At 48.2% G+C, this 54,824-nt stretch overlaps 1 protein-coding gene across 5 annotated transcripts; it reads left to right on the top strand.

Moving 5' to 3' along the window:
* Positions 1–1,562: 1,562 nt before the first annotated feature.
* On the top strand, positions 1,563–51,090 carry Tfdp1 (transcription factor Dp-1). 5 transcript variants are annotated; one of them, XM_048341048.1, is made up of 12 exons: positions 1,563–1,637; positions 2,704–2,777; positions 25,819–25,885; positions 35,703–35,809; positions 40,445–40,566; positions 41,676–41,841; positions 42,117–42,260; positions 42,736–42,804; positions 45,892–46,043; positions 46,881–47,047; positions 47,921–47,999; positions 50,024–51,090. In XM_048341048.1, exons 2-12 carry the CDS (start codon positions 2,766–2,768, stop codon positions 50,169–50,171), a joined length of 1,233 nt encoding a protein of 410 aa, XP_048197005.1. In that variant the 5' UTR covers positions 1,563–1,637; positions 2,704–2,765; the 3' UTR covers positions 50,172–51,090. The 5 variants fall into 5 exon arrangements, with proteins under 5 accessions (XP_048197005.1, XP_048197002.1, XP_048197004.1 ...); XM_048341045.1 differs by lacking the exon at positions 1,563–1,637 and adding an exon at positions 1,644–1,767; XM_048341050.1 differs by lacking the exon at positions 1,563–1,637 and adding an exon at positions 2,036–2,087.
* The last annotated feature ends 3,734 nt before the right edge of the window (positions 51,091–54,824 follow it).

The following is a 54,824-nucleotide window of genomic DNA, read 5'->3' as shown; positions in this document are numbered from 1 at the left end:
TGAGCACTGTCCCTGGCTTCTTTTGTCTCGAGGCTAGCACTCTACCACTTGAGCCACAGCACCACTTCCAGCTTTTTCCTATATATGTGGTGCTGAGGAATCGAACCCAGGGCTTCATGTATACGAGGCGAGCACTTTACCACTAGGCCATAGTCACAGCCCCTGGTGCCTGGCTTTTGGTGCTGAGGAATCGAACCCAGGGCTTCATGTATATGAGGCGAGCACTTTACCACTAGGCCATAGTCACAGCCCCTGGTGCCTGGCTGTTAGGAGCCTTTTATTGGGCTTAATGTTACAACTTGAAATGGCACCTGAGGATGTTTCCTAGCTGGCTCCAAAGAGCCAAGAAAGGGACACCCAGAAACAGAGTGTTTGTATCAACCACAACACAGTCCTTCATGCAAGTAAGGGCTTTGCCCAATCACAGACCTCCTGTGTTCCCAGACCCCTCTGGTCTGAGTGAAAATGGCAGGTAGGGTTTCCTACAGCTAGCTGCGTGAAAGTCATAGCCAGGACTGTGCCTTCTGGAGCTGGACTTAGGTTTCCACAACAAGTCTCTGTAGTTGCAGTGTAGCCTCCTCAAGGTGTCCATGAAGTGTTCATGTCAGCCAGTGCTGATTGAGGGCACTCCAGCTGGCTGCCAGAGTGGATGCTTGAACAGGTACTCCTTCCCAGACATCCTAGGCACCACGAAAGGGTCTACAACCATCGATTAGGGATTCAAATTGTCCTGGGCCCCAACATCTTAGCTTATTAGGAAAAAGCACAAAAAAAACGGTGTTAAAAAGAACACCGGGCATCTAGGTACAGAGAGCACTGGTGGAGAAGGGTGGGAGTCTCCACCTCTCCTTGGTGTCCAGTACATGCCTTGCACACACACACACACACCTGCCTTCCCGTCCTCTACGTGTAAGGCTCCCAACTTCAGTGTGCATGCAGGTACTCAAAGGCACATCCTTACCTGGGCGCCTTTCTCTTGTATGTGCACACACTCTGGATCTCCTCTGTGCACCAACACAGGACCTATGTGAGCATGTATGTGTGTGTACATAGGCTCTTCACACAGCAACATGCACACACATGACTTCCTCTCACATGTGCACACACAGGCAGGTACACATGAGGCCTGTACTCTGAATACACCCACGCACCCAGGTATGCAGAGAACAAGCCCTCAGTGCACACACAGGTACGCACATGCAGAAGTGAGCACACACGACAGGTATACACAGATGTGTACACACGTGGAGCTGCGCACAGAGGCACGCGCATCTGCAGGGCGCGCGCACGCGGAGGCGAACGCACAGAGGTGCGCGCACACGCACAGGTGGGTGCCCACGGGCGGGCGGGCGCGCGCGCGCACGTGCGGCGCCCCTCCGCGGGCATCCGCGGGCACGCACGGAGCGCGGAGCCCGGCGCAGGCGCTTTCCCGCGGGAGCGCGCAGGCCCCTCCCCGGCCCCGGGGCGGGCAGCACCCGCGGGAGGCGCGCGCGCTGCGGCGAGGGGGGGAGGGGAGGAGGAGGAGGAGGGCGGCAAAGGCGCGAAAAGGCGCGCAGGCGCGCTGCGCGGAGCGGGCCCGCCGCCGCCCACGTCACCGCGCCGCGCACACGTCACGCCGGCCCGACGCTCGGCCCAGGGTGAGCCCGCGTCCCGGCGCCGCTGGCCCAGGGCAGGGACCGCCAGGGCCGGACCTCCGGGCTGGGCCCCGCGCCCGACGCCTGGTCGCCTGCGCCCCGCGCGCCGTAGCGCGGCCGCCCGGGCAGCCAGGTGCGGCGCGGCCGGGCGGGAGGGCGCGGGCTGGGCACGCGGGGCGCCCCGGCCCCGTTCCCGCCTCGGCCCCGTTCCCGCGCCCGGCCCCATCCCCCCCCCCCCGCCGCCGCGCGCCGAGCCCGGGCCCCGGCCTCCACCGGGTGCGGGGGCCCCGCGCCCGCCTCCCGGCCTTCGCTGCCCCCGCGCGGGGCCGGGCGGCCGGGCCTGGGGTGACAGGTGGGGGTGGCGGGGCCGGCCGAGGCCCTGGGGTCTCCGCGGACGGGGAGCCTGCGCGGCTGCGCGGGGCTCGGGCGGAGCTCGCGGGGCCCCGTGCTCCGGTGAGGCCCGCGCGCCCCGGTGAGGGCTCCGCGCGCGGGAGGGCCTCGTGCCGTGTGGTGGGTGCCCCGCGTCCCGGCGAGGGCCCCGCGCCCGGGGGAGGGCCTCGTGCCGTGTGGTGGGTGCCCCGCGCCCGGGGGAGGGCCTCGTGCCGTGTGGTGGGTGCCCCGCGTCCCGGCGAGGGCCCCGCGCCCGGGGGAGGGCCTCGTGCCGTGTGGTGGGTGCCCCGCGCCCGGGGGAGGGCCTCGTGCCGTGTGGTGGGTGCCCCGCGTCCCGGCGGGGGCCCCGCGCCCGGGGGAGGGCCTCGTGCCGCGGTGAGGGCTTCGTGCCCCCTGGGGAGGGCCTCGTGCCCCTGTGGGGGCCCCGTGCCGCGGTGAGGGGGTGCGCCCTGATGGGGACCCTGTGCCCAGGCGGGGGTGAACCTTGACCTCCGTGTCCCCCCTCTGCCAGGGGTTGCGCTTCCATTCAGAGAGGGGACCGGCCTGCCCAGCTAAGCCACCAGGGTTGGGGCAGGGAGTGGCCCGCTGCCCCGAGGCCCTTCCCGCTCCATTTGAGATGCCATGAGGGTTCAACTTCACTTTTCATACCTACTCATTACGTGTCTTTCCCTTTTACCAGAAAAATCCATTTTCTTCGGTGGAGGGTGCACGGTATTGCATTGGGTTCCTGGATCTGATAACATGGCAAAAGATGTAAGTATGTTTGCTTCATGCTGCACACCAGCTTGAACATAGCACCGACTCTTCATAGTTTTCTGCCTTTCTTTCACAATGACAACGCATGAACCACGGTAGTGATTATTTTCAGAATTTTTAAACGTAGGAGGCAGAATATACTGTGCCTCACTTCTGCACTCTTGCTCTTTGTTGCTGAGACCTTGACAGCATGTTGTGTGTGCTTGGATGGTGCTGTTTTGACTTCTAAAAGCATCCGGGATGGACTATACTATCACAGTGTGGAAACATCCTTTGGTTAAGGGAATGGGGCAGGGGTTGCAGAGCTCTGCATTTACTAGGGGCTTCCACACAGGAAGCTGCTGGCATGGTGGGCCCAGAGCAAAGGCTGCACCTGTCTTGGGTAGTGTGTGGAATAATCATTCGGCTTCTGCACATCAAATACCAATTCCATCTTTGGCACTTATTTTCAGAAAGGTGACATTTGGTGATTCATGAGAGGTAAATACATTAGTTAGCATAGCTTTGTATTTGTCATAAGACCTTTAATATTCTGAATGATTTTTAAGTGGTATGAAGAGATTGGCTTTTATATAGTCTGTGTTTTGGGTTGTTCAGTTCTTCATAGTATTAGTTTAATTCCTGTAAACATCACCTCTGTTCTTTAGCATTTCTTAGGATGTGGTCTGCCACAGGCATCAGTAGAAAGAGGCTTTTTTTGCTTATTTATGTACTATACAGCACTGGCCTCAGCCAAAGGTGCAGTCAGGCTTGGTACGGATGCGTTCATGGTGTGGAATCAGGTAACAAGTGCTGAAGCTTTTCTACCATCTCAAAGGCTTTAGGCACTCAGAAGGGCCAAGCCTAATGGCTCACTTATGCCCAGTGCCTTCAGCTCTAGACCTGGTTATGGGAGGCATGTAGCATACAGGGGAACTCTTTAAGGTGTAGTCTCAGTCCGTTGACTTGTCATCTTTAGTTGCGTTGATTGGTAACCATGCTTCCGTGTACGTGTGTGCTCTAAAAACGCAAAATGTGTGGCAACATTCCCAATAGGCAGCTAGATTTGTGACAGTCTTTAACTGGGGTTGCTCGTGCCAGGCTTTTGTGGCGGTGGGCAGCTCCAGGATATAGTGCACTTTTAGTGACTAAACACACTTAGGTCTCTTACTGATGTGGTTCTTCTGTTTTTTCTCCATGTTCTATGGAGAGAGGCCCATAGTCATACTGGCATGAGGTCAGGCTCTGCTGTCTAACCAGAGGAGGACTGAACACGTCTCCAATACAGTTACCAAGAGGCCAGCTGATGCCCCTGGTGCTGACTTCAGCTCATTCATTGTGGGGGAAACAGGGTTTACAGGCTGAGAAGCAGCTAGGCTTGTTTTGAGGCTAGAAGAAGTCAGGGTGTTTGCATGGACTGAAGCTGAGGTTGTAGACAGTCAAGTATTGGCTATTTTGTAGCCAACCCAGGTGGTAAGGTGTAAGGTGTGACATTTATTTGAGGGATTTTTGTTGTGGTGTTGGTCCTAGGGCTTGAATTCAGGGCCTAGTCACTGTTCCTGAGTTTTTGTACTCAGAGCTTCAAAGCCTGGTGCTTTACCGCTTGAGCTACAACTCCACCTCTGGCTTTTTGAGTCTAGTTGGAGACAAGAGTCTCTCAGACTTTTTTGTTGTTGTTGTGAGGCTTGAACTCAGGGCCTGGGCACTGTCTTGAGTTCTTCAGCTCAAGGGTAGTGCCCTACCACTTGAGCCACAGTGCCACTTCCAGTATTCTGGTAGTTATTTGGAGATAAAAGTCTCATGGACTTTTCTGCCTTGGCTTAGTTTGAACCTTGATCCTCAGATTTCAGCCTCTTCAGTAGCTAGGATTACAGGCATGAGCCATCAGCACTCAGCTCTCAGACTTTTATTGCCCTGGCTGGCTTCAAACCATGATCCTTGGATCTAGCCTCCTGAGTAGTTAGGACCACAGGTGTGACATTTGAGTTTTAGAAAGAGGATTTGCAACTCGTGCTACAGGAAGACAGGGAGGAGCTACTGAGTGTTTCTTAGCAGTAGATAAAACCTAGCTGGTTGAGTGGGGTGTCATCATCTGGGGTTCCATAGAGGGTTATGGGAGGCCACTGAGCACGGTGGGAAGGAGTTCCGCACGGACGAGAACAAGCTTGCAGATGAAGCTTGAAGATTGTGGAGACACGGAGGGAAATGGCTGTGATGCTTCCTCAGTGGTATTCCAGGCAGACCTGCAGAGGTGGATGGGAAGTCCTGTACAGAGTGTGAGCAGATGAAGCCCTGGTGACCTCATGCTGTAGGGAGTGGAGATACCTTGGAAAACAGGACATGAAAATCCTCTCTCAAGGTCGGCACTAGCACATACTGCCCATAAGGTTGTGACCCTGGTGTGCTCCAGCTAGGAAGCCCATGTTCTAAGGTTTGGCCAGCATTGAGCAGGTTTGTAAGTGGAAAGAGGTGGATGCCCCTGCCATAAGATGTTATAGGAAGGCTTTTGCTGGATGCCTAGGGTCCTGCATCCCTCCTCCAGGTTCCATGTGAACCAGAATATTGCCAGCCCTCCTTATCTGCAGGCTTTGCACCCTTAGTCTCAGCCAACTTCTGATAGAAAGAACTGAGAAGTAGAACTCTGTTGGCACTGAGCACGCACAGGCTGTTGCCTGCCATGATTACCCAGACAGTGCAGGGTAGCAGCTACTTACAGAGCATTTATGTTGAATTAGACATTGTAAGTCATCTAGACATGCCTCAGATCTGGAGGATCTGAGAAGCGGGGTTTGGTGGCATACACCTGTAATCCCAGCACTTGGGAGGTTGGACAGGAGGATTGCGAGTTCCAGGCCAGCCTGGGCGACAGCATGGCTTTTTTCCCCACAGAACAAAAGTATGCTTAGTATTATTAGACATCTGGATTTTGATATCTAGTGAGTCTCGAACCCAAACCCTCATACTGAGAGCAAATGCATGCTGTTTGATTGCACAAGAGTCTTATGCTTTGGTTAGCTGTCTGACTAGTCAACCTACTGTGGCTGATAAGTTAGTGCCCAGCATCCTTATATCCATCTCCTTATATTAAGCTTTTGAGAACGGAAGACTGAGTTCCACTCAGCTGTTGAGTGGCACTGCCTAAGGCCCATTTTAGACCAGCATCAGATTAGTGATCTGGTCTTAGGGTATGTGAACCAAACTGCCTCCCAGACCTAGATGGTGACACTCGGCTTTAGACAAGAACCTGTCCTGACAGTCCCTCTATGACTCACTGCAGACGTTTGTGTTGGGAATGGTTGCTTCTGCAGCCTCAGGATGATTGAAGGGCAGGGCGGTGGGCTCAGCCCTTGAGTGGAGCACTGACTGTCTCCACCTGCTTCGTGGGTCAGCCTGTCTGTCAGGGAATGATGGTAGAGCAACTTGAAGACACCATTAAAAGCCAGAAAATTTCAGCTTAATTAAAAATACAGCCCCTAACACATGGTGCTATAAGGCATGCCTGCGGGGGCCAGGGTGGGGCATAGCAGTCCTGGGTTCAAGGTTCAGCCACATGACCCTTCACTCCAGGCACCTTCTTTTTCACATAACGATGGCTATTTGATGCTGGCTATAGTGACTCCTGATCTGGCCTCCATACCTGCATGGGGCCTGGGACATGCTGTCTTCAGCATTTTCTGGCTAGCCAGCCAGACTCCTGTGAGTCCTGAGGGCTTCAGGACTGCTTGTTTGTAAGTTGTGTGGGGTCTGGTCTAGGACTCTTCTCAGTCAGGCCAAGGTGAAGTGGGACCTGAGTGAAGAGCCCTGCTGTTGCTTGAACTGTGGTTGCCACTTGTGTGAACTCTATGTCTGCATACTCCAGTTCCATGTGGAGTGTTTCTGGGTTGATGCCCGTGTCCCCCCTGGGGTCTGATGACCTTGATGACAATGATACTTATGCTCCGGATACTTTGGTCTCCTGCCACATCCTAGCACTTGTGGTCTAAGGAAGTTAGACTGAGTACTTGGACGTGATTGCTGGGAGATGGGCAGACATGTTTTTTTTCCTCTTTTCTGGGACATCTACTGGGAGTTCCACTCAGGCCCCCTACTGTGCCATCCTGCAGAGAAGTCCACTCACTCCAGCTGTCCTTTGTAGTGGCTGGCGACACCTCCAGGCATCTCTGTCATAAGCCCTCTTTGTGACCCATTTAGTAGAAGTTCCACAGGAGGAATTTGGTTTTTGTTTTTTTTGTTTTTTGCCAGTCCTGGGCCTTGGACTCAGGGCCTGAGCACTGTCCCTGGCTTCTTCCTGCTCAAGGCTAGCACTCTGCCGCTTGAGCCACAGCGCCACTTCCGGCCATTTTCTGTATATGTGGTGCTGGGGAATCGAACCCAGGGCCTCATGTATATGAGGCAAGCACTATTGCCACTAGGCCATATCCCCAGCCCAACACAGGAGGAATTTGGATCCAAGTAATATTTCTTCTCATTGTTATTCTCAGTTGTTGGAATTTTTTCTTTAAGGAAGAATATAAACTTGTTCCTAGTTGAGTCCTCTGAGAGAGCAGTTGGGATTTGATCCTGTTCCTGTTTAGTTAGTCCTTTGCAAAGATGAGCTATGTCTAATTTGTGCCACCATGCACTGCCAGGATTTTCCTGTCAGTGATTTTTTCCTAATATGGTTTGAACGGCTGTATGTTTAGTCAACATGCTTGGGAATTGTAAACTTAAAGGTACTGCAGAGGTAGCAAATAAATATGGCATAGAGCTAGACCCTTTATTTTAGATTCAGACCAGCAGTACACCCTTGGATGTGGACTGAAAGCTGATTTTTGGAAAATGGGTCCACCCATTCCAGTTTTTTGCATGAACCTCCCGGAATATCCAGTTCTGACTTTGGTAGAATGGATAGAGAATGAAAGATGTTTAGAAACAGCGAATGCAACCACCTAGTTTCTTACTAACAACTAGAGCTGGTACAAGTAGGTGTAGATGGTGAATGGGGCTGTTCACAGTACAGGATGTATGTCAGAAGAGCCCATCAGCTCTGTCATGAGAAAGGGTGGTCTCCCGGGCAGATTGAATGGAGATGGGAGACTATGCCCTCATGAATGCAACCATGGCAGGGTAGCAGGTTACCTGGTTCCGGTGGTGGGGATTCCGGTGGTTTCCGGATCCATCTTAATTTTGCACCAATCTATGGCAGCTCTTAGCATGAATCCTTGGAGGTGTGATTGCTTATATGTTTACAGTGTGTACATGTGTGCATGTATCATATCCACATGCTATCTTTGAGATGCATTGCCAGATTCTTTCTTGTCCTTACATCTATCTGATTCCAGAAGAGCATCCACTGTAACTCTACATTCCCAACATGCTTATGGTAGCTATTTTTAAGACCTATAAAACGTGCTCAGTTTGAAAGGCAAAACTTTAAATTGAATCTTGTTTTAGTTTGTGTTTTTAGGATTTGGGAAATATTCTCCTTTGAAGGTATAACATTTCTTTGTGACTTGAACTTAACTCATTTTCTTTATTTCCTACTAATTTCTATCCACTTGTTTTTCTATAAGCCTAAGGAGAATGAATATACCTTGAATTTGAACACTAGAGATTCTTTTTTCAGTAAAGTGATTGCCCCTCCCCCTTCAGTTGGTTAATTAGTATGTGTTCCTTTTTTTTTTTTAAATTTAGAGTCCCAAGTTGTTCTGTTCTTGGACTTTGGTAAGAATTACAGCATAGTTGAAGGTATAGGCCCCCAGATCTTCTTGGCTGTTGTGCAAGAGTTACTTCCTGTGCTTAAAACTTCAAGACTTGGAGTATTTTGTATGGGTCTGTTTCTTTTGCCTCTTAGAAGATGTATCTTCCTTTTTTACCCTGGTGTTGATCCCAAGGCCTTGTGCACTTCTTGCCTGTGCTCTGCCTCTGAGCAACACCCCTGGCTTTGAATTAACATGGCCATGCCGCTATTGCTTCAACCTAGATCACACTTTGCAGGGAAGAAGCTGAGGCAAGAGATCCTCAGTTGCCGTTGAGCCTCTTTGTGTGTCTTCAGGACTGTTTGGGGCAATCTACAAACATGCACCTGTCATTCACTCATCTGTTCGCTTTTTGACTGATCCAGTTATTCATGAAGATGATTATTACTGAAGTTGGAAATCTGGCACTTACTCTTCAGCCCACTATTCATCACCTTGTTTATGGCAGCACACAACATAAAAAACATTTGCCTTAACGGTATCCCTACAAGTGGCCTGAGAGTTGGTGCCTGTGGGTTGGTGCTGGGCAATGTGATTCTTGGTAGACCTCTTACCCCACCAGCAGCCTGAGCAGGAGTGATGCGTCCTAACCAGACAGTACCGTTGTGTGTGTGTGGGGGGGGGAAGCTAGCTCAGCACACTTGGGCAACTTTTGTTGAGGTTAAACTCAGCAGTTGCTTTAGGAACGTGATGAAGCATGGCAGTCAACCTGTCTTGTTCTGGGTCAGTCTCATCACTGTCAAGAATGCTAAGTTGTTTTCCTCCAAATGACTTGGAAGCCAGTATTACAGCATCCACCTATACATTCTGTTTGGCCAAAACACTTGACATAAAACAGAATCATAGAAATATGTTTACAAATGCCCGTTACTATTGGCAGCCTTTGGTTTCTTAGGAAATATTATCTAATTCCGAAGGAATAAATTGTGATAATATTGGCAAAAAAGAAAAAGAAAAAAAGAATGCTAAGTTGCAGGCTGGTGGAGACTCATTTCTGACTTGGCAAAACCTCACCTGTCCTGGGGAGTCCCCTTCCTCCAGAATAACACCAGTACCTCAGTGTCACACAGCACCCTTTCACCCATCCCCACGCTGCCCTGGAGATGCCAGGAAGTAGGATATATGCTTATCTGAGCACTTGTCTTGTAGCTGTCTTGTGGCTTTGCAGCTGCCTTGTCTAATTTTGCACTTGGACCTGTTGTGAAATAAAGCATCATTTGATGTTTTTTTTTTTTTTTTTTTTTTTCAGAAAAGCAGTGATAAAGAGTGCTGGTTAGGGGTAAGGCAGGCAGTAGATTAGACACCGTGGTCTGTTAGCTTTCTTAGAAACGTGTCTGTTAGGAGAACACTGAATCCAGCTTAGACAGCAGCTCTCCCATGGACCAGGGCAGATGGACCTGCAGGTAGTTTGGTAGATTGAGCTCCATGGGCCTGCCAGGGGGAAGAGAATAAGAATCCTGCTCTTGGGGCTGGGGATATGGCCTAGTGGCAAGAGCTCTTGCCTCGTATACATGAGGCCCTGGGTTCAATTCCCCAGCACCACATATACAGAAAACGGCCAGAAGTGGCGCTGTGGCTCAAGCGGCAGAGTGCTAGCCTTGAGCAAAAAGAAGCCAAGGACAGTGCTCAGACCCTGAGTCCAAGCCCCAGGACTGGCAAAAAAAAAAAAAAAAGAATCCTGCTCTTCTACAGTTGAGCATGTGGGAGGGGGAGAGGTCAAGAGGGTCACGTCCTTCTGAAGAGAAACTTACTAAAGAATTTCACTAAGATTTTTCGTCCAACTTGTGGTTCTGTCTGCCTAGGAGGAGCTGAAGGTGTCAGCTGTGTACACGTGCGTGTGTGTGTGTGTGTGTGTGTGTGTCTTTGTCTTTGTTGACAGACCCTGTCTTGTCTCTGATCCTGGATATCAGCAGCTGCACCTCACTTGAAACCCATTTGGGTCTCCTGACACCACCTTTGCACCTGCTCCTCCTGGTCAGCCTTTGGGAAATTACATTGATGAGATTTTTTTGGTGAGTTTATCTTCCAACTCATCAACTTTTCCTCACCGAAAGGTTTTTTGTTGTTTTTGTTTTTTATGGTTATGAGAGTCTCACGGCATTCCTGCCCCAGCTGGCTTCCAACCGTGGTCCTCTGATCTCAGCCTTCTAAGTAGCTAGGATTATAGGCGTGAGTACTGGCACCCAGCTTCACTGAAAGGTTTTACATTCTACACTAAGGACCTGGGTTTCTTGTTGCCCCTGGGAGAAGGGCTGCCCTTCCTCCTTCCTTCACCATTTGTCTTGTTGGGGAGCGCCCACCCTGCAGCTCTCTAACCTCTGTCTAGCCCTCTCCACTTGCTGGTTCTGTCTGCCTGCTGTCCAGGTCCCCACCCTCTGTGGATGCATCTTCCACTCCAGAGGCAAACCTCTGCCTATGGGGACTCTGGACTCTGGTTATCATCCATTCCTTTTGGTAGCATTAAGGCATGGCTCAGGCTTTTTCCCACTGGTCCCAGTTTCTCTCAGATCCCAACGTGCTGGGACTCCCTGCCTGGCCCCCTTCCTCCCCATCCTGACATGCTGGGGCTCCCTCCCTGTCCCATTCCCACCCCCCCTCCCCAGATCCGAATGTTGTGCCTCCCTCTCCCATTCCACCCCAGGTTCTGACATGCGGGGGTGCCCTCCCTAGCCTTCATTGGGAAAGGAAGTAGCTTGATTGCTTTATCCAGCTATGAAATTAGAGGGCTCATTTGATATTCAAATGGCACACAAAGTTATCAAAAAGGCAATAAGCAGATCTGAAGTTGTTATAGTCCGAGATGACTCTAAACATGTTTGGTGTAATTCATACACACACACATATGCATATATATATATGTAGATATATATGTAGCATAAGAGGGATTCATTGTGACATCTCCATTCATCATTCAGTACCTTGAGGGTGAGAAATACAGGGTTAGTTTCATACTTCTGCATGTAGTTTGTGTGTTTTCCCAGAACCACTTATTTGTTGACTGGGTTGTTTTTCCAGTGTGTGTTTTTACCCTCTTTGTCAAAAATTAGATGACTGTAGCTGTGTGGGTTTATTTTTAGTCTTTCAGTGCTGTTCCATTGGTCTTTGTTTCTTTCTGTGCCAGTAGTACTGTGCCTTTTTTTCTTGCTCAGTCCTGTGGCTTAACCTGAGGGCCTAGGCACTGTCCCTGAGCTTTTTTGCTGAAGGTTAGCAGTCTACCAGTTGAGCCATAGCTCTATGGAGATGGGAGTCTCAGAGACTTTCCTGCCTGGGCTGGTTTTGAGCCACGATTGTCAGATCTCAGCCTCCTGAGTGACTCAGTGCACTAGCACCTGGCTTACTGTGCTGTTTTGTTACTTTGGTTCTGTAGTATAACTTGAAGTCTGGTATTGTCATACCTCCTGCATTGGTCTTTTTGCTTAGGATTATTTTCGCTATAACGACATTGGATTTTTTTTTTTTTTTTCTCCACCAGTACTGGGCCTTGCACTCTGGTCCTGCTTGGCTTTCTTACTTGGGGCTGGTGTCTTATCAGTGGAGCTACTTTTCTAGTTTTGCTTTTTTACTGACTAATTGGAGTCTTCTAGACTTTTCTGCTGGCTGCCTTCAAACCATGGTTCTCCAGGTCTCTTCTTAAGTGGCTAGAATTATAGGCATGAGTCACCATTGCCTGGCAAACAAACATTGGGATGTTCTTGGGTGTTATTGTGTTAAATCGGTAGATGCTTTTGGTAGTATGGCTATTTTTCACAGTATTAATTATTCTAACCCTTGAGAAATATTTCCATCTTCTAGTGCCTTTTTTGTATCTTTCTTTAGTGCTTTATAGTTTTCATTTTAGAGATTTTTTTTTAAACCCTGGTTAAGTTTATACTCAGATATTTTATTGCTTTCCAGGCTACTGTGAATGGAATTGTTTTCCTGATTGCTTTTTCAGTCTGTTCATTGTTGACATTGATTTTTGGGTATTTGCTATTATGTCCTGCTACATTGCTGGAAGTATTTATAGATCTGTAAGTTGTTTGCAGGAGTCCTTTGAGTATAGGATTATATCTCTGCAAATAGGTATAATTTGACTTCTTTCCATATTTGAATCCCTTTTATTTTTCTTCCTTATTGTGCTGGCTAGGAGTTCCAGTACTGTATTGAATAGGAATGGGGAAAAAGAACACCTTGTTCTCATTTGTGACTTCACAGGAAATGATTTCAGTTTTTTCCTACTTAGCATGATGTTGCCTATAGATTTTTCATATGGAGCCAAATGCTCTACTTCTGGCTTTTGGTAGTTAATTGGAAATAAGACTATCATGGACTTTCCTGCCAGGGTGAGCTTTGAACCACAATCCTCAGATCTCAGCCTCTTGAATAGCTAGGATTACAGACATGAGTTTGCTTGTTTGTTTCTTGTGGGTACTGGGGCTTGAATGCAGGGCCTAGGCCCGTTTCAAGGCTTTGCCTTTTGAGTCATACTTCTGATTTTTGGCTTTTTGGTAGTTAATTGGAGATGCCCAGTGTGGCTTCATACTGTGATCCTCAGATCTCTCTCCTGAGTAGCTAGGATTACAGGCATGAACCAGCAGTGCCTGGCTTTGTATGATCTTTTTAATGTGTTGTTAAATTCTGTTTCCAGGTATTTCATTGAGAATTTTTTGTTGTCTACGTTTATCAAGGAAATTGGTCTTCAGTTCTGTTTTTTGTGTTTTTGTGTGTCTGTCTGTGTCCTTGCCCATTTTTGAGAGAGTGTAACAGTGTCTTCATAGAATGAATCTGGTAGTGTTCCTTCCTTTTGATTTTGTAAAAAAGTTTGAAGAGGGCTGGGAATATGGCCTAATGGTAAAGTGCTCGCCTCATATACATGAAGCCCTGGGTCCGATTCCTCAGCACCACATATATAGAAAAAGCTGGAAGTGGCCCTGTGGCTCAAATGGTAGAGTGCCTTGAGCAAAAAGAAGCTAGGGACAGTGCTCAGGCCCTGAGTTCAAGCCCTAGGACTGGCAAAAACAAAACAACAACAACAACAAAAAGTTTGAGGAATATTGGTGTTTGTTCTTTAAAAGATGTAATATATTTGGGCAGTGAATCCTTCAAGTCTTGGGTGTGTGTGTGGGTTTGTTTTTGTTGTTGTTGTTGTTTTTTGTGCTGGTTCTGGGGCTTGAATTTAGGTACTGTCCCTGAGTTTTTATGCTCAAGACACTCTCTACCACTTTTGAGCCACAGCACCACTTCCGGTTTTCTGGTAGATCATTGGAGATAAAGAGTTTTAGGGACTTTCCTGCCCAGGCTGGCTTTGAGTTGCATTTCTCAGATCTCAGCCTCCTGAGTAGCTAGAATTACAGGGAGTGAGCCCACTGGCGTGTGGCCTGGCTTAGTTTTTTGTTGTTGGTTTCGTTTTGATAGGTTAAATGCATCTAGAAATTTAGTTATTTCTCTGGGTTTCCTAGTTTATTTGCGTATAGTGTTCAAAATATTCCCTTAATACTTTCTGGATTTCACTGGTATTTTTTGTGATGATCTCTTGTAATTTCTTAATTTTATTAATTTGGTTCTTTTACCCCCTCCTTGTCAAAAAAGTAGCTTTTTAATTCTTTTTATACTTTTTTTGGTCTTATTTTTGTTAATATCTTTCCTAGTGTTTATTACTTGTCTGCCAATTTGGAACTTGTCTTTTTTTTTTTTTTTTAAGGTGCCTCAGATGTATTGAGATTGTTTTTGTTTTAATTTGACACAACTATAAATTTGCCTCAGAGCACTGCTTTGGCTGTGCCCTATATGTTCCGATAGGTTGTGCTTTCATTTTCATCTAGGAATATTATTTTGTTTGTTTGTTTGCTTGCCCTGGGTTCTGACCTCAGGGCCCTGTGCTTGATAACAGGTGTCTACTTGTCTTTGTCTGATCTGATTTTTCTATATTTATTTATTTATTTATTTATTGGCCAGTCCTGGGCCTTGGACTCAGGGCCTGAGCACTGTCCCTGGCTTCTTCCCGCTCAAGGCTAGCACTCTGCCACTTGAGCCACAGCGCCGCTTCTGGCCGTTTTCTGTATATGTGGTGCTGGGGAATCGAACCTAGGGCCTCATGTATCCGAGGCAGGCACTCTTGCCACTAGGCTATATCCCCAGCCCCTGATTTTTCTATCTTTAGTCCTTGATGTTTTGATTTTTCAACTTACTTTTAGCCAGGCTTTAAAAAAATTTTTTTTAAATTGTTGTTATAAGGGTAATGTACAGAGGTGTTACAGTTACAAAAGTTAAGTAAAGAGTATATTTCTTTTTGGAGAGTATCATTCCTTCCCCTGTTCTCCCAGTTTTTCCTTCCCATCTTCACCCACATTTTCTTTTTTTTTAAAATTTTTTTTATTATTAATTAAGCAAAAAATTTTTTTACAAGGTGTTGTGCAATGAGGGTACAGTTACATAGTAGGGCAGTATGTACATTTCTTGTGATATCTTACAACCTGTTTTTCCATCCCTTGTCTAGGTCAGGTAGACCCATATGCAATTTACAATGTATCAAGCATATATACAGTGTTCACAGACTTGGTCTCTACTGTCTCTCCATCTCCCTTTGTTAACAGTCATATATCAGGGAGATCATGCCCCTTTGTTTTCTGTGTTCTAGGCTTGTCTCGCTCAACATTATTTGTTCGAGTTCTGACCATTTCCCTGCGAATAACAATATTTCACCATTCCTAATCGCTATGTAGTATTCCATTGTGTATAAGTACCATATTTTTTGGATCCATTCATCTGTGGAGGGGCATCTGGGTTGTTTCCAAATTTTGGCTATTGTGAATTGTGCCGCAATAAACATGGAAGTACAAATGTCATTTTGATATCTTGGGTTTTGCTGTTTAGGATAGATGCCTAGGAGTGGTATGGCTGGGTCATAGGGTAGGTCTATATTGAGCTTTTTGAGAAACCTCCATACTGTTCTCCAAAGTGGCTGTACTAATTTGCACTCCCACCAACAATGGAGAAGGGTTCCTCTTTCCCCACAGCCCCTCCAGCATTTGTTGTTTCCTGAGTTCAGAGTATAGGCCATTCTAACTGGGGTGAGGTGGTATCTCAGGGTTGTTTTTATTTGCATTTCCTTTACTAGCAGGGATGTTGAGCATTTCCTCATGTGTTTCTTTGCCATTTTTATATCTTCTCTTGTGAAGTCTCTCTTTAGCTCTTTTGCCCATTTCCTAATAGGTTTATTGGGCTTGGAGGGGCTTAGTTTTTTGAGTTCTCTGTAGATGACAGATATCAGGCCTTTGTCTGTTGCTGTGCTGGTAAATATCCTTTCCCATATCGTTGGCTGTCTTTCTATTTTGGTGGCTATGACCTTAGCTGTGCAGAAACTTTTTAATTTGTAGTAGTCCCATTTGTTGAGTCTTTCCCCTATTTGTTGTGCCCCTGGGACTCTATTCAGGAAGTTCCTTCCTGTGCCTATAAGTTCTAGTCTCTTTCCTACTCTGTCCTTCAGTAGTTTCAAGGATTCAGGTCTGATGTTGAGGTCCTTGATCCATTTTGAGTTGATCTTGGTGCATGGTGATAGGCTTGGGTCTACTTTGAGTTTTCTGCATATGGCTGCCCAGTTCTCCCAGCACCAGTAGTTGAAGAGGCTATGTTTATTCCATTGTACCACATTTTCAACATAGTGTCTGGTGAGTACCACTACTACATTTGTTCATTCTTTGTCCCTCCATTTCTGTGCCTCCCCTTACCCTCCCAAAGACAGAAAAATGAAGAAAGACAAAAAGAAAAAAACAAAAAACCAGTAACTAGGAAAAAGGCTTCTTGTTTCCATTTCCTGGAGTTCCTTTTGTAAGTGTTAATTTATATGATCAGAGACACTTAGGATTTGTGTTCCTCTTCAAGGAGTATACTCCTTTAGTCTCACTGTGTGTGAATGCCTAGAGTCCTGTATAATTTATCATGTATCTAGCTTCTGTATATGGGAGAAAACATGCACTGTTGGTCTCTCTGAGCTTAGCTTACCTCACTTAACATGATTTGTTCTAGGTCCATCCATTTTCCTGCAAATGACATAATATTATTCTCTGTTATTGGCTGTGTAAAATTCCATTGTGGGTAGGTACCACATTTTTTGAATCCACTCATCTATTGTAGGGCTTTTGAGCTGTTCTCATAGCTTTGTTATCCAGGCTTTTGAATGATTTATTTGGGCTATGAAGTTGTTCATTTCCAGGATTTCAATTTTTTTTTTAAAACCAGATTTCTGTGTCTTTATTGAATTTCGTGTGTGTGTGTGTGTGTGTGTGTGTGCACACGTGTGCGCACGTGCACATTGTTCTTGGGACTTGGATTCGGGGCCTGGATGCTGTGCTTTTTTTTGCTCAAGGTGAGCACTCTACTACTTGAGTCACAGCTCCACTTCTAGCTTTTTTGATAGTTTTTGGAGATAAGAATCTCATGATCCTTACTGTCTTGCTTTGATTCACAATCTTCAGATCTCAACCTCTTTGTAGCTAGGATCACAGGCATGAGCCACCGGTGCCTGGCTTGAATTTCTCTTTCATATCCTCCATTATCTTATTTCATTCAACTATTTGAGCTCTGAGCTCAGTTACAGGTTGGTCTCATTTTTGAATTTTCAGCATCGTGTGTGTGTGTGTGTGTGTGTGTATGTGTGTGTGCATCCTCAATTTTATTATTCACTGTTACTGTGTTTTTAAATTTCTTGTTTGAAATTTCCTCTTCACTATCTGTTAATTCCTTTATCGTGTAGTTGTTGGCTTTTTGAAGGAGAGATGTTGATGTGTTTAATCATGTATTTTGTGATATGTTTTTCCATTGGGCTTTTGTATCTGAGACCAAATTTTTATTTTATTTATTTAAAAAAAATTTTAAATTAAATTTCATTGACAAGGTGATGTACAGAGGGGGTACAGTTACATAATAAGGTAGTGAGTACATTTCTTGTCTTACTTGTTACACCCTCCCTCATTTTTCTGTCCCTTCCCTAGTTCAGATAAGCACATATACAATATCCATTGTACCAAAATCATATACAGTGACCACAGGGGGTATGCCAAAGGAAATTCACCTAGTACATTAAACATAACGACAACAATAAAATCCTCCCGTTTCCATCTCTTGGAGTTAATTTTGCTTAGCCTCATCTTATATAATCATATGTACATAGTTGTTGAGCTATTGTGATCCTCTGATAGGTCTATCCTAGGCCTTTTTATGTTTATTTAGTAATTGTTTGGTTTCAGAGACATACTGTAAAGTCGTTGACCAAAACATGTGGAAATACCATTTGAAAAGAAGTTTGTCATTTTACAGACGTGATCTCTAAACCCCTGCCCCCAACAACAACCACATACCAGGGAGACCATGCGCCTTTGTTCTCTGTGTTCTAGGCTTGTCTCACTCAACATTATGTGTTCAAGATCTGACCATTTCCCTGCGAATGCCATTGTATCATTTCTAATCGCTGTGTAGTATTCCATTGTGTATAGGTACCACATTTTTTGGATCCATTCATCTGTAGTGGGCATCTGGGTTGTTGCCATATTTTGGCTATTGTGAAATGTGTAGCGGTAAACATGGATGTGCAGGTGTCTTTGTGGTATCCTGGATCCTGTTGTTCAGGATAGATGCCTACGAGTGGTATGGCTAGATCATAGGGTATGTCTATGCTGAGTTTTTTGAGGAACCTCCATACTGTTCTCCAGAGTGGTTGTTCCCACCAACAGTGGAGAAGGGTTCCTTTCTCCATATCCCCTCCAGCATTTGTTGTTGCCTGAGTTTAGAGTATTGTCATTCTAACTGGAGTGAGGTGGTATCTCAGGGTTGTTTTTATTTGCATCTCCTTTACTGCCAGGGATGTTGAACATTTCCTCATAGGTTTCTTTTCTTTTTTTTTTTTTTAGTTAGTCCTGGGCCATGAACTAAAGAGTCTGAGCATTGTCCCTGGCTTTTTTATGCTCAAGGCTAGCACTCTACCACTTGAGCCACAGCGCCACTTCTGGCCGTTTTCTATATATATATGTGGTGCTGGAGACTCAAACCCAGGGCTTCATGTATACGAGGCAAGCACTTGTGCCACTAGGCCATATTCCCAGCCCTCCTCATAGGTTTCTTTGCCATTCTCCTGTGAAGTCTCTCTTTAGCTCCTTAGACCATTTAATAATTGGAGACCAAATTTTTAGATGGAGGTTTCAAGTCTCCTGTGTCTTCTTAGTTGGTAGTTTCTCAGAAATTATCTAAAATGGTAGTATCTGGGTTATAGTTTGTTTTCCTGTTATAGTTGTCTTTTGCTATATTGTGGTTCACTTATTGTGGCTTCACTGTATGGGGATTAAAAAAAATACGTAGTGATCTTTCAGTACGGGATCTTTCACTATGGGAGCTACATTCCAGACACCCCTGTGATAGGTGAAAATTTGTGAAGTAGCAGCGTTATATAGTTGTCCATAGCTATATCATGGTTCACTTATTGTTACTTCGCAGATTTTCACCTACTATGGGGGTCTCTGGGACATAGCTCCTGCAATAGGTGAGGGATCATTGTACTCAATTGGAGAGGGATGACTAGGAGTCAGAAATTCCATTTCAGTGCTCAAGACGCTGTGTGCATATCTCTTCTCCACTTGGCTCTCACACTTGATAAGCCACACTTGTTTTGTACCCACTCTCTAATCAAGACCAGTCACTACTTGCTATAGTATCTGTGAGTGAGTGTAGAAGCAAAGATGTGTTTGTATGTTCTTGGTTAACCAAATGGCAGTGGGAAAGCAGTGAGGAGGGTAACACTAATGAACACTATGAAGAGTGTGGTTACAGAGGAATCCAAGGGGACAGCTAAGCTTAATAGAGGTTAATCAGAAAGTAGAGTTAGACAAGTAGAAAAAATCTGGTTAACGTGTTTGGGGAGGTAGAAATTTAGAGATTAAACACATGGAGACATAAACACACACAAAACAACAAAGAATGCTACAGAAGCCTACTTACCTGCTAAGAGAATTGGTAAACTAGGGTTAGGGATGGAGATATAGAGATAGAGAAAAATATGAGTAAGAGAGCAGTTTGCTCTCCACCCTCCCAACTTGCCTCCTGAGTAGTTGGTATTACAGATATGCACCTCCATGCCCCAACCTATGTGACAATGTTATGTAGATAGGCTTATGTTCTGTTTCTTGCTGTATTGCTCAGGAAGTCAATAAATATGAACATGTGTAATTAAAAGGCATTATTTGAGATAGGGTTTTGCTTTGTATCTCAGGCAGGCCTTGATGCTTGAGATTGTCTTGCTTTTCCTAAGTGCTGAGATTCCAGGTGTAATCAACTGGCTCTACAACTTTTTTCCCCTTTGGTAGTACCTGGGAATGTGGCTTTATGGGACAAGCTGGTTGTTGGCACAGATGGTGTTTAAGAGGACAGTAACAGGTGCCCCTTGAGGCTGGAGTGCTGGCTGTCAGCCTCTGCCCCTCTTGGGCCTCAGGGAGCTGTGGATCCAGGAAGTGAGCTCACCTGGGAAAGAGACCTTCTGCTAAGGCGTTGTGTGAAGCAAGTCCACTTGCCAAGAACAGGTTCCTTCAGTGTTCAGTGGCCCTGCAGACATAGTTACTTTGTGCTGTAGAAGAGGCATCCTTGGAACTCAGTGGCCCAGCCTCACAGTGCACATTCACTATCCCATGGCTCTGGATGAAGGCTATTGCAGGAGCTGACTGAGGACTTCAGCCATCTGGAGCTTGGCTTCCACTGGCTGTGTGTGTATCTTTTCAGAGAACCAGGGGCATAGAAGGTGATGAGGGAGCACATCTGCTATGTCACCCTAGCACACCAGACTCCTGTCCTTCGGAATCCAGGTTAGTCAGTGAGGCAAGTGTGACACTGGTGTGTCAGGAGGTGAGAACTTAACTCTGTTTGAGTTACTGTAGCAAAGTGAAGCCACTGAAATTGACTTCTTAGGATTGTGGTGGCTGTTGAGTCCAGTTTCAGGGTTCTAGTAGACTTGGTGTCTGGAGCGAGCCACTTTGGCTCATAGCTATGTGTCCTGAAATGATGAGGGAAAAGCGGGTTTCTGAGGTTTCTTTTATAGGTACACTACTTCCATCACGAGGGCTCTATCCTGTGTCCTCATGTAATGAGTCTCAGTGCTTGGGCGTGGTTTGGGGGAGCAGATGCCCATCAAGGTTACAGGCTAATACTGGCCTCCAGATGGGGTTGTTGAAAACCTCCCATTACTGTTCTTCACATTATTTGTGAACAAGAGAATTCTAGTGGTTTTGTTTTCTAGTTTCCTTTATGGGAAGGAAGGCTTGCATTTCCTTTGTGATTTTGTCATTTGTGGTGTTATGAAAGACATGACACTGTGGGGTAAGCATAGTAGGCTGACAGTCACCGTAGCCTGTCGCTGGGCCTCCTCCAGGCAGGTCAGGCTTCCTGTCTGCTAGATCTTGTGAAGGGCTGAGCCAAGTGCCAGTGGCTTATGCCTATAATCCTAGCTATCAGGAGGTTGAGATCTGAGGATTGCTCCTTGGGCAAAAGAGTCCACAAGGGTTTTTTTCTCCAATGAAGCACAAAAAAAGAGAGCTGGAAATGGAGCTCTGGCACAAGTGGTAGAGTGCTAGCCATGAGTGTAAACAGGCTGAGCATAAAGTCTGGTGTTTATTTCTGTAGAATATACCTGTTTGTCAATGGAGCCTGGAAATCACTCCTTGAAGCTAGTGCTTCTCAGCAAGGAACAATTTTGCAGGGTCTGGAGATAATTTTGTTTGTCCCTACTGGGCAGGTTGGGAGAAGAACATGGATTGGCATGTGGTGGGCAGAACTGGAGGTGGTACTAAAGGTTCTGTGGTCAAGGACAAAACCCAGATCATTACCCAGACCCAGACTAGCCAGCTACTGGATGTCTGTGTAGCTGTTTTGAGGGAAAGCTGAAGAGGGTCGAACATTGAGTCTCCAGCCAGACTCCTGGGCCTGACTTCAGGTTGAGCAAGCTGAGGCCTTAGGTTTGTGTTTTTTTTTTTTTTAAGTTTTATTTCTTTCTTTTTTTTTTTTTTTTTTTTGCCAGTCCTGGGGCTTGGACTCAAGGCCTGAGCACTGTCCTTGGCTTCTTTTTGCTCAAGGTTAGCACTCTACCACTTGAGCCACAGCGCCACTTCTGGCCTTTTTTATATGGTGCTGAGGAATCAAACCCAGGGCTTCGTGTATATAAGGCGAACACTTGTGCCGCTAGGCATATTCCCAGCCCCAGGCCTTAGGTTTTAAGATGCCAACACGTTGCTGTTACTTCTGGGAGTGCAAATGATGAACATTCAAGGAGCATAAATAAGGGACAGACAGGGCTTGCTTGTAGATACAGCTTGAGCTATAGATGAGGAGGTCCTGTTGAGTCTGGGTGTTGTTGGGCTTCAATCATTCTCTTCCCTTGTTTCTTGGTTTGTTTCCCAGTTACACTGAGAAACACTATGGCACCAAATTGATTGTAGAGAAAGCATGGCGCCTTCCCATTTCATACCGATAAGGGCCCTGCTGTCTACTCCTGGCTGATGAACTTCTGGGTACCTCTGCCAGAAGCATGTGCCAGAGATGAGGAGTAGGGACTTGCTGGCACCTGTTAGGTGGCCAAGTGGATGGCTGGGTAAATAGGATGGGACCTGTGGTCACAGGGACTCTGGACTTAAGATCTGTAGTATGCTTGGCTTCTGGGATACTGGATTTATTTCTGTCATGGCTGGGCTCACCTCAAGAGAGGACAAGAGCAAAGGAACTTCCTGGCAGTCTGTCTCTGAGGGCCAGAGTTTCTCTTGCAGGAAGCCATCTGCATTCCTGTAGCACCTGTGTCACTGCATGTCGGAAGCCGGCTCTATGAGTGGTTAGTATGATGGGACCTAAACATGATACGGCGCTGTGGTCTCCACACTGGGGGGCCTGAGTTCCATCCAGGTGGGACTCCAGAATGGGAGGAGACAGATACTGTTCTGCACCCTAATCCACAGGAAAACATTTTGCCAACAGTCAATGGCTCTGCCTCTCCCTCACTCTGTTCTTGCACTAGGCCACTGTTAGTAGAGTGGTCAAGGGGAACACCAAATAAAAACATAGAGCAGTAGCTTCTGGTGGAGTTGTATGATGGGCCTGTTGGGAGCTGAGTGCAGGGACCAGAGGACACAGGAGGTTATCCAGGCGCTACTGCTTGTCCAGTGTGAGTGTCCCTCTTCATCAGACCAAGTCAGGGCACCTGAGCGTGGGAGACTGCGATAGGAGCCTCATTCCCTCCCAGGCACACGGCCCAGGGCCATTGGCTTCCCCTCACAGGAGGGAGCTAGGGAGAGCCCTGCGTCCTCTAATTTTTACCAGACCCGGTCTAAGCCATTGGCCATATGCATTGAGCCCACATGGCCTTAGCCATTGCACCTCCCCACTGGGCTCTCTGGCCTTGCCTCTGTTCTGTGACTAGCCTGGTGTGTGCACTGGCTTCCAGTGTACCCCCTGACCTCAGCACAGCCTTGTTTTGAACTCCTCTATTTGTTACTCTCCTGCCATTTCCTGTCAGGTCTTACTGACCCTCCCAGCCTCCTGGCTGTGCCAGCTGGCTTTCCTGAGGGATATAACTTCCTGGTCTTGTGCTCACGGCCCTAAGACACCAAGCCTCACATGCTTGCCGGGACATTATTCTCTCTCTCTCTCTTTTTTTTTTTGCCAGTCCTGGGGCTTGTACTCAGGGCCTGAGCACTGTCCCTGGCTACTCTTTGCTCAAGGCTAGCACTCTGCCACTTGAGCCACAGCGCCACGGCCGTTTTCCATATATGTGGTGCTGGGGAATGGAACCCAGGGCCTCATGTATACGAGGCAAGCACTCTTGCCACTAGGCCGTATTCCCAGCCCAGGGACATTATTCTCTTTTTTTTTTTTTTTTTGCCAGTCCTGGGGCTTGGACTCAGGGCCTGAGCACTGTCCCTGGCTTCTTTTTGCTCAAGGCTAGCACTCTGCCACTTGAGCCACAGCGCCACTTTTGGCCATTTTCTGTATATGTGGTGCTGGGGAATTGAACCCAGGGCCTCATGTATATGAGGCAGGTACTCTTGCCACTAGGCCATATCCCCAGCCCCGACATTATTCTCTTGACTCAGTGTCCTGACCTTTTGCTCTGACCTCATCTGTCTCATTTGCCCACCAAGTCTTGTCCCCAAGGCCTTGCTCATAAGACTTAAACCCCAACAAAACTTTGTGGGTCTTCTGCTGGTCTCAACACCTGGCCTAGCCACCTGTGTGGCCTAACCTCCTGTGTATATTCCCTGGTTTTACTTAACTGGCTTTTAACTCCCCCTGCCCCTGGTCTTCTACAATGGGCTATAACCCATTGACTTCGCTTCTTTGCCCTTTCCCCTTGGATGTACAGAGGAGACCTTATACCTGCCATTACTGATGTCTTGGTCTTAGCACCCTGGCCTTACCTGGCCGTAGCCTCTGGCCTGCCTGCTACCCCTAACTTCGTGGCCTTACCAATGGGCTTTAACTTGTTGCTCTTTCCCCGTGGCCTCCCTACTGGCCTTCCTACCTGCTGTTGTTAACTTCTTGGCCTTACCAAGCTGGACTTAGTGTCCTTAGCCTGCCATATTTTTTTAAAGTGTATTTTTATTCTTGTGGTGTTGGAGGTAGAACCCTTGAGCATGCTCAGGTGATGGCTCCACCATGGGCATACCTCCAGTGCCACCGTGCCTGCCTGGCTTTGAACTCCCAGCCTTTCTCACTAGTTGTCTCACACAGAACTTCACACAACTGGACCTATTGGCTCTTAGCTGTCCAGTCCGGCTTGGTGTCTTAAATCCTTCCTCAATTCTAATGTCACCAGTTTAGCCTTGCCTATCAGCTTGGACTCCAGCACCCCAGGACTTGGGCCTCATAGCCTTAACCTTTTCTTTTTCAGTACTCAAGTTTGACCTCAGGGCCTTGTGCTTGCTACTTGAGCAACATACCTAGCCCTTTATTGCTTTAACTATTTTTTGGTTAAGATCTCCTAGTTTTGCCTGGGTTGATCTCAGACTACAGTCCTTAAGCCTATATCTCCTGTGTAGCTGGGCTTGCAAATGTATGCCATCATTCTTTTTTTTTTTTTTTTTTTGGCCAGTCGTCGGCCTTGGACTCAGGGCCTGAGCACTGTTGCACTGTCCCTGGCTTCTTCCTGCTCAAGGCTAGCACTCTGCCACTTGAGCCACAGCGCTGCTTCTGGCCGTTTTCTGTATATGTGGTGCTGGGGAATCGAACCTAGGGCCTCGTGTATCCGAGGCAGGCACTCTTGCCACTAGGCTATATCCCCAGCCCTATGCCATCATTCTTGACTCCCGGTCTTCCTCTGGGCTTTACTGGTGTTTCCTTCACCCCTGGCTTTGCCTGTCTGATTCTAATCACTGTTTTATTCACCTTGCATCTTCATTCTTGGCTATATCCTGTTGACCTTATCTAACTGGCTTTGTGTCCACCCTATCCCTTCTTAACTTCCTAGTATACCCGTCTGGCTTTTCCCACCTGTCTAAATTCTTGGCTTTGCACCCTGAATTAACTCTGTGACTTTATTCAGCTGGCTCGACCTGGCCTGCCATTTTCTTGACCTGCCATTTTCTGGCTCAGGGTGCTTTAACCTCTTGGTAATGTCGGTGCCTTCCACATGCACTTTTAGCCCAGGCTGCATGTGATCCTGTCATCATTCTTGGGGGCAGCACCTGCTCTTATGTTCTGTAGGAAGTCTAGGGAGTGGCCCAGTGGTCCAGCCAGAGTCTGAGTCTTTACTGGTATGTAGCCAAATGTCCTCCCTGACCTCCCATCTGTCACCAGTATTTTCTCTGTGGAAGAACATTTGGCCACTCCTCGCTTATTTCTTTGCACCTAGTAGCATAGTAAGCCCCATCACTGCCTCCTGTCCCTGCCTCAGGCCAGTTCCTGCCTAGGCTTGACTTTGGGCTTAGGGATCTTTTTCAAGGACAGGGCAGCCCATGGCCCCTGCTTGAACTTGGCCTTTTGTTGGCCAAAGGAGAGAGTAAAAGGTTTGCGTGGGTCTTCTGGAGGGTGGCCAGGGACGACAGCTGGGCGAGACTCCTTCCTAATGTGTTAGCATTATCTGTGTTGTCATGTGCTGCGCATGGGCATTTCCCTGTTTTCAGTGACCTGGGATTCTGCAGGTCACTGGGAGCCGCATGGCATCGTTGCTCCGAGCCTGACCCTTCTGGTCCATCAGGCCACTGGCCCTCGAGTGACCTATCCTATTAGGCGGTTATTTAAATATCACACAGATGGTTTGTTAACAACTAGCTCTGTGGCTCTCTAGATACTGTATTTACTGTTATTGTTGTTACTCCCTGCAGGCCAGTCTAATTGAAGCCAACGGAGAACTAAAGGTCTTTATAGACCAGAACCTTAGTCCTGGGAAAGGTAAGGGAGCCTGTTTTGGAAATGTAAGTCTGTTGATGAATGTATGAAATTGGGTGTATTGATGACTTGCTCACTTAGAGGCCATCATAGGGCTCTCAGCCCCTGCACTGCCTCCAGTTGCTTAGCTGATTCTGCTTTCTAAGGTGCATGTTCTGTTTGGAGAGGCAAAGGTCTAAAAACAGAGTCAAGGAAAGAAATTCGGCCACTGTACTTTCATCCAAAAAAAGGGTTGCCTTACCCTATGGCTCTACAGGGCCCTGTGGTTGGGCCCCTAATGAGGGACTTGTACTTGGTATGAACCCCATGTGAGCTGGCATCTTCCCAGGCTTCCACCTTTGTCCCTATGTTGGTCCTTGGGCCTGGGTGCTGCCCCTAAGTGTCTTCTGCCTCAAGGCTAGCATCCTACCACTTGAGCGACAGCACTACTCCTGGCTTTTTTGGTAGTTTAGTGGAATAAGAGTCTCACAGACTAGTTCCTGCCCAGGAAAGTGGCTTTGAACCATGATCCTCAGATCTCAGCCTCCAGAATAGCTAAGATAACAGGCATGAGCTGTTGGCACCCGGTGGGATATCAGGGAGGCAAAGTGGGTAAGAGGTTGAGGCCTTCCTCCAGTGTCCTCCAGTGCCCTTCAGTCTCAGTCCCCACAGGGCAGCCATTACAGCTGTGTTACGCACACCAGGACTTCTTCAGATGAACGAACACCTGGACAGAGATGTTACCTGTATGGGGCCTGGCCTTCTGTCCACATTGCATCTCCCTGCATCCTGTGGTTCCCGCTGCCTGTAAGGTGCTTGCTGTAGCTTACTTCCGTGCCACATGGGACAGACTTACAGAGGTTGTGTTATACCTAGATGTGTCTGCTTGCCTAGTCCAGATCTGTATAGGCACTCAGCTAGAACAGAGGCTTAGGAGCCAGGTTCTGCTGAAGAGACCCTAATTCTTGGTTATTTTTATTGTTGTTATATTAAAAAAAAAATCATCTGGCACCAGTAGCTCAGGTCTGTGATCTGAGGAGGCTGAGATCTGAGGATCATAGTTTAAAACAGCCAGCCTGGGAAGGAAAGCCCGTGAGACTCTTATCTCCAGTTAACTACCAAAAAAAAGCCCAAAGTGGAACTGTGGTTCAAGTGATAAAGCACTAGCTTTGAACAAATTAGCTCAGGGACAGTGCTTAGTCCCTGAGTTCAAGCCCCAGGACCTGCACCAAGACCTGCACCAACAGCATCAGCTGTTTCCCACTAATAGTGAGGCCCTTGAAGATGGTGACCTGGTCCTCTTTGTCCCTTGGTCACGGCTGCTATGCTGTACCATTTGTGGTTTGTGCTGTGTGCATCTGGAAGCCCAGTGCCTTCACCCCAAAACCAGGTCCAGATGCCACGGGGGCCATGGCCCTGTCCTCCCTGCTCCCCCAGAGACTAGAGTAGGGCAGAGCTGGGAGAGGACTTGAACTTCAGACTTGGGCCCTGCCAGTTACCATGTGGCTATGTGTGGTGTGCTACACCCCCATGCTGCCCACGCCAGCAGGCCCCTCCCTGTTTTTTGCCAGCACAGGGTCAGCTAAGGGAGCTTTTTGTATCTGCCAACCATGGCAGCATTCATAGCTGTTTGGGACGTGCAGTATTATTCACCCAACAGTAATGTTCTGACAAACTTCAAGCATATTTCCCATGCAAGGGATGCAGCACAAGTGGTAGGTGAATGACTCCTTTCCTCAGAAGCGATGCTCTCCTGCCTGTTGCCACGCCCAGATCCCGGGCCAGCCTTGTGCTCATACTCCTCGTCCTCCTCCTCCATGCCTGGTTTGAAAGAGCCTGACCATGAGTACACTTGATCTGCAGGATGCGGACTTGGGGTGGTGTCAATTTGTTGTGTGGTCACAGTGCTCTGTGACTGTTGTTCTGGTCATCTGCATCTTCTTGCCCTTCCCTGCATCCTCTGTGTTTCTGGTCCTTGACTTCTGTTGTTGGCCATGTGGTCCAGTTCTGCTTCTGAGTGACTCTCAGGACAAATGAGTTCTGTTCTTGAGGTCAGTTGGCCTCTGAGGCCCAACGGTGATGACTGTACCTGTCCATGCTATCTCACAAGCAATTCATTATTGCAACGCACTGTTGTGGAGTTGATGCACTGATACTGTTTTGGGATGTTAAAATTAACATCTCCCTTTGCCCAATACCCCAGCCTTGGAATGGTCTCTGCATGTTGCTCATGGTACCCTAAGCAATGCTTGGTGAAGCCTGGGTATACAGTGAGCTGGTTTTGACCTTTGCCCTGCCCAGCAGCTGGGAACATGCACAGTAAGTATTTCTTGTCAAAAGCATCTCTAGAGTCAGATCTTGAAAAAATAAATCGGAGCTGGCCAGCAGGTGGACTCAGAGAACGGATAACAGGTGGGGTGGAGTGTGACAAGAACTTTGTTGCACATTATCCCCTCTCCCTGCACCTGTGGCCAGTTCACTTTGAGGCTCTCAGGCCAGATATATTCTTCATCACCAGGGAAATAGCAGAACGAGTTGGGCTCTGGAGAAACCTGCATGATGGCCACGCTGCCTCCCTGATAGTGGTGCAGAGCAGGGATCTAGTTCTAAGCTGTTGCTCTTGGAGCTACCTGGCTTCCTGCTGTTCTAGGCTATAATAATGGAAGAAAACTCAGTTTCCTCTTAGTTGTGGGCTGTAGTAACCATAGCAGTCTGGCTTCCTGCTTGTTCTAGGCTGTCAGAGTGGCCTGGTGTTCTCCTTGTTCTAGGCAGTTACAGTGGGGCAAACTCAAGTTTTCTGCTAGTCCTGGGCTGTTGTAGTCAGAGTGGCCTGGCTTCCTGCTTGTTCTAGGCTGTCATAGAACAGCAGCTTGACTTCCTGTTTGTCTTAGGCTGGCCAGGTAAGAATTGCCTGGTTCTATTCTTCTCAGCTGTTTGCTCCTGTGTTTAGTTGGCTCCCTCCAAATGCCCCAGATGTGGCTGGTGCCTATCGCATTCTAGGTCATCCTCTCCTTGCTGTTAAAGCAAGGTGTCTTCCCCATCCCACCCCACTCTGCCCAGGTGTCTGCATTTTCCTTCTGCTTCAGCATCAAGCTTTTTGGCTTTAGAATAGGACTCAAAGAAGGAAGAAAGTTTAATGCTGATAGAAGAGCTCTGTGTGGCCCATGCAACCTCAGATACGTAGTAGTTTCTCCTGGTGAACAGGACCCTACACATGTCAGAGTGCGTTGTTTGGCCTTCCTTCGGCAGTGAGGCCAGAATATTTTGGGAAGGAGAGGCACAGGTTAAAGTGCTTTAGCCAAGTAGTAAGAGCTCTGCCCTTTATATCTTAAGTGAGACACTGGAGGAGCTAGGAAGTGTCCTTCATGAGGTCTCAGCAGTGGTTAGTGCAGCTCTGTTGTACCCTGCAGTACAGGGATCAGTGCGTGCTGTACATAGTGAACCCTAGGACAGAAGCTGTCTGTCTAGGGCTATCATGGTGGGTTGAAGGAGGCATACAAATGGCAACAAGTACACAAGAAGGTTCTCTCACTAACCAGGGAGCACACGTCAGAAGCTATGTAATAATGCCACCACCACACATCGGCAGCCTTGGGGAGATGTCTGTGAGATCGTGGAGCAAGGGGGCCCTAGCACACTTCTTTTTTTTTTTTTTTTTGGCCAGTCCTGGGGCTTGGACTCAGGGCCTGAGCACTGTCCCTGGCTTCTTTTTGCTCAAGGCTAGCACTCTGCCACTTGAGCCACAGCGCCACTTCTGGCCATTTTCTGTATATGTGGGTGCTGGGGAATCGAACCCAGGGCTTCGTGTATATGAAGCAGGCACTCTTGCCACTAGGCCATATCCCCAGCCCCCCTAGCACACTTCTGATGAGGAAACACAGGAGGTCCCAGTGGACAAGAAAAACAACTGCCACAGGGGCCGAGGTCATAGGCCCCTGCACACCCATCCAGATCTTGTCCATAAGGACCGGAAACAACCCAGTGTCTATCAGTGGCTGAAAGCATGGCGAAGTTTGCCATTTGCTTCATTGTAGATGAGCCTAGAGGATGTGTGCTAAGCAGAATAATCCAGATAAAGAAAAAGTACCATGTGACCACACTTCTGTGCGGAATTCAAGTTGAACATAAACCACAGAACTGCTTCTTCAAAGCTGGGTAGAGGGAGAGGAGAAAGGCACAGGTGCAGCAGTGTGGACCTAGAGAGGCATCATGGCAGCACACCAGTTTCTTCTTTTGTGTGTGGTTTTTTTTTTTTTTTTGCCAGTCCTGGGGCTTGGACTCAGGGCCTGAGCACCGTCCCTGGCTTCTTTTTGCTTAAGGCTAGCACTCTGCCACTGGAGCCACAGCGCCACTTCTGGCCTTTTCTACATATGTGGTGCTGGGGAATCGAACCCAGGGCTTCATGTATACTAGGCCATATTTCCAGCCCCCCAGCACACAGGTTTCTGTGAGTTAGTGGGTTCAGCTGGTCCTGGCATAGACACAGAATCAGAGTAACTGAGGTGACAATTATGTGGACCTGCTTTAAATAACCTTTTAGTGTCTGCAGTGTCCTATAAGATGTTAGGTGCCTTAAAATAGACACAATAAATACATGACTTTTATCAGCATGTTGTTAGGTTTATTTAGGTAGTCGATGAAGAGAACAGGTGGTGTTCAGGCAGGATAGAGAACTTTATTCCAAACTGCTGCCCCACCGTGCGTGGTGGAGATGCTTGTGGCCCAAGGGGCATGGAGCTAGGGAAGGGGTGGGGAGAAGGGGTGACCAAGTGAAGGGAAGATGTGACCTCAGAGAAGGGGGAAGTGACTGCCTCCAGGTGTGCCAGTTACTACCTAGGTAATGCAGGTACAGGGCACAGACTTAGACAACAGGAGGGGGAGGTGTCTGCATAGGGGTCTTCCCAGGCAGACCTTACATTCCAGCCTTTTAGTAATTATGAAAAAGCACATAGACTCTTTGGCTACTTCCTGCTGGCAAAGGGCATTGACACTGGGGGTAAAAGGCGGAAATGTGGCCCCTCTGGGAGAAGGCAGCAAGCAGCAGCTGCTCCTTGGTGGTAGACTCGAGTCCTTGAATGAAGTCTGGAAGAAGTCTCATGAGGCAGGGTCTGGGCAATAATAAATACATTAGAGTGTACACTTAATGGCAAATGGAAGGGTTCGGGACATAAAATTAAAAATGACTTGGCTAGTTCAACTAATTCTTATCTCCTGCATTCCAGGCTGTCCTGGAGTTGGTGGAAAATGTCTTTGCCAAGGCTAACAGTCCAGAGTCTAAGACTCACTGTAAATACAAATAAGCAAGTAGCAAAAGCAAGAATGTAAGGTAGACAGGTATGGACATTAGATGGGCAAGCAACTATTTCTCTTTAGGATGTGACATTATCTCTTAACTCCTCTCCAGGGTCCCTCGTTCCGTGGACTGGCTAGGTCCTGGGTGGGGGGGGGGGGGCGTCTAAGTGCTTCTTGCTGGCATAGCTATTCCCCGTTGGCCCCCACGGGGTTTGAACTCAAGGCACTGTCCCTGAGCACTTCTGCTCATGGCTAGTGCTCTACCACTTTGAGTCACAATGTCACTTCCAGTGTTTGGCTGGTTAATTAGAGATAAGAGTCTCTTGAGCTTCCAGCCTGGATCTTTGCTGGTTAGTTGGGAGATGGAATCTCAGAGGGATTTTTCTACCCAGGTTGGCTTTGAATTGCAATCTTTGCCACAAAACCCCTTTTTTATTTCCAATTCAAGTAACAAGAGACCAATAGAAATAAGCGGAGCTTACCTGTACTTGTTAAGAATTGACCAACAGCCAGTCATCAGTGGCTCGTGCCTGTAATCCTAGCTACTTAGGAGGCTGAGAGCTGAGGTTTGGGGTTCAAAGCCAGCTCAGGCAGGAAAGTTCATAAGACTCCTATCTCCAATTAACCAACAACCACCAGAAAACTAGAAGTTTTGCTGTGGCTCAAGTGGTAGAGTTCTAGCCTTGCTGAAGAGCTCAGGGACAGTGCCTAGGCTCAGAGTTCAAGCCCTATAACCAATAAAAAGAATGGACCAACACATACTTGCCAGAGTTCTTCAATGACAAATCTCAGATATGATGAATGTATTGGCACTTCGGTTTGTAAAAGTACTTTCCTGACTGCTTGGGAAACCTGATTTCTGGTGACCTAGCAATGCCTAAGTTAACGAAAGTTCACAAAAGGTTCTCCTGGCCTACAGCTGTTTTACTAGCATAACAACATGGCTAGGCTGGGTAAGATTTACAAAATACATGCATTACAGAAAGTATGTCACACAAGAGTCTTAAATCCAAAGCGGTCTTTCACCAGGAATCAGTTGCACATGATGGAGTCAGGCAAGAGTCCACGGTGGAGGTAGTCAGGATGGTCCAGGAAGGAGGAATCTGGGCTAGGCTGCTTTGATTGTCACATCTCCCGGCTGGGTTGCCTGCAAATTTCTACACAGTCTGGTTAAAAACATTTGAAGTCTCCTGGTATTTTCTGATTGCTTTCTCTAAATACACTGGCTTTTGCCGGTATGGACATGAAGAATAACTTGCTGGTTTTACACTAGTGTTTAAATCACAGCTAACAATTTCATACCAATTTTAATAAGCTCTATCTTATAAGAATTCAAAACATACCATCTGCTACCTACTAGAGCCTTCTGGAGTTTGTCTTTGTTACCTTTTCCGTTTTGGAACAAACGTTTAATACAGTTCTTACTTTCCAAATCCCTTTTTATCCAAAGAAAACCATTTTTCTCTTCCTTTACGTTTCCTTATCTCCTCACTGATTTTTTAAATTGCAAGCCAGTATTTCCATTCAGACCATTTTTTTTTCTTTTACATAATCCATCTAGTTGCAAAATAGTATTGGAATTTAATGTTCCATTTTAGGCCATGGTACACATGCTAACTTACATTGAGACAAAATTAAATTACATACATTAAGACCAAATTAAGTTACGCAGAGAGAATGAAAAAAGAAACCTTCAATCGTGGGGAGGATTGAAATCAGAACAAAAGCCTGAGCCCTCAAGAAATTTATATTTGCCAAGCCAAATAACTTGATTAGAGTGCCAGATAAGTTTACAGACATACACACGTGTAGTTTTATAAAGTAAACAAGCAGACAAGAGGGGGTAGGGAGAGAGAAAGAGGGAGACGAGAGGGAGAACGAACAGAGATAGCTGGGAGACCATGAGTGAAGGGATGAACTGCAGGAGGGGAGAGAGGCAAAAGATGGGCAGAGACCAAAGAAAGCCTGAATGTCTACAACTTTTGACCATTTATCATTGCAGTGGCAAAAACTGTCAATCTCCGAGAATGGCATGATTGAAAGTCCCATCTTTGTTTCAGTGGTGCTGGTTATCAAGCCTATAAAATTGTATTATTGCCCAGCCCCTGCCTCATGAGACTTCCTATAGACTTCATTCAAGACTCAAGTCTACCACCAAGGGACAGCTGCCGCTTGCTGCCTTCATCTAGAGGGGGCACATCTCTGCCTTTTACCCCTAATGCCACAACCCCTTTCCAGCAGGAAGTAGCCAGAGAGAATCTGCATCCTTTTTCATAATTATTTAAAGGCTGAAATGTAAGGTTCGCCCAGGAGGGCCATGTAGGTACCTCCCCACTCCCCATCCTGTCTAAGTCTCTGCCCAGTACCTGTATTACCTAGGTAACTGGCACACCTGGAGGCAGTCATTTTCTCCTCTTTTGAGGTCACATCCTGGACCACCATGGTCACCCCTGCCCTACTTAAACCCACTCAGACAGCGGCCCATCCCTCTGGCCACATGCATCTCCACCATGCACAGCAGGGCAGGCAGTTCAGGAAGTAAAGTTCTCTCTCCTGCCTGAATACCACATGATATTCTCTTCATCGGCTACCAAATAAAACCTAGCATATATATTAATTGTACCAGTAATAGGTTTCATTGTGACATTTTATATACACATGTACTTTGATAGTGTTATCCCCTTACTAACCACTGTTATTCCCTCTAGCCCTTCCTTTGGTGTCCTCTTCCTCTCCTAATAGTGTGCCTTCCGTTTTCATGTTCTCTTTTCCCCCATTCCACATATGAGCAAAAACATGGTATATTTGTCTTCTCGTTCTGTCTTATTTAACACTGATCTCTAGCTTTATCCATTTTTCTGTAAGTAGTGTGATTTCATGCCTTATGATTGAATAATACTCTGCTGTATTGATATACACATTTTTTAAATCCATTTGTCTACTTGATGGGCATCTAGAGCTAGTTTTATAATTTGGCTATTGTGAATAGTGACATGATAAACAGATTGCAGGTATTTATTGTGTGCTGACTTTGGTTCTTTCCAATATATAGTCAAGAGTGAGTGGAATAGCACAGCAGAATCATAGTGGTTCTGTTTGTCCATCTTACCTAGTGGTAGTACTGGAAGTTGAACTCAGAGTTGAGCACTCTACTTGGCTTTTTTGCTCACAGCTGGTGCTCTACCACTTGAACCAAGCTTTTAGTTCTGACTTTTTGTGGGCCAATTGGAGGTAAAAGTCTCTTGAATTAGTCTGCCTACATAGCAGGTCCATATATATACCTGTCTGGTAATGTTCCTTTTTCCCTGCTTCCTTGTCAGTATTTTCCATTTTTTGTTTTCTTGATGATCATGATTCCAGCTGGGTAAGATAGAATCTCATTGTCGTTTGATTTGAATTTGTCATTTGAAAGATAGTCAGCTTATTTGCCTATTTATGTACTGGATTATTCTTTGGGTCTTCATGGTAAGAGTGCCTGTCCAACAAGTCTTGAATTCAAACACAAGTACCACAAAAATAACAACCAAAAAAATTTCCACAAAAGCTGGTGCCGGTGTCTCATGCCTATAATCCTAGCTACTCCAGAGGCTGAAGGAGAAAGTCCATGAGACTCTAATCTCCAGTTAACCACCAGAAAACTGGAAGTGGCGCTGTGGCTCAAGTGGTAGAGCCCCAGCCTTGAGCTGAAGAGCTCAGGGACAGTGCCCAGGCTCAGAGTTCAAGCCCCATGACCAACCAGAAATTTTTTCTTCTACAGAAAACATAGCTATTAATGGACTGTGATTAGCAATTATAAATCTATGAATATAATAATTTAGGACCCTTCTTTTATTAATAGGCTTTAGCAATTCTGAGCATTCATAGTATTTGAAAACATTTTGATACAGAGTCCCTTTGGAAAGGCTTTCTTTTAGGGTTTAAACAATGTTACTTCTAGTAAATTCAGGACCCTTCATAAAGATTGTGTGGCACTCCTGATCCTAGGAAACACGTTAAGTGTTCTCTTTATGTTGCCAGACTAAAACAAAGGTGAAAATGCACTCCCCCCCTTCTCTACACACACAGCCTTTCAGTTGTGTGTGTGTGTGTGTGTGTGTGTGTGTGTGTGTGTGTGTGTGTTGGTACTGGGGGTTTAAGGCAAGGCTTTGTGCCACCACTGGGATTTTTTGCATGCATATGTACCACTCTACCACTTGAGTCATACTTTCAATTCTGTTTCTTTGTTAGTTAGTTAGAGATAAAGAGTCTCAGTTTTGTCTGCCACGGCTGGCTTTAAACTTCCATTCTCAGATCTCAGCCTTCTGAGTAGCTAAGATGATAGGTGTGAGCCACTGGTGCCCAGTGTGACATCTTATTTTGCCTTGTGACAGGAGAGTTCTTAAAGGGCAAACCTGGGGGCAGGTGGCGAGAGGAGATCAGAGGGACATCTGCTGTTGCCTGTCAAAGCTGCAGGAATTGTGCTTTCTCGCTGAAGCACTGTCTTCCTAAAATGTACTTTGAGTCTCTGTAGAAAAGTACTGGGGCCTTGACCTGTGCCCTTGTGTTGCAGGTGTGGTATCGCTGGTGGCTGTGCACCCATCCACAGTGAACACACTTGGAAAGCAGCTCTTGCCAAAAACCTTCGGGCAGTCTAATGTCAACATCACACAGCAAGTGGTAAGTGGTAAGCGAGTGGATGGGGCACCGTGGAATGGGTGGGTGCTCCTCCGCGTGCCCTCGTGTTCCCTGAAGGCTAGACACTGCCTGGGGTGCACGGGGGACTATGAATGCTCCCTCCAGGGGCACACAGCGCAGCAATAGGTGACCCCGACGTGTGGGGCGCCGTTCCCTTCACCGGTGAGCTGGAGAGTGACGTGAGCAGGCGTGGGTAGGGGTAAGCCAGCTTCCTCCTAGTGGCCCTGAGTAGCTCCTGCAGTCACACATCTGAGCCCAGTGGGTTCTTTTGTGCTCGGATGGACACTGGAGGGCTCGGGCCATGCAGCCACCCTGGCCTTCCTCCATATCCATTGCCTCGAGAGCTGGGAGGCTGGGAAGAAAGGGCACAGGTGGGAGGGGAGAGGGAAGGACATAGGTAGGAGGAAAGAGGGGAGGGCACAGATGGGAGGGAAGAGGGTAGGATGCAGGTGGGAAGGATGGGCACGAGTGGGAGGGAAGAGGGTAGGATGCAGGTGGGAGGGAAGAGGGAAGGGCGCAGGTGGGAGGGAAGAAGGTAGGGTGCAGGTGGCAGAGAAGGACGAAGATGGCGTCAGATGTGGGGGGAGACTGGTCTATTACTGGGGAGGATAGGGGACTGCCATTTCCTTCCCTCTCTGTGTCACTGACGAGGAGTCCCACAGAGCCCTGTGTCTCCCTTCACAGAGCAGGGCCTGGGCCTTGGGGCAATGTGCTTGGCATCTAGAGCACAGCCATTCTTGGGCCAGTCCCCGTCCCTGTCCTTCCTTCTGGGACCACCTTCGGCTGTGGCTTGCCTGGATCCTGACGCTCGGGTCCTGCCTCGGCTATGGCCTGCATTCTGGGGCTTTCTCCTGAGTCCCCTACCATGGTTACACTTGTGCCTCTAGTTCCAGACCACACTGCTTCCTCTGCTGCACCCTCCCTGAACCTCCTCTAGTCTTCCACCCCTTAGGAAGGCCACATACCCTGAGTGAGTGAGGAAAGACAGGCGTGGTGCTGTCCCCCAGGTCTCTACAGGCCTCTCTTGGCTCCCACAGGTCTCCATGGGGACCTCCACCCCAAGGAGAGACCTGGTCAGGACTGGTGGTCATTGCTGCTGTCAGGCACCTTCAGCACAACCATATTTTCTTCAGAGAAAAGTACCACACACAGATAGGCAATTGTTTGTTCATCTCAGCCTTAAGATTGGCATCCTGTGTTTCCTTTGATCGACATGCACTGATGTCAGCAGATCCAAGTGTTTGAGGTTTAAATAGGAGTGGCTGTAGGGAGAACTGTGCTCAGATAAACACCAGCCCTATGGACAGAGCAGGATTTCCTTCAGGTGAGAAAAGGGCTCTCTGCCTGGCCCTGCTAGTAAGATGTGACCGAAGCTTGCTTCACAGGGTTGTGGGTCATTGAAAGCAGCATAAGTCATACTTTCGTGCTCTGTTGTACTTGCTGCTAACTAACGCCATTTTGCTAAAAGTTGGACATTCTAGTTTCTGTCCTGCTTTATAATTTCTGTAGTTTGATTTTATTGCTGTATCATTATTATTATTATTATTATTATTATTATTATTATTATTATTTTGCCAGTCCCAGGGCTTGAACTCAAGGCCTGAGCACTGTCCCCTGGCTTCTTTTTGCTCAAAGCCAGCACTCTACCACTTGAGCCACAGAGCCACTTCCTATTACTGTATTTTATAGCAGTAGTTAGCCTTGGGAAAAAACTTCAATGGCAGCAACAATTCTGCTTGTTTGTTTGTTTTTTCCTTTCCTCTTTTTCTCATGCTAGTACTGGAGCTTTTTCTGCTCACAACTGACTCTACCACTTGAGCCACGCTTGCAGTTCCAGTTTTTAGCTATTTAATTGGAGATAAAGAGTCTTTGGATCTTCCTGCCCAGGATGCCTTTGAATAGCAATTCTTCTTAGATCTTATTAGCCTTCTGAGTAGCTGAGGTTATAGGAATGGCCTTCAGGCACCTGGCGCACCAGTTCCATTTTTATTGTCCTGTAAGTGGGCTGAAGGAAAGATAATATAAACATTCCTAGTGCTGCATTTTTAAACTGTTGATCTGAAAACCAAATTAGTGATTTGATTTGAGCTGTGTTGGGAGGACTTAGCGATTTCTGTTTCATGCTTGTAAAATGTTGATGTGTGTCAGCTTGCATGTTGCAAATGATTCTTAAATCTTGTTTATGAACCAAAGGTTTTAGAAAAATGGCCTTCTGATTCTGATGTGGAGAATGAGGCGTAGCCCTTTATGTGTGAAATGTGACTCATTCGGTGGCTGCTGGGTCTCCGGCAGTCAACTGCCAGCTGCTAGGTGTGCTCAACAGAGTTGCTTAAGGCCATTGTGTTGCCTGCTAGTGCAGCAAAGTGCATAGAGCACAAGGCCTTGGCTCCTGGTGCACCAGAGGAAAGTTCTGTGGTAACTTCCTAGTTTTACAATCTACTTGAACCTGTAAGACAGTATAGTTTTGCCTTGGTGTATATTTTTTCATGTATGTTGAGCCACCCACTGTAGCCCCAGAGATTATTCTTGTTTCACTTTTTTAGACTCTTTGAAATTAAGTTGTAAAGCATGGCTTCAGGGTCAGACTTGGGAAAGGAGACCTGGGTGAGGTGGGTCACTCCAGGCCCTCTGGGGACACCCTCCTCCTGGATGCCTTCCATCTTCATCTGTGGCCTTCAGCAGCCACTCAGTGCATGGTGTCTTCTGTGTTGTCTTCCATCTTCACCCTGTGGCCTTCAGCAGCCACTCAGTGTGTGGGCTGTGGGAATCTTGGGGTGGAGAAGACCTGGTCTGAAGCCACATTGTTCACCGACTTCACACCGTTGCAATCACCAGAGGTGACAGTGGGACAGAGGCTCCACCCCATGGCCCTGTGTCTCCTGCTGCTTTTCAAGAGGGTCAGAGCACTGGGTGTCCGGGCAGCTCCTGGGATATGGATAGGGATCTTACGCCTGTGTGCCCATGTGATGAAGAATAGATTACAGGGTCAGGAGTGGAGCCTCCTGAACTTCCCGTGGCAATCCACAAAGCCTGCCCCATGGAAGCAGCCACAGCCGGGGAGTGCACCACTGCGCAGGCCCCACAGGCCTGCCAGAAGCAGCTGAGTCCCAAGCAGTCCTGGGCTACATTGATCCTAGTAATCAGGAAAAGGTGGGTCTCCTTAGTGAGCACCTCCCTGGTGCTTTGTTCTCGCTGCTTACTGGGTGAATTGTCATGGAGAGGAGCTGCGAGGAACCCAGGTAGGCCTTGCAGTCCTAGTTGTCCATGGGGCTTGTGAGGCCGGTTAGTCTTGTTTCCATACCCCTGTGAGTGTCCTCTGTTCGTGTGGGGTGTGCAAGGAGGGTGGCAAGCATAGGTTCCTGTCTCTTAGCTCTGCTCTGGTGCAAGGGGGAGATGGCATCCCCTTAATTAGGTGAGTGAGCTTGCTGAGCTGAGCCATAGCCTGCACAGCAGCTGCCTTTCCAGCTGTGGAGAGCCTTGTGAGCAGGGCACCCTCATGGTGATGAATGCTCCCTGGTTGTACCTACGTGTCTTCTGAGCAGAAGAAGCTTTATGAAGCATGGCTTTGTGTAGGAGATTTGTCCTTTCTTCTATTTTACTTTTCTCAAGCTCCGCTAGTTTGGTACATGTCACACTGACGAGTATGGTGCGGATGAGGCTGTAACCTTGAAGAGGGATGCACTACCGACATCGGGGCCACACAGGTGTCTTTGGGATGACAGCCCCATAGTTCCTTAGCACACAGCCATCCCACTCAGTCCCTTCACTGGAAACTTGGTGTCCTTCGTGGCATTTGGTTTCAAATGGCTTAACATTTACGAAGAAAGTGTTTCTGACCTAGAGCCATACGACAAGAACTTTGAATGGTTGAGGCTTTAGTTAGCTATTTGTGCCAGTGTCTGTGTCCAGAGACCATCACTTCACTCCTAACTGAGGAAACTAAAATGACAGACCTGTTGTCAAAAGGTAAACTGTGTGCTCCCTTCCCTAGTGAGAGCAGTGCTGCAGACCCCAGCCGGGCGGTGGGAGCTGCTCACATGGACTCCTGAGAGTTCTTCCCTGGGAATGCCAACCGAGGCTCCCAGGCTAATCCCACCATTGTGCTTTGCTGTCAGGGTCACCCCAGAGAAGGGTCTTTGGGCAGAGTACCTGGGCATTTGTTTAAAACAAGCCAACGGCACACACAGGCAGCACTAGCTAGCTTTCTGTGCAGGTTATGCATTTGTTTTGAAAGCTATTTTTCGTTTGTTTTTTGGTCTCTCTTTAGTGCCATGGAAGGATACAGTTTATCCTTATCTGTCTCATTAAATGAAGTCAGTCCAGACATGTGATGTAACCTTGGCGGCCATGGAGGTGCCTCTGCCGTGTGGACACCACTGTGCTCTCCGCACAAGCGCTGGCCATGTCTGTCCTGGCCTGCCTGGGCCTTTTGTCAAGTGAAGAAGATGCCCAAGCTAGAGCTGAAGCAGCACCATGCCCCAAGTGGTTATGTGGGCATCTGCTTTGTCTGTGTCTTTGGTGAGGCACAGCAGCAGCTACAGATGTGAGTGGATGACACCGGTGGCAGCATCATGACATGCAGATATCTGATTATTCTGAATTCTCTTCTGACTGTAGGTGATTGGTACGCCTCAGAGACCAGCAGCATCAAACACTATTGTGGTAGGAAGCCCACACACCCCCAGCACTCACTTTGTGTCCCAGAACCAGCCGTCTGACTCCTCACCTTGGTCTGCTGGGTGAGCACCCCCTGCCCTAGGGTGGCAATGTCTAGAACGTCCCCTTCCCCGAGGGACCATGTGTCATGTTTTCTGTGGTGGGGTACCCATGCATGCTGAGTTTAAAGCTCCAAACCCATTATCATCTGTGGGACACCGAGGTGCGACAGCTGCTCTTTCCACGTAGGAGCTCTGGCTCAAAAAAAAAGAAAAAAATAATAATGGTGATCCCCATCTTGTTGCAGCTACTCTGTTGAGCTGGGGTAAATGTCTGCCCTACCACAGTGTATCCACATGAGCATGGTTTCCTTGAAGACCAGCTGTGTGTCGTCCCTTATAACCACATGTGCTCTTAGGTGTGATGATGCATACCTGCAAGCCCAGCTACTCAGAAGGTAGAGGCAGGAGGATCATGAGTTCAAGGCCAGCCCAAAGTTATTGAGATTTTCTTTTGTCACGAAAAATTCAAACCAGAAAAAAAGGGGGCTAGTGATGTAGCTCAAGTAGTAGAATGCTTGCTCACCTGTGCAAGGGCAGGCCCAGGCCCACAGAGGCCACCCCTGTATATTCCCGTAAAACCACATCTGTTCCGCTTCGCTGAGGCAAAAGTCATCTATCTTCACCCAAAATTTATCCAGAAGGAGCTTGGTGACCTTGTTCCCTGGGTGGCGGTGACTTAACTACAGTCAGGTTTGGTATCTCCTTCCAGTCTATAGCACATATTGTAGTTTGCTCGTGCCAACACGACGTGTCCTCCAGTTGTGGTAGCCTGTGAAGTTGGCCTTGCAAATCTCTAGATTTCCACCAACATGCCTATTCCGATACCAGTCAGCATCTTTAGAACAATGGTGTTTAGCGTGTTGTATGGGTCAAGCACCCACTGGTTCCTGCCCTTCGGATGTGTGCCCACCTTTCCTGACATCTGAAGGCACAGCTGTGTGACTTGGCCTCATAAGTGTTTTCTTTCTGACCTAAGACACGTGGACGACCTGCCCATGTCCTCAGTGCCTGGGGGGCATGGCGTCCGGCACACACAGCCTCCTTCATGCAGTTGTAGTCTTTCTCATATCTGAATTCTAAGCTGGTTTCAAAAATGCTGATGGTGTCTCTCCTTTTCTGTGTGTTTTTAGGAAGCGTAACAGGAAAGGTGAAAAGAATGGCAAGGGCTTGCGGCATTTCTCTATGAAGGTGTGTGAGAAGGTGCAGAGAAAAGGGACCACCTCCTACAACGAGGTGGCCGATGAGCTGGTTGCAGAGTTCAGTGCTGCCGATAACCACATCCTACCAAATGAGTCAGTAAGTGCTGGGTAAGGGTGGGGCTGGGGCCTGGGGACCCCTCGCCAGGGCTCACTCGGGGCCTCGGGACCCCTTGCTAGAGCACCACGTGTTGTTTTATGTAGATTGCAGACAGATGCAGGTATGTTTCTATACTAGTGGGCCTGGCCATCTGCAGAGGACAGGTCAGGAGGATTGTTCCCTGAGTCAACATGGCCATGTCTCCCAGGGCTGGCACCTGATGCTGGTCTGTAAACCCAAGCATACTGGGAAGGGTGCTGCTCTGTGTTTTCCAGGCTTATGACCAGAAGAACATCCGGCGGCGTGTCTATGATGCCTTAAATGTGCTGATGGCTATGAATATCATCTCCAAGGAGAAAAAGGAGATCAAGTGGATCGGCCTGCCTACCAACTCTGCTCAGGAGTGCCAGAACTTAGAGGTGCCCACAGCCTCCCTTTTCCATAGTGTTCTTTAGATTTCCTCCAGAACCCCCTGCCTCAGACAAATGTCCTCGGTTACTGAGAGGCCATGAGTACCCTTGCCCTGCAGTGTTTGTCCTCACTGTTGGCCTCTGAGCTGCTCAGGCCCTGCCACCAGGAAGTTTTACCTCTGACTGCATGTCTAAGCTTTAGCAGAGATGAGTTCCTGGCCTTTGTTTGTAGGGCTGTATGTTATTTTTGTCTGTAATACAGCTGTATCCACAAAAAGAAATGGTGGGGGTCAGGAGTAGGGTGTGAAACTACAGGGACACTGGCCTTCCTCTGTAGCTTCTGCTGTGTCCACACTTGTCCAGGTGGCCTAGCCAAGAGTTGTGGAGGTGTGGTGGTATGGTGGTAGGAACCAGTAGCTGTGGCGCCATGCAGATGGGGCTCCTCCCAGCATGGTGGCAACCTTCTTATGGGGTCTCTCTACAGGTAGAGCGGCAGCGGAGGCTGGAGCGGATCAAACAGAAGCAGTCCCAGCTTCAGGAGCTTATCCTACAGGTAGATGGCCACCTCCTCCTAAGACTGTAGATGAATTTTTCACTCACTCAAGCTCAATGGGCTTCTTCTCTGGGTGTTGCCAGCCTCCAGGGCCTGACTTCAGGGTCAGTGACTGAGCTTGAGCAAGTGCAACGTGTACGTCCCTCAGTCTGAGAAGGTTGACACACCAGGAGGCAGTTATGTAGAAGTAGCAAGGAAAGACCCAAGGACCAGGCTCTGTCTGCACTGTGCACCTAGGAACATGCAGGGAGTTTAGAAGATGTGACCTGACAGCCCTGGCTAGGACAGTGGAGGTGTGACCTGACAGGCCTGGTCAGGGAGTGTGGAGGTGTGACCTGACAGCCCTGGCTAGGACAGTGGAGGTGTGATCTGACAGCCGTGGTCAGGACAGCGGAGGTGTGACCTGACAGCCCTGGTCAGGACAGTGGAGGTGTGACCTGACAGCCCTGGCTAGGACAGTGGAGGTGTGATCTGACAGCCCTGGTCAGGACAGTAGAGGTGTGATCTGACAGCCCTGGTCAGGACAGCGGAGGTGTGCCCTGACAACCCTGGTCAGGACAGTGGAGGTGTGACCTGACAGCCCTGGTCAGGACAGCGGAGGTGTGACCTGACAGCCCTGGTCAGGGAGTGTGGAGGTGTGACCTGACAGGCCTGGTCAGGGAGTGTGGAGGTGTGACCTGACAGCCCTGGTCAGGGAGTGTGGAGGAGGTGTGACCTGACAGCCCTGGTCAGGGAGTGTGGAGGAGGTGTGACCTGACAGCCCTGGTCAGGGAGTGTGGAGGAGGTGTGACCTGACAGCCCTGGTCAGGGAGTGTGGAGGTGTGAACTGACAACCCTGGTCAGGGAGTGTGGAGGTGTGATCTGACAGCCCTGGTCAGGACAGTGGAGGTGTGACCTGACAGCCCTGGTTAGGAAGTAGGGAGGTGTGACCTGACAGCCCTGGCTAGGACAGTGGAGGTGTGACCTGACAGCCCTGGTCAGGACAGCGGAGGTGTGCCCTGACAACCCTGGTCAGGACAGTGGAGGTGTGACCTAACAGCCCTGGTCAGGACAGCGGAGGTGTGACCTGACAGCCCTGGTCAGGACAGTGGAGGTGTGACCTGACAGGCCTGGTCAGGGAGTGTGGAGGTGTGACCTGACAGGCCTGGTCAGGGAGTGTGGAGGTGTGACCTGACAGCCCTGGTCAGGGAGTGTGGAGGAGGTGTGACCTGACAGCCCTGGTCAGGGAGTATGGAGGTGTGACCTGACAGCCCTGGTCAGGGAGTGTGGAGGAGGTGTGAACTGACAACCCTGGTCAGGGAGTGTGGAGGTGTGATCTGACAGCCCTGGTCAGGACAGTGGAGGTGTGACCTGACAGCCCTGGTCAGGACAGTGGAGGTGTGACCTGACAACCCTGGTCAGGGAGTGTGGAGGTGTGACCTGACAGGCCTGGTCAGGGAGTGTGGAGGTGTGACCTGACAGCCCTGGTCAGGACAGTGGAGGTGTGATCTGACAGCCCTGGTCAGGGAGTGTGGAGGTGTGACCTGACAGCCCTGGTCAGGGAGTGTGGAGGTGTGACCTGACAGCCCTGGTCAGGACAGTGGAGGTGTGATCTGACAGCCCTGGTCAGGACAGTGGAGGTGTGACCTGACAGCCCTGGTCAGGACAGTGGAGGTGTGACCTGACAGCCCTGGTCAGGGAGTGTGGAGGTGTGATCTGACAGCCCTGGTCAGGACAGTGGAGGTGTGACCTGACAGGCCTGGTCAGGGAGTGTGGAGGTGTGACCTGACAGGCCTGGTCAGGGAGTGTGGAGGTGTGACCTGACAGGCCTGGTCAGGGAGTGTGGAGGTGTGACCTGACAGCCCTGGTCAGGACAGTGGAGGTGTGACCTGACAACCCTGGTCAGGGAGTGTGGAGGAGGTGTGACCTGACAGGCCTGGTCAGGGAGTGTGGAGGTGTGATCTGAGAGCCCTGGTGGACAGTGGAGTTGTGACCTGACAACCCTGGTTAGGACGGCGGAGGTGTGACCTGACAGCCCTGGTCAGGACAGCGGAGGTGTGACCTGACAGCCCTGGTCAGGACAGCGGAGGTGTGACCTGACAGGCCTGGTCAGGGAGTGTGGAGGTGTGATCTGACAGCCCTGGTCAGGAGAGTGGAGGTGTGATCTGAGAGCCCTGGTGGACAGTGGAGGTGTGACCTGACAGCCCTGATCAGGGAGTGTGGAGTTGTTACCTGATAAGATCATAAGGGACAGTGCAGCAATCAAGGCAATAGTCTCCTTGCAGGGGCCTAGAATTGGGGCTTCTCCCATTGAGATCTAGGGGCCACGGCCATCAGCATGGCGGTGGCTATGAAGGTTGTGCAGCTTGCAGCAGGTATAGCTGGTCCTGTGACCAAGGTGTGCTGAAGCCTTGAGGATGGGTAGTGATGGGGTGAGTGACTACCACCAGAGCCCTGTAGCACTACTGACACCTGGGAGACATAGCTGGAAGTCCTGTCACAGTCCTCAGCTCCTCACAAGGCTACCTGGAACTTGATCCCACCCACCCAAGGTCAGGGTTTGGAACCTAGCTCAACCGGGAAGCTCACCCTTTCTATGAAGTCAGCCCAGGGCACTAAGTAGATCTTGGGGACCAGACCCAAGAGGGAAAGCAGGGTCCAGCCTTAGTTCCATTCTGTGGTTGCTTGTACAATGAGTGTATGTGCATACTTGTCCTGTAGCACAGGTGGCTGCTTGCTGGAGGTCTGCCACCAAGCCCAGTGCCAGTGAACGCACCTGATCGTGTGGAGAGGCCATGAGGGTAGATTGGCTGGCACTGTACCTCAGGAAGTTGTGTGTACATGGCCACGTCAGGCACAAGCACTGGCAGTGTGGCCAGGTGGGCAGCCTCAGGCACAGAGGCAACAGGGTCTCATGTTCGTCATGGCTACGTGCTCTGCATTCTGTGTCCCATGTTGATCCTCTGAAGCCCTGGCTCCCCACGTGTGCTCCTCCCCTGGCAGCACACACCAAGACCCAGGCCCTGGTGGGCCTGCTGCCCACCAGGAGGAAGCGGAAAGGTCATTCTGTCAGTGTCGGCCACCAGGGTGGGTCTTCCTCTTTTTCAGCAAATTGCCTTCAAGAACTTGGTGCAGAGAAACCGCCAGGCGGAGCAGCAGGCCCACCGGCCACCCCCACCCAACTCGGTCATCCACCTGCCCTTCATCATTGTCAACACCAGCAGGAAGACGGTCATTGACTGCAGCATTTCCAATGACAAGTATGTCTAGATGGGACTCATGTTTGGCACAGCTCTGTGTGTGTGTGTGTGTGTGTGTGTGCGTGTGGTAGGTAGGTACTGGGGTGTGAACTAGGCCCTCTACCACTTGAACCATGTCCCCAGCCCTTCATAGTCCAGTGATTTCTCAAGGCTTTTCCAGAGCTGGCCCCATGTTGTGATCTTCCTACTGAGGGTCTCCTGCATAATTGGGATGACAGGTGAATGTCACTGCTCCTGGCTTGTTCATGGGTGGGAGGGGCGGAGAGCAGGGGGAGCGGTTACTAGGTATGGGGGAGGACGGTAACTGAGAGTTGAACTCGGGCCCTTTACTTGCTTAGCTTGCTTGCTTTGCTGGTGTTCCACTTGAGCCACACCCCTATCCCCGCTTTTTGCTGGTTATTTTGGAAGTAGGCTCCTAACAGGCAACTTCTCTGCCTGGGTTGGCTTTGAAACTGAACCTCCGGATTTTACCCTCCGGAAGTAGCTAGGATTATGGATATGAGCCACCAGTGGCTGGCTAAGGATGTCACTATTTGCTTGGGCTGGTCTTGAACTGTGGATCTCCTGGTTTCTGCCTCCCAAGTAGCCGCCATCCCAGGCATGAGTCACTCCTTTTTAGGGTAAGACAGCCAGGTGCATCGTGAGGACTTCCTCCTGAGTGCCACGCAGACACCACCACCGTGTCCCAGCACACCTCTTTCTTGGAGCCAGACCCAAGTTGCCTTGGTTCTGCATTCATGCCTTGTGTGTACAGTGCTGGGTGTGAGGATAACAGCCTAACCCATGTGTCCTCCCACCTTGGAAGGCCTTGTTACCTGACAGTGCCTGTCTCCACAGATTTGAGTACCTGTTCAACTTTGACAACACGTTTGAAATTCACGATGACATTGAAGTGCTCAAGCGCATGGGCATGGCATGCGGGCTGGAGTCAGGAAGCTGCTCGGCCGAAGACCTCAAAATGGCAAGAAGCTTGGTACCAAAAGCTCTGGAACCATACGTGACAGGTCAGTGTGTGGCTGAGTCCCCGTCCCCAGCACTGGTCCAGTGTCTAGTCTGGCATGCATGCGGGCCTGCTGCTACTCGGCCTGCTGTTGAAGCCTCTGATTGGCCCTTGTGGAGTGGGAGCAGTATGGTTTGAAACCAGCTGGGGCAGAAAGTACACAAGAACCTTCCAGAACAAATAGGTTGGAGCCAGGGCTCAGTGGTCAAGTGCCAGCTTAAGCAAGTGTGAGGCCCTGAATTCAGAGACTCCAGTACTGCCAAAAGAAATCAGAATTCATCTTCCATGTAGGTCAAATGTACACTTAATTGAGGAGCTTCACCTACCAGACCAGTGAGCAGAGGAAGAACAGCTCTCCCAGCCCACCGCGCTGCTCTGTGAGGACAGAGGTGGTGCTGACTGTCCCTATAGCCCCCCTCCCCCCCGCCACTCCCCACTGCTCTTTGAGAAGAGGATGGGGGGGGGGGTGCCTGTGCCTACTGTCCCCCGGGCTCTGGCTCTGGCTCTGAGGCCTGCACTCTGGTGACCTCTGAGGCATTAGGTCATGGACATAGACGTGAAGGATGGCTTCGTGAAAAGCGATTGTTTTTCTATTGTCCCAAATTTGTGGTGTAGAAGAATTCTCTAAGGAGGGTCCACGATTCCACTATTTAACACAAGGGCTCCAACTCTCCCTGAGCTTGTAATGCAGGGGAGACCTGCCGGAGTCTCAGATGGCACAGACCCAGACGCCAAGGCGTTCACTATTTCCTGCTTCCCGGTGCCCCTCACTGAGTGGAGCCAGCAGCCTTCCCGGGAGCGTGTGCCGTGCATGCTCATGCATCCTGGGGTCTCCCACGGCTTTGTCATCACTTACTTCCTTTTTCTTTCTCTGCAGAAATGGCTCAGGGATCCATCGGCGGGGTGTTCATCACGACATCAGGCCCCGCCTCCAATGGCACGCGGCTTTCTGCCAGGTGACGGGGCTGTGGGTGGGCGTTCCCTGGCCTTGGGTGTGGCAGCCTCTCGCTGTGCGCACATGCTCAGAGCCAGACTCGCAGTGGTGCAGCCTTGGGAGCCACTCCATGAAAAGACTTGCTCTTCCTAAAAACTAAACGTAGTTTGTAGCACACAATGAAATGGGAGGGGAAAAAAATGGCCACAATTCTCTGTCCCTGACAGCCTAGGTGACAGGGGTCTTCTCAGAACTGTTTTCCTTTTCTTAAAACCCACTTAGCACCATAGCTTATACATAATTTTGTTTTCTGCTTTTTTCACTACACTTATTTATTTTGGGTTATTGAAGACCTTACTTAAAGCAATTCCAGAGAGCAGAATGATGCCTTGGACTATTTATCTAAATGCTCCAAAGGTAACTCTGAGATGGCTTTTTTAGTAAATATTAGCAAAGTGTAGCAGTGGATTGACTGCCTTTTTTATTACATGAGTATATTTTCAACAGTCCTGCCTTAGACTAAGCTTAAGCGTATGTAAGACGTTAACTGTAGCTGTGGGTTGAGGTGCATTAGTAGGCCCAGCAGGGACTCAGGAGCTAGATCCGCTCACCGTGGTGATGGTGCTCTGTACCCCTGAACCTGACGGACAGGCCAGGAGCAGCTGTGCAGACTCTGCGGGCCTAGTCACCGCACCCATCCAGGACAGGGCTTTCTCTGAGGGTGAATGAGGGGACGTGATGAGGACCTGTCTGTCACAATGTGGTTAGTTCTCCTAAAATGCAATTCTTCTCATTTGTCCTGATTTTTAGCTCTGTGTGTATGTGTGTGCGTGCGTGCGCGTGTTGATGTCAGTCTGCATACTAAGAAAAGTTGGAGTTTGAAGAGTGTTGGGTTTTTTTGTTTTGTTTTGTTTTTGCCAGTCCTGGGGCTTGGACTCAGGGCCTGAGCACGGTCCTTGGCTTATTTTTTGGTCAAGGCTAGCACTCTGTCACTTGAGCCACAGCGCCACTTCTGGCTTTTTCTGTGTATGTGGTGCTGAGGAATTGAACCCAGGGCTTCATGTATGCAAGGCAAGCACTTTACCACTAGACCATATTCCCAGCTGAAGTTTCTTGGGGGAGACTTGAACTCAGGCCTGGGTGCTGTCCCTGAGCTCTTCTGCTCAAGGGTAGTACTGTACCACTTGCCACAGCGCCACTTCCAGTTTTCTAGTGGTTAATTGGAGATAAGAGTCTCACGGATTTCCCTGCCCAGGGTGACTTTGAGCTGTGATCCTCAGATTTCAGACTCCCAAGTGGCTACGATTACAGGCATGAGGTAGCTACCCGCTCCCAGCTTGGGCAGCCCTTCTCACAGCTGTGCACCGCTCTGAGCGGCCCTTTTCACACTAGCTGAGCTTCTAGGGAAACAATCAGTTGGGCATAGGGATAGCTGGCTTTAGTCGCGATGTGGTACAAGACTGCATGAAAGCACATTTAGGTGGCTCCTAAGTGTGTAACAACTTCTGACTGAATATCCAGACGTGGTTACTTTGCCAACAAGTATATACATGTTGATGAACACTAGTAAAGGGCATTGGAATGTGTGTGTGCACAGTCTCAGAGGCTCCAGCCTGTGGAGGGTTTGGTGGTGCTGCCCACTCCTGGGTTCTGATCCGTGTTACTCAGTTATGTGTTTGTGCGTATGTGGTGCTGGGGTGGAACTCAGTGTCAAGTGGTCCTGGCCCCTCGTGCTGCATCACTGGTCCCAGCCACCCTACAGAGCCACATCTTCACCTCGTAGGTGGTGCTCTGTCCTCAGTTCCTTTCTCGGGGGAAAGGCCTGACCCAGCGCTGTGCTTCTAGTTGTCCACACTAGAAGGGGGGGGGGGACGACGACGGACAGACAGGACACTAGCAGCACACCAGCAAGCACCCTGGCAGGGCTGGGGACATGTTGCAAGTACTGGAAGCCATACACTCTGATGGGGAATTTGTGTTGACGGCCCCTGTGCCGGCAGAGTGGGTCCCACGTCCCCAACCTTTCCTGGCCTCTTGTCCTTGCAGTGACTTGAGCAATGGTGCCGACGGGATGCTGGCCACAAGTTCCAACGGGTCCCAGTACAGCGGCTCCAGGGTGGAGACCCCTGTGTCCTACGTGGGGGAGGATGACGACGACGAGGACGACTTCAATGAGAATGACGAGGAAGACTGAGCTCCCAGCTCGCAGATCCCCTCCCCCTTCAAATTCAGCTTCAGGAACACGTGCTTAGAGACGAAAAACTTGTTTTTTTATTACTGTGGGTTTTCTGTTTGTTTTTGGCTTACTCCCAAGAAGACATTGTAAGCTATGGAGTTGAGATGCACACTTCCAATAAGCAAGGGTGGTTTGTGGGTGTGGGCCCGTGTTTGTGGGTGGGGGGTGCACTGCTGTGCGCTTTCACACCAGTGTGCTAATGCAGAGCCTCTGCTTACTCTAGGATTCTGTGTTTTCACTTTGTTTTTAAATTCAGAGTTCATTTTTGCTCCTCAGCAGTTCATGCTGGGTCTGCTGAGGAATTGTCCTGCACCCACCGGTGACGAGCAGTGAGCTGCCTGGCCTGGCGCCTGGTGTCCCCACCGTGCCCTCGTGGTGGGTGCTAGGTGGTACCGCCTACAGGCCGCAGAAGGCTCCAGGATGAGTTTTTCATTCTTTAAATCATGCAGTGTCCAAAGAACCAAGCAGATAGCAAAGCTCTACATTTTAAACAGTAAGCGCCATACATTTTATTATGACTATTTTTCCTTAAATTATATTGACTGTTGTGGTCCCATCAGGTTTGAAGGCTTAGTTCCTCTATTTCAGCAACCAATGGCAAAGTACTTTATTTGTTTGTTTTTGCTTTGTTTTGTAAAGGTTTACTGCCGTGCTGGCGCAGTCATGGAAACCGTCTGGAAGGTTTATTGCTTATGGTAAAATTTGCCTGATTTCTTACAGGCAATGTTTGGAAACTTTTTATTATATAGTTGTTTACATACTTATAAGTCTATCATTTAAAGACATGTACTGAAACAAATGCTGTATTTGTTTCATGAGCATCTTCCTGTAATCTATTACAAAGTTGAAATTAAACATAGAGAATGTTTTAACAGTTTTTTAACTCAAAATTTGTCAATCATTTTTAATAGTTCTTTTTTTATAAAAAGAAAAAGGAATTTAAGGACAGGCAGTAGTCTCAAAATTTATTCACAAGAAACCCGTTAACTGCACAGTTGCTCTCAGCTGCCTGTTCTAAACGATAGTCTTTTTATTGAAACACAAATAAACTTTTCTGTAATATTTTATGGAATATAAAGAGACTTTAATTGTTTGACTTGTTTAACTTGGCACTGTTAGTTTTTATTAATAAAACGCGCATGGGCATTTTAAACAAGCTCTGTGTTTCTCTAATTCAGGATAATTGTCTAGAGGTTGTAGTTGGCCTCATTTCACATCTGAGTGGACACGCCGGCAGCTGTGCCAGGTGTGTCCCATGGCCCTCTGGAGTGACGGGACACCTGGCATTCCCGGTGGCCTGGGAGGTGAGCCGTGGCACGGCCAGCTGAGGTGAGGCAGTGAGCACCGTTTAGCTGGATGCCTGTGTTGCAAAGGAAGTTTATTTCTTGACTCTTTCCTCAGTTGTAAAAGATGAGGCAGATTTTATGCGTGTTTGACTGCAAGAAACAAACCAGGATTGTGAGGATACTCTGGCAAGATAACTGAGGCGGAGAGGAAGCCATCCTGGGCACCTGTTCCCTTGCCTGCAAGACTCTGCGAGCGTAAGGCCTGGAACCAGGTCTGCGTCCTGCAGCCTCCATAGGATGTTTGGGAGCATGGCACCCAATGGCAGCTGGTGGGAGCCTGAGTGGGGAGGTGTTCCCTTGGATTGCTGACTGCTCTGCTCTCCACAGAGGTGTAGAACATGCTGCTCCCCTGGAGTTGCCGGTCTCCACTGCTGTAGGCTCTTCCCCTCCGCTGCGGATTGTCACGGCGACTTTACCTGCTCCCACCTCTCTGCATGCCTCTTAATTTGTCTCTTTGCACTAACATTGAAGAGCCTGGCACGCTACAGAAACAACTCTGGGGAAATGAGAGTGATGGCTCCTTATAGGAAAGACCTGAGAAAGACCTTCAGTTGGCAGCTCAGGCTGACCCACCCAAACCCACAAAGAGCACAGGCAATAAAAAGCCCAGCAAACCCTGGGAGATGGAATTGGCCCTCAAGTCATTACATTATCATAACTACATGTCCAGTGTTCAACAGAAAGCTGCAGTGCGTACCAAGGAAGCATGTAGGTATAGTCTACATGAAGGAAAAGTAAATCAGACACTCTGAAAAAGATGCGATAGCAGATAGCTTGGATAGTACTTGAAAACAATTACTAGAAGACAGGGTAGAAAAGAGGAGAAAGTCAAGGAACCAGACAGAGCAAGATAGAAACATCAGTTAAGAGAGACAGACAACCTATAGGGAAATTTTTTAAAGTTCTGGGGCTGAAAAGCATAATTACAAGATTCACTGGAGGAGTCAGGCAGAATTGGTAAATTTGGAGATAGGACAATGGAAAGCCATGAGTCTGAGTAAACCCATTTTAATCAAACTACTTTTTTTTAGTGGTGAATGGTCCTGGGGCTTGAACTCAGGGCCTGAGTACTGTGCCTGAGCATTTTGGCTCAAGGCTAATGCTCAACCACATAAGCCACAGTTCTACTTCTGTCTCTTGGTTAATTGGAGCTAAGAGTCTGGCTTCAAGCTGTGATCCTCAGATTTCTGTCTCCTGAGTAGCTAGCATTACAGGTGTGAGCCACCAATACCGTACTCGCTTTAACCAAACTTTTAGAAGACAATCTTGATCGCATCAAGAGATAGGCAGTTGTTACATGCAAGTGTCATTGATAACATGATCTAGAGATCTGCCAAGTGGGGAGCCATAATCCGGCAAGCCAATATGTTAAAAGTGCTAAAAGGCAAATAAAAGCTGTCCAACAAAACTCCTGTGTCTCACCAGCTGTCCTACGACGCGTTCAAAGCTGAGGAGCTCTTTACTAGCTTCCTACAGGCAGTGTGCAGACCTGTCCAGCAGGGTATGGTGAAGGCCACCCGATGATGAAGCATTTGGAAATCACCCCCAGTGGGGCCATTTTTGGTGTTGTTACAACTGGTTTGTAATGTTACCTATTTTCTAATTTATTTATTTTTTTTGTCAGTCATGGGGCTTGAACTCTGGGCCTGGGCGCTGTCCCTGAACTCTTCAGCTCAAGACTAGTGCTCTACCACCTGAGCCACAGGGTCACTTCCTAAAACCTTTAAGAGATGTATTTGCAAGTTTAGTTCTTATACGTACCATGTATTGAGTTTTGTGATACCAATGGGATATTAAGGTTGAACATGTGTAAAGTCAAATGTTACAACTTTAGAATGTTAGACAATACCTTGGTAACTGCAGAGTAATCTCTGGAATATGCACAGGAGGAAACAAAATGAACTTAAGCATTCACTGTAGAAATTAAGCATAAAAAGACAGTTGTTCAGGAAATAATGAATAGAAAAACCTGTAGAGAAAGTACAGTGCAAGGATTTCTTATTAGTAATTACTTTAAATATAAATGGATTAAATTCTCCAGTCAGACCATCTGGCAGAATGCATAAAAAACAACAACACTGTCAGTTTATATGTTGTCTAGCAGATGGTTTAAATTCAGATCGAAAGCATGAGGAAAATAGGATCCCAGTAGTAGTCACCAGCAGAGAGCAGTAGTGTCTATGCCATTACCAAAAAAAACAACTTTAAACATAAGGTCGTAAGAAACAAAGGACTACACAGGACAATAATGAAAAGTTCAATGCAAGGAGAACACAAGTATAGAATATGTGCAGATCAACTGAAGAGGTGAGAAATGGCATGAGAACAAACGAAGATTTACAAAATTCTGGGAATTGAACAATGTTCTTCAATTGGGCTTTGGACTTGAGACTGTGCTACTTGCTTAGGCTGGCGCTACCACTGGAGCCACACTCCAGCCCTAACAGAAACTCTTATCCAATGAATCAAGGAAGAAATCACTAGGGAAAGTACAAAATATTCAGAAATCAATGAAGTTGAAGACAGCAAAGCTTAAAGGATGTAGCCAAAGCCTTGCAAAGGGGGAAGTTTACAATGGAAGCATGCTAAAAATGAATTCAAATCAATAAAACAATTCGAAACGATCAATAAAATTGATAAATCTTTTAGAGGTATAAAAAGACAAATCAGAAATGAAAATGACATTTCTACTGATTGTATTTGTTGTATGTCAATACATTTTAAAGCTTAGGTGAAGTGGACAAATTGGTAGAAACAACCCACCTGGGGTTAATCCAAAGATTAAAACTAGTAAGAGATGGAATTTGCCATAGAAAACTTCCCAGTAGAGAAAAACGTGACCTAGTGGGATTCTACTACACTATTAAAAGAAAGAGAGGACCACATCCTAACTCGCTTCTATGCAGCCAGCATCTCAAAGCCATGCAGACATTAAAGAAGATTTGTGGGCACTGACACAAGGCCCCCGAATGTTACCAAGGGATTCTGCAACATGAACAGTTGGCAAATCTTGTTCAACACACAGAGTGAGCCTACATGAGCAGATTGAAGGTGAAAAATCATCTCCATGAATGCAAAATAAAATGCATCTTACAAAATTCTACAAGCTTATGATGAGCTTAAATGAGGAATGGGGGAAACACAAGGAGACAAACTCACTGAACATGTTGCTCAGCAGTGAAATACTGAGCTATTCATTTCAGATGGGAAACGATGCCCACTTTTTTCATGTCTTAAGTTTAGGAATGGAAATCCTAGCCAGGGA

This window comes from Perognathus longimembris, chromosome 3 (assembly GCF_023159225.1).
Source record: "Perognathus longimembris pacificus isolate PPM17 chromosome 3, ASM2315922v1, whole genome shotgun sequence".
Lineage (NCBI taxonomy): Eukaryota > Metazoa > Chordata > Mammalia > Rodentia > Heteromyidae > Perognathus > Perognathus longimembris.
Note: the sequence above shows the minus strand (reverse complement) of the source record. Positions and strands in the feature narration are given on the sequence as shown.

Bases quoted from the DNA above. Each gene is read 5' to 3' on its own strand.
- Tfdp1 (XM_048341048.1), top strand. The intron at 25,886-35,702 runs GTAAGGGAGCCT...CTTGTGTTGCAG, and splicing joins GAACCTTAGTCCTGGGAAAG to GTGTGGTATCGCTGGTGGCT. The intron at 42,261-42,735 runs GTGCCCACAGCC...GTCTCTCTACAG, and splicing joins AGGAGTGCCAGAACTTAGAG to GTAGAGCGGCAGCGGAGGCT.